The 72089-nt window shown below is 38.0% G+C and overlaps 1 protein-coding gene across 1 annotated transcript; it reads right to left on the reverse strand.

Moving 5' to 3' along the window:
- Positions 1–15845: 15845 nt before the first annotated feature.
- Positions 15846–43045, reverse strand: PI15 (peptidase inhibitor 15). Its single transcript, XM_050324068.1, has 6 exons — positions 42818–43045; positions 41919–42260; positions 26016–26134; positions 25693–25825; positions 25413–25528; positions 15846–21618 (listed from the first exon to the last, which is right to left on the reverse strand). The coding sequence occupies exons 2-6, from the start codon at positions 42189–42191 to the stop codon at positions 21483–21485; spliced, it is 777 nt and encodes a 258-aa protein (XP_050180025.1). The 5' UTR covers positions 42192–42260; positions 42818–43045; the 3' UTR covers positions 15846–21482.
- Positions 43046–72089: the final 29044 nt, after the last annotated feature.

A 72089-nucleotide genomic window follows, 5' to 3' on the forward strand; every position in this document is an offset into this window, starting at 1 on the left:
CTGGCTTATGGAGTTAGAAAAGGTTATTTTTACTGATTTGAACCTTTATAAAAATAGTCAATATATTAATTTATTTTGGATTTTGTTTTTGAATAAAAGTCTCTAAATCAATCACTAAAAAACACTTACTAATACTTTGTGTACATATGAAAATATACTTAATGTGTGTATCCTGTAACAAAATAGTTACCTAAAACATTGAATACAGGAGCAAAGGCAGTATTATTTTTACTGAGAAACATAAGTTTTCCTACTGAAATAGTTTGGGCCATATTTTGCTTCTAGGTTAGCAGAGAAAATAACAACAAAACATTCCTTTGGAAGTTTTGAGTGATACCTGAGAAGTTCCAGGAATTTGCTATCAAACACATTCAATATCTTCTTGAAGAAAGTAGTAACATAAATACTGAGATGAAAAGCATTTGTCCCTCAGGAATAGTCACTGTCTGTTCCAAAAAGCCTATTAATTGTACTAAATTCTGCTTTTCTACCTGTTAAGCCATAAAAATGTGACTGTACAACTCTTCACTAGTGCCTCTGTAATGAGATGCAGTTAGCTCAATGCCACAGGAGGTTTGATTCCACTGATGGTTTCCTGTCCCTTCATGAAGGATAGAGTTTTTTCAGTTGTTGGAAGGTTTTTTTCCTTTTAATGAACATCATGTTTCTGATCTCCTTTGGCCAGCTCCAGGGAATGAAACAACTACAGATTAATAGCATGATCTCAAACAGAGGTGCTGGAGTATTATTAAAAGACACTGTCTTCTATTCAGCACTACAAATGGAGTTACATGGTGGAACTGCTGGGCCTCTTCCATCTCTTGATTGCCTGGAGTTCCCTCCAGTCTTGTGGTGAGGGTACTAGACAATTGCCAAGGAGCTAATGAACTTGGCTACAAGGAGATGGGCCAGTATTAAAAGAAAAAAGGAAATGTTCAATTAACACGTATTTAGCTTTCATAATAATTCTCAGACATAATTATACTGTCTGATGATAGACATGTGTGTCTCATTAACAGCATTATATTTATTTATGTATGTTTTGGCAAGGGAGACTGAATCCCAGAATTTTTCATAATGACAACCTTGCTGCTGTTAACTTCACCCTACATTCTTGTGATGGCACTTCATTCCAATATTTTCATACATTTTTCGTGCAAATAACTTGGTTGGAAATACAAGATTGTTTTGAAACCAACTGTTATATTCCTTTGAAAATAAACATCTCTTTGCATTTCTCAGTAGGGAACTTGCTTTGAACTTACTCATGGTTTTCAAACTCTTCCTTCAGAGAGCCTCAGGTTCAAGCTTTCTCTGTGCCTGCAGCTGATTCCACAAAAAATGAAACACTTCAAGAGCTATGCCAAAAACATGCAGCTTCAGACTCCTGCAGTAACTGCTATGGTACAGCACATTTTCCTTACAAATCCAGATGTGCTCAGATGCAATGACTTCTTCATAGAGCTGAGCAGATACTCAAGTGTCCCTATGCAATGCCCGAAGGGTGATTTCCTAGTTCTGTCCCTTGTGGCTTCATCAAACTACTCCCCTAACAAGCAACCATGAGAGCAAACCTTCGGGATAAGGTTTAGCACAAAAATCTGATGTCACAGAAAGAAGTATCGTTGCTTTCATTTTGTCCCAAAGGTCCCATAATTAGTCAGATAGAATGTGATCAGTAAGGGTTTCATTTACCCTTCCTTCTAAAGGAATTTGGACCCTGAGTAAGCACTTCTGTTCCTCAGTGTGCTAGGATGGACCTCTTACCTCTTATGGCAGCATTTCTTGGGGACATGGTTTAGCAGTAACATAGTGGTCCTGGGTTAACAGTAATGGTCTTAGAGGTTTTTTCCAACCTTAACAATTCTGTGATTCTTTTCTCAATGGACATTTCAGTTTCTCACCCAGTACTAGCTGTTTCACACTCCCCATGCACCTCCTTAACTGACTGAAACTAAGGCCATAAATTCTTCTAGGTCAACTATTTTAGTGGGTCCCCAGTAAACAGAGGCACACAGTCAAGAGTCCAAGGACATGATATATTCCAGCAGCAATTCCTAAATTACTTGAGAAGAGAGAGAGAAACAAACAGAAAGTCCCATCCCATGCTGGCATGGTAGGTCTAGTAGTAAGCAGCAGCAACCATTACACTCTGTTACACTCTCTATCTTTGCTCAGTGACAACCTCAATGTGCTTCCATGCTGCAGAAGGGAGTTGGAGCCAAGGTCCTGCTCCTTCAAGAAGACTACACTGCCCTCTTTGAGAATGCCACAGCTTTGTGTTTTCCCTCACATACGGCCCTTGGCAAGGGATAGCCAACATGCCAACTAGCAGTGTTACAGGGTAGACAGGGGAAGCAACAGTTCCCACATGCTAACAGCTTGTGGCTGTCCTGTTTTCTGCAGGCACAAGCACAGGCTGGGGGTGATCTGCTGGAAAGCAGCTCAGCAGAGAAGGAACTGGGGCTCCTGGTGGACAACAAGCTGTCCATGAGCCAGCAGTGTGCACTTGTGATATCCTGGGATGCATTAAGAAGGGCATGGCCAGTAGGTCGGTCAGCAGGCCACTAGCTCATCGCTAGTGAGGCCACATCTGGAGTGTCCAGTTCTGGACTTATCTGTACAAGAGAGACATGGAGCTCCTGGAGTTAGCCTAGCAGAGAGCAACAAGGATGATTAAGAGACTGGAGCATCTCTCTTACAAGGAAAGGCTGAGAGAGTTGGGCCTGTTCAGCCTTGAAAAGAGATGACTGAGAGGGAACCTCATCAACGTGTACAAGTGTCTGAAGGTAGGGTGTCAATGGGATGGAGTCAGGCTCTTCTTGGTGGTGCCAAGCAATAGGACAAGAGGCAATGGGCAGAAACTGATGCAAAGGAAGTTCCACCTGATTATGAGGAAGACCTTCTTCATGTGCAGGTGACCACGCACTGGAACGGGTGGTCCAGAGAGGTTGTGGAGTCTCCCTCACTGGAGATATTCAAGAACTATCTGGATACCAATCCTGTGCAATATGCTCTAGGATGACCCTTCTTGGGCTTGTAGGTTGAAGCAGGTGACCCACTGTTGTCCCTTCCAACCTTACCAAAGCTGTGACTCTTGACTTCAAAGAGTTGCTGTTTCACTGTATCTGTCAGGAGGATCAGCCAGGCTTTCACAGAGGGCCAACAGACAAATTAGCACTATAAGGTGTTGGAAGGGAATTTCAAGCCATACTGCCAAAGCTACTCTCAGATCTCTTCACTCTTCTGCCATTTTAACAGAGATTCTGTGTTTATTTCATGAAGAATGACATTGTATTTACAGAATAAGTATTACGTTTTTCAGTCCGCTGTTTTATAGGATTTTACAATACCTGATTTTAAGATATGTTAATAAATAATGAGAGGAAATTTAAACTAGTGAAATTTGAAAATTGCACAACTACAATGACATAGTTTGAAGAAACTCTATCATTAATACTGCACGAATAGCAAAAAGTAAGATATATTGCATAATCTCAAACTGTTGTTAGTCCAACACAAATATTGTACAATTAAACAGCAATAAAAAACATATAACATATATCTTGGCTAACAGAGCTTCTGAAAAGATAATTCATATATTGTCTGAATTGATATGATGACAGTCTATAGTACTCTATCCCATGAATTTACACATAGTTGTCTAGAACACTTTGTTTTAAGGAAGAAGAGTGGGTGGTGAAATTGCCTTTGTTTAGTCATGCTGACTTCACACGATCTGCAAGATACCCCTCATTAAGTTGAGAACAGGAAGGCTCATTATGTGGTGAAACCTTAGTTTAGATATTTTTCTTCACTTTTTGACTCATATGAACATGATAAACTCTCTTCATTAAAGGTGCAGCATTAAAGCTCACACAGATGGATTCATGTTAATAATAGAGCATGACAGACTGGAGAGGACACACAAAATCAGACTGAACAACCTTTCAAATTAAAGCCATTTAATAAATAGCTCTTTTGCTTCAAAGCAGCATATGGATATAAAAAAAGATATTATATGCCATACAGACTTTATTGACCCTTGTTTCAAATGTTTCCATATCCCCTTATCCAACATTATGCTTCTCTCCTCATCCCTAGAGTTCCCAAAAAAATTTGAATCTGTTTTTTTCAATTAATTGACTGAATTCATATTACTGTGATTTACAGTAATCTAAAAATAGATTACAGTAATCTAAAAAATATTTCATATCCCTTTCCTTAGCATGAATGCAGACAGTTATAGGTAGTTATAGGTAGCAGACCATGTCTGAATTTCACTATAATAGTGATGACAAAGCTGTTAGTTTCTCCCCTCTACTTCAAACAAAGCATGGGAACACCATATGGTGAGACTGAAGGATTATGACTTTTCCTCCTTCCCTGAAAATCTTCCTTGGGAGGGTAAACATCAGAAAGTTTAAGTTTTACCCATATTTTGTTTTCCAAAGTAAGGGTTGATGGATTGATTGACTGATTGATTGAAACAGTGCTTGAGAGAATGAATCATCTCCTCAATAAAACTCATTTGACAGCAAATTGCTGTAATTCATATACAGTGTTGAATAAAAGCTAGAATTTGTTCCTATTTGTAATTCTCAGTTTGCGACGGTTGGCCATCTCTTTGTCCCACCAAGGACAGTGACAAACAACACTCTAGTACTGATAAGCAGGTAAGAAATATAAAATGTAACAAGATAATGATGAGAAGTACTGGGATGAGCAAGATAGCCCAGAGTAGAAAAAAAAGGTGGGTCTAGTTAGTTTGAGGTACTTAATTTTTCAGTAGTGAATAAGGGATGAGGCGTGCTCCATGCAAGTGAGGCAGGGTGGAATCAGTTAGGACCGGTAGCAGGACATGTGTGTACTTGAGGTAATATTCTAGCAGTGGGAATGCATAGGAACTTCTTCCTGTAGAAGAGAAAATGTGTGTATGAGGCTTGATCAAGATGCTGAATATCCTCAGCCATCAGAAACACAGGCTGGCACTTAATTCTTCAGCAGGACAGCAAGAATATCAGTAAGCAGAGAGTGATATAAGGTGGTAAAAACATGAAATGACAATGCCACAATTCTCTTATATTCCCTTTAGCAGGAGTTGGGTTTAGGGGAATAAAGCAAGCCAACTGCCCGGGAAAGAGGTGAGATGTCTTTAAGATGAAATTAAGCATCAATACATGTTGTCTAATATGCATGTTGAAGAAAGGAGAGGCCATGCCTCATCCTTTGCCCCTGGGGTGGTGGCTACACATTTCAGTCTTACATTGTCTTGATTTTACCCTTAGATTTTTTCTCACTCTTAGAGGAGTTATCATATAGTAGAAGCTAGAACTGCTCTCAACCAAGGCAGGACCAATCTCAACAGTATATAAGGTTTTACTTTTGTTCAGTACTGTCATGTGCTTCATGTGACTGACTTGGCCTATACCTTCACAGCATTTGGAAAAAGTGTTCTGTATTGGAACTACTCTGCTTACTCTGCTGCACTTTGGTACAGTTTGGCTTCTAAGATCACCTTAAAAAAAAAAAAATTTTTCTCTGCCTGACTGGCTATTAGGGGGCTGAATGTTTTTCAAAATGAAAAGCTGAAATAACAGTCCTAATGACAGAGTGATATCGAATGTGGGAGAAAGTTTATTTTGGTATGTAAACATGGGCCATAGAATTACAAGTTACAGGGATTAAAAATTATTTTACCAAGAATGGTTTACCCTTGCCAGCAGATAATCTAAGCTAGAGGTTTCTTTTAACTGTCACACTAGTTAAATCTAATGTGCATGTTTCTATCATCTTTATGTTTATTCTACCTCTTACTTTTTCTGCAATTCCTCCTTCTCTCACTTTCTCTGATTTCTGCCTTCTCTTGGTTTCCTGGCTATATGTCTGCTTCATTCTCATACTGCTTTTTTGTTCAAATCCTGTGGTTATATCCTTATTTCTCCTTAGTCTTATTGATCTACCAGATTCACTTTTTTTTTTTTTTTTAAATTTCATCTATGTGCAGTTTCCAAACCATTTTTTTTTTTTTTATTTCTTCCTTAAGTTCTAATCACCATATTCAGTCAGATTTACGTATTTTCTTTTCCTTTAAAATCATCTCCTTGTTCAGGGAGCAAGTTAGAGAAATCACAGAAGAAAATCAGTAGAATCTTACTTTCCCCTTTTTAGAATATATAAAGCCTGGGAGGACAGTTCAGGTGTGTGCAGATTTTAAGTTTCTGAAATATAAAGGGAAGCTACTTGCTGAAGGAAGCGGCATCTGAGTTTTTGAAATATATCTGAGGCTGCACATGTGCAGTCTCAGGACTGATTCAAAAGATATAAACAGTATGATTCCTTCTAATAACTGAGCTAATTTCTCTTCTCAAAAGATGCACATCGCAAGAAGACATTTCTGTCTTACTGAAGGAGCAGGACACCAGTCAGGAAAAAACTGATCTGAAGGTTCTTTGGTATAGCTTCGTCTGTCTAATTTTCAGTGGACCATGTCAAGAACGAGACTGGCCAGATGCTACGATCTTTATCTGTGCAAGTTATTTATCCAATTGCATGTAAGCTAGTTTGTTTGGGGTTTTTTCTGAAGTTTTCTTAATGAACATATTTCTTTGAAAACTATTTCAGCTGTTGATGTTGCCATTATGTCATTTACTATACCCACGGTCAGCTCACGTCCTAATTCTAGGTGATATAACTGTTACAGATTTGATTTTTTAAGTGGAACAAAGTGCCATTCCATGGCTATGCCTAGAAGGAAGAGAACAAGCACAAGACAGAGAACTTAGTTTGGATCCCATCTCTTCTAGCATGTCTTTGTCTCCTACAGTTCAGTAGAGAGCAACTGTTTCTTTCTTCAATTACCCCCTTAACTGAATTCTTTCCTCAGGGTTTATAGACTCTCTCGACTTTTTGTATAACACAGTTTTCAAAAACTTTGATTTTACCTAAGGATTAATTCTGGTGGCAGGTGTTGGTTTTGCCATTGGATATAAACCGGGAAATTTTTCACCTTCTACAAAATGTCAGAGAAGGTCAGCTTGGTGGATGACTTAGGGATCCAAATACCAGAAAAAGAGTACTGGGATCTTGCTAGGGGATCTTAATCCTGAAGAAGCACAAGTCATGAGCTGTTGCCCTGGGAGATCCCTAACCCATTACCTTTTCTGCTGAAGAGGAGGAAGAAGAGTCAGGGTGTTAGAGACTGTGTAAAGCTACTTTGTAACTATATGGTACAAAGACGCAGCCTTGCTCTGGACCTCCTCAGAAGCTGTGGCCTTCTCCATCCATGTTCTGTCTTCTGATCAGCTTTCACAGACTCCAGCCATGGTGGCATGACATGACAAGAAAGGGAGAAACCTGCAGTGCTTCCATGACACGCACAGTTGTGTAGAGCTGAACCAGCTTCCGCTGGAATTACTGGCAAACTCTGCTGTCTGGGATAATGCCAGATCAGATCTATGGAGTTGAGCTTAATTGAAAACCATTTAATTTTAAGAATGGGATAGAACAAGAAAGAAAACCTCTGGTTATTAAAGCATCTGCACTAACAGGAGAAAACTCAGCTGATGCTATAAATTAAGTGGCAAATAATGAGAATTTGTGTTTTAAATGCAGGAACACCAAAATCATCCTGTTGCAATAGGACTGACAGGACTTGCACTTAGATTTTCCGATGGCAGGTTCTTTTCGCTCTAAACTGTCTTCATGTATCTTCGGCTTTCATAAATCTAGGTGCCAAGAGTAGTGGAACTACCATCAGTGCTTTCATTGCACGGCTTATGGGTTGGTAGAAATAGACAAAACTATTTTCTCTGGGTTTATCAGACCATGCTTTCACTTGGCATCATTTACAGAAATGGTTCTCAAAGTGTAGCTTGCAGAACAGTCACTGGTGGTTCACGAAGAATTAGATCATCGCATAGTGCAGGTTTCGCTGCCTTTCTTCTCTTCTCTAAAAAGACAGCTAAAGCTGCATTCAGTGCTTTCCTAGCGCTCCTTCTTGGGGCAAGAACAGGCTGTACTACTTGCAGGAATATTACAGGTTTCTGAATGCATTGGTTAAAAAATGTTTATCACTTCTTCCACTGGCACCTCCTGAAAGTTAACAGCTGGCCCTCCTTACTATCTGGCAAGCACCTGGTGCAAAGCAGTAAGAAATTATAATACTTGTGTTCTTTTTTTAAAACATGACAAGGAGGCAATACAAAAACAAATCACAATAATGCATGATTATTCCCAGCCTTGGTTTGTGCACAGTCAGCATGCTGAGATATTCCAAGCCAAGAGGATTTTTTCCTTGCTTTTAAAGAAAGATTTATTCATAAGGGTGAAGAGGGCAAATTCCCAACATTTTAGCCCTCAACTGGCTTTTGTCAAGGGTTTCTAGTGCATACACATGGTGAGGCTTGGCTAAGGCGCAGGCGGAAAAAAATCATGAAGTAAATTCTATGGATTGATATATATTCCTTGTAGTAATGCTAAGGTTTGCCAAACTTTTCATGGATGAAAAATGTGAAAGCTTAGGAATATATGCAGATCTGCTTATACTTTTATTCTGCACAGATAAATAGCACAGTCTTTGTTTTGTCTACCATTGTATTATCTTACTTTGCCATTAATTCCATTAAATATAGTCAGTAACCCTTTCAACTACACTGTTAGACTGAAAGTAACAAAATCTGACGTTCTGTGACCCTAGCACTACGGAGCTCACTTCCCTCCCTCCCTCACCCTATATGGAGGGTAAGACCTGTGTTCGTCTGATGAGGCTTTCCTTCAGTTTAAATTTAGAAAACACCTAAGAGAGATCACTCGTGATGTTTAAAAATATTTATGTCTGTTTTGAATTTTTTCTGCATGAATTAATAAGGTGAACATACACTTCAAAGTTGGCTTTTACCTAGTTCTTGCTGGGACTTGCCCAGCCTGCGTAAGCTTTAGAGGTAAAGCGATATCCCTCCCCTCAGGTAAGACACACACTATTCCATAGCAGGTGGTGGGTTTTAGTCTGTGTCCCTTGAAACGATGCAATTTACATTCCATGTTTACAAATAAATGCACAATGGTAGACATTTTGCATTACATAATGTTAGACATACTGCAGGCCCAAATCACTGTCTACAACAACCGGAGTCCTGAGAGCAGGGGTTAAGATTTGTAGCTCTTCTAGTTAGGTGTCCAAACCACCACTTCTTTTTCCCTTCGGCCTCTTGCATGACTCTTGCACACCAGGCTGTACAGCAGTGGCTCCTTGTTGCTTGCCTGCCTTCCTTTTAACAATGCTCTTCAGCACTAGTACAATTCATTATTTGGGTGTCTACTGAAAGTGTGAGAGAGGGCTTGAATCCCCTCCACACAAGGATGAAAGTAACTCTGAGGCTCCGACTTTGCATATGGGTTATCTGCCACATAATAGCCAGTAGGTAAAAAACCTGAAGATTTATAGAAGCAGCACTTTTAGTCTCACAATTTAGCTGCCACAATTTTAGCCTCTTTTTTTTTCTTCCTAGCCAGCAAAAGGAGCAATCTGTATGTTCTGTATCTTTTCTGAGCCCTCTGTTTCTACCTGGGTAGAAGGCTCTAGCCCTAAATACTTGGGATGTCGAAATTCAGTTTTCCTTTCACCAATGAAAACAGGAGAACATGCTCTGCTTCTATGCATGTGCTGACACTGTCGGTAGAAAGAAAGGATTGTTAAACATTTTCTTGAGTTTAGGTACTTACATTCTGTCTGAGTAGTTCTTTAAAGAAAGAGCTTTTTTGACTTTTGGGAATTTTTTCTTTTTTCCCAGGTGTTCTACTACATGGTGCATGGACTATTGTATCAATACCTCTCACTCTTTGTGAGAAAGCTAGAGATTTTTATTAATAGAATGGTGAGAAGTTTTGAAAATACATATCATATAAACAGCATTCTGAACTACTGCTTTAAAAAAATTTAATTAATCTTGTTTTGAAAACATATAATTTATATGAAAATCAATAGTAAAAAAATGTATTGCAGTTTGAAGAACCAGTCATTTCTGATTGGCGAAGACTCTGAAAGACTGTCTTAATATAACACTAGTTGAAGCAGAAGAAAATATTTTAAAAATCATAATTAAAATGTAATTGGAGAAAATATGTTGAATAAATAAAATAAAATTGTAGAAATTTAGAGTGAGAGAAACTTATTTCTGATACCATCAGGTAAATAAACAACACTGTTTACCTTTAGAAAATAAATGGCCTAATGAAGCTAATTTGTTATCCAAATCAGATATTTTACTTTTAAATAGGAATACTTTAATAAAATACTTTTTTTTTCTTTTTCAAAAGGGACTCTTCTCTTTCAAAAAGGACTAAAAGTCTTGTTCAACTTAAGGACTTCTATCGGCTCCATTTCTTCTGTAAATGCAGATGTCAGAAATAAAAGTATTTAAAGTGGGCTCCACAGTATGACATCTTAATTGCACAAAAACTTGAATAAACAGCATGTGCTAAAGTAGAAATTTCCAAAGACTCTAAGTTAAAATTAAATTTTCCATTTGCTTAGTTTCATTCTGCTGTCATTTTGCTCCTTCAGATGTATTTTCTCCTTTTCGTAAGCCTGCTCTCTCTGTTATGTGCTTATGTACCTTTTGCAGAAGAGGATAAAGCTTGCAGGTACCTTTAAAGTTCCTTCTCTACCTCAGCAGAAGTGATACTACTTAAAATGGTTTGTGTACTGGTTTTGGTTTGAATAGTTAATTTCTTCATAGGAGCTGGTGTGGGGCTATGTTTTGGATTTGTGCTGGAATCAGTGTTGACAATACACAGTTAGGGTTTTTTTTCTTGATCAGTGATTACACAGCATCAGAGCCTTTTCTGTTTCTCACCCCACCATGCCAGGGGGCAGCTGGGAGTGCACAAAGAATTGGAAGGGTACACAGTCAGGGAGGCTGACCCCAAATGATCAAATGGACATTCCATACTGTTTGGTGTTGTGCTGAGCATTTATAATTGGGGGAAGAAGGAGGAAGGGCAGATGTCGGGAGTGATGGTGTTTGTCTTCCTAAGTTACTATTACATGTGATGAAGTCCTGCATTCCTGGGGATGGTGGTGGAGTCTCCCTCACTAGAGATATTCAAGAACTCTCTGGACGTGATCCTGTGCAATGTGCTCTAGAATGACACTGTTAGAGCATGGAGGTTGGACCAGATGACCCACTGTCCATGATTCTTGACTTCAAAGGGTTGCTGTTTGAGTCCACAGCTATGTATAGCAGTACATGAATGTAACTGGCAGCATTTAAGAGGAAAGTTTCCTGGAAAGTACCACTGCATGGGTCTCTGTGAAGACGTTATTAGCATCCACAGACACTAAGATACTAGTTCAACAGAAGAAAAAGAGGAAAAAAAAAATCTCTTGCAAGCAGCAGGGACAAGATTATCAAATATATAGATGGTTCAATAATATCAGCATCCACAGAGCATGAGTAACAAGCTGCAAAAATGACACAAAAGAGAGATGTCATTTGAGGACAAGATGTCATCTTATCTCACCTGGTTGTGAGAGAGGGGAATTATCTGCATCAAAAGCTGTATTGTCCACCATAAACCTCTGGAAAACACCTGAAGAAGAGAGTGGCACAAAAATAATTTAAAATGTCTTGTATGGGAGGAATAAAAAGATGAAAAGAGCCAGCAAAGTTGAAAATCTATGCATATATCAATGATTGCAGACTGTAGTTAAAACATTTTTTGACATGGAAAGATAATAAATTGATACAAATAAAAGGAAAGATAATTTTAAAAGTTAGCTTTGATTTTTCCTAAAACATTCCTCTCATTATTCTCAGAGAAGCTGCAAGTAATAGAAGATGAGTGGATACAATTCAGGTTGAGTTTATGCCCACAAAAAAAGAGTGGAGGAATTACATGGTTGGGTGACTAAACAATGTCAATATGGGAACTGTAATAAGAAACTGAGTAAAGAGTGGGGGTTTTGTGGGCTTTTTGTTTGTTTTTTGTTTGTTGGTTTTGGTTTTTGTTGGTTTTGTTTGTTTTTGTTTTGTTTTAATTAACAGTATGTCATTCCATTGGTCTTATGAAGAAAGTTCATGCTTTGGAAAGATGAGAAACAAAGCAGGTAAGGAATTTGACACTATTTTCAAAGGAGAGGAAGATCTTTTACTGCTGTTCATTATCCAGTCAGGCTGTCCCAGCAATGAAACATGCTTCCCACCTATGATTCCTGAGTCACCATAGGAATTGTGTTTAGACTTTTAGCTAGAGCTTTGTCATGCAACCATCAAGGCTACTTTGGTGTGATGGTTTGATGGTATGGCTCATGGAAGGCAGTGAAACAGACTCTGGAGATGTAAATGTCACAATGTCATCATGAGGTCCAGCTGCGGGGCCCCTGGGGACTTGTTCAGCAAGGAAATAAAAGTATTCTAGGACTGTCAAAGACATCTTCTATTTCTGAGCCACTCTTGGAGCATTCCTTGCCCTCAGCTCACTGAGCTATACTGTTCCCAGGCATTACATTGTGGTATGTGGCTCTAGGTGACTGCACTGGAGTTAGAATAATGGATAAAATAGATACACTCACTAAAACCCAGTGTGTTTATTTTTGCTTTTGGACATACCCAAAATCATCAAACAGATATGTAGAAGAGGAATATTTTCCACTACCTGCGAGGGGAAAAATTCTTCAAGAGATGGCTAGTGACAAATATTTTTCCATGACTGATATATCAGCAGGATTCTGGCATTGCCCATAGGAAAAAACCCCACGTCTGTGCACATTCAACACACCCATAGGGAGACACTGTTTTTTTGCAGACTGCCATCTCAGTTATGTTTGGCACATATGTTTTTCATTGGAAAATAGAAAATGTTGGTGGTGTACAGCATACTAAACAGTACACTTTATACTGGGAGGAGAACGAGAATGACTAGAAGCTTGTGCAGCTATGGAAAAAGGTGAAGATTTTGAGAGAAGATAAAAAAGTAAAAGCCAAATCTGTGTAATGAAAACAGCAAAGATGGAGAAAAGCTGATATGGCAAGACCTGCAGGTAGATCACAGTAAGTATGAATAATTTATCAACACATCTGATCCTACAAACAAGGAGGAAATACAAACACTCTTTGAAGAATGATGCAGAAAAAAGGGTGCCAAAATAAAATCCAAATAAAGCAGCAAGCCAAGGGTCCTACAGTGACTAAACAGACACAGAGGTATTAAAAGTTTAGAAGACAGAATGGTACTTACTTAAGTAATGCATTATTTATTCACCTTCTACATAGATATTAACACGTCTCTCTGTGCTCTATTCTATGTTCTAGTACAACGGTATGGTCAAGTGTAGGCTCAAATGCTATGATTGGTAATAAAGTAAATTTCAATACATTCAGTTAAAGAGGTCACTTTAGATGTGATCGGGGTGAAAAAACTCCCATTATTCAAGGTCCATTGCTGGTTGAAACTACTGTCACCTCAGTGTTGCCAGTGTCTACAAAATACTGTAAAACAGCTCTCTAAGGCTGTAGCTGCAGATGTATTGACCAAGACCTCAGTGAGTTTTGGACTTACAGACATATTTTCAAATTTTTTTTAACAAAAGAATGCAGTGGAGCAAGTCCAGTGCTAAATTTCACAGACAAAATCAAATAAACCTGTCCTGCCTCAGATGAAAAGGGGATTTAAAACAATGGAGCTAGAGCTCAGGATGAAATCCCACAAAGTAAAAAAAGCTATAAGCAGTGCCAAGTTGAGAAAACATATCTCTATTATCTGTTAAGAACTATTTATGTTGTTTTCCATGAAATATTTTCATGATGTTTCTGTAAAGGCCTGTCATATGTATAAGGAATGCAATTACTACAATGGTCCCCCAGTCAAACATAAAGGAATATGTTAAGGGACAGGAAAAACCTGTCTGGATGACCAAATAATTTTCAGCTTATTGTGTTACTAACATGAAATAAATAAATAAATTAAAAAAAAAATTAAAAAAAAAAGGAAAAAAAAGTCAAATTATAACAAATTAACATATCTGATGTTAAAGTCACAGAGGATTTGGAGAATTAGAGATTATGGCAAATTCAAAAACCTGGTTTAACTGGGCTCTCAGGCACTGCATGATTTCATGAGGAGGAAGTTGTCTGCCTCTCTCCTAGGTTGTAAGTGGCTAGGATTGACTATCTGTGATATATGGGGTTGTCCTATGGGGTGACATATGCTCTGTTGGCATGGTAGACATTTTCTCAAAAAAATAAAGAAAACACTATCTCCTAACTTACGTGAGGGGTTCTCAGCCTGACAATAACCACTGTGCAATAACATAAAGGTACACCAAACCATGGTACTACAATAACATATGTACTTGCTGCCTGCTGACAACAGTGATGTCATTCCTCCTGTTGAAATCACAGCTTAGAGCACCTCGTGCTGACTGAACTGTGGACTCCATGACTGCTTTCAAGCTCCCACACCTGAGATCACACACCCCAACTACACCTGCTCTCCATATCAGGGTGAGAGCTACACACACATCAGCTTCCCCATGTTCTGGTTTCTGTAGGTGAAAAACCAGGGTGTGAAGGCCTGATGGAAAACATAATTAGAAAGCTGTGAGCCTGAGACAGGGCACTAAGTGGAAATTTTCAGTGATCAGTTCCCTTTCATTCTCAGATCCAGATAAAAGGACAACATAGAGAAAATGAAAAATAAAAACTGCAGACTGATTCATAGACCATGAGAAAGATGGGAGAGAAGCAAGATAGGAAGAGAGAAAAGCAAAAAACCTAAGTCCATCTAAGAAATTAGGCAAAACCACTGTTCTTTTTATCGTAGTCCAAACAATACTGGGTTCAGATCAGGAAGAAACTAGCAACACTGAATACTGTCGGTGAGATACTGACATTTGACACAATCCTATTACAATTGCCCAGAGACTGCCAACAGCTTGCGCTGTATTTATTCCTAATTATTCATAATATTAATTCCAAATGTCTTTGAAGTTCTACATCACAAAGAGATATGATAAAAAGCATAGAATTAAACAAAAATATATTATACTAGAGAAAATGCATGGTGGCTTTCTGAAAGAATCCGCTCTTCTTTCTATTCCTTCCTAGTTTCTGTGAGACTGTGTCCTCCTAGCTGAATCTATAAAGGATGTATAAAATAACTTTGTGTCATGCTGAATTTTAAGAAAAGTATTTTTTGTTGTGTCCAGCTTGTGAAGGATAAACCAAAGAGAACAAAAGATTTACACACTCAGTTTGAATAGCTTTTGCGATGCTAAGTCTTAACGTTTTAAAAATGCGTTATTTTCCTCCCTCTGTTCTTCCTTGTCCTCATGATATAGTGTTTTTTTTTCTTTGGCATTTAAGTTTCTGGTTTTTTGTTTTCAAATGTAGCTTTTACAGCCTTGGTACCATCTTGGGAGGAAGAACAATTATTCAGGAACAAAGACCTACTCTTTTTCTGACTGCAGCATGGTTCCTGCCATGTAAGAGAACTTGGCCAATTCAGCATTCCCTGATTTTCTGACGGTATCTCCCTTGGTTACAGTTCAGATTATTCCTCTTGGCCAGAGGAACAAAAGAAAACACCTCCTAGCCACTAATTCTGATGAAGACTTCTGTCTCTCAATACCAAAATGCAGGTTTCTATCCATATAAGTGGTTACGTGCAGACAGATTTCAAGTACATAATGGAGCTCAGGTATAAAACATATGTACTTATATAAATATATTCAAACTGAATTAAAATTCGGTTTAGATCTGTCCTGAAAACATCTTCTTCAGGGAACAAATCAACGAAAGAAACAACAAGAGATGTCTCAAAAGAACATCAAGTGTAAATACTGATAATTTTACTTGTTTATTTAAATGCATAGATGTTACAAAATAGATCAAAATGATGTACACTTCTTTATAATTTCATAGCATTAGAAGTTGAAACAGGGATACAAATTTATAATGTATATAGCATCATATGACAGTATGAAAGAAATGATACATTGATAAGGTCACTGAAACACGTGTTAGACAACAAGCTTTCTTCTCCAAAAAAATCCAGATATAACCCCACCCACGAAATTATCAAAAAATCCAAACAAGAAAAGGGAAAATACATAGTGAGAGGGGGAAAAGAGCATGTCATTCTATAAACTCTGAACATTTCTTTTTTTCACATGGGTTCAGATAAAAAAGCATAGAAATATAATAATTTGCCAATCCTCAGAAGCTTCTGCTTCTTAAATGAAACTTGCCTTTAAGCACCATTTCAATTACGTAAGAGCACCCTACGTGAAACAAAGCTGTTTAACTCCTCAGAGCTATTAGATTCCAATATTACCATTCACTCTTAAGGAACAATTTTATTACTTCAAACATCACATCTAAGATACTTCCTGACTTAATGATGATCTATTGAAGCTGTAGTGAGTTAGCAGCATGATGAGCAGCCCGGTGATTTGAATGACAATTGCTGTTGTGAGCCAAACATGCAACCTGAGAGATATTTCCCCTCTTTCCTGCTGGCCAAAATAACTCTGATCATAATTTATATGAATTTGTCAGTATGAGGGATTTTAAAGAATTTACAATCTGATTACCAAATTATAATATGCCAAAAACACTTTCCACTCTGAATTTTGTCTTTTGGCAGAAGACAAGGTGATAATACTCAGTTGCAACCATTTCAATCTGGATTTCTCACACATCACACTCGGAGGGGCTCTGCAGAGTGTAGATAACGATCAAAAGTCTCTATCTGTTCCACTGGCTTGTGCCAATTTAAAAATGTATTGCTTTGTAATATGAGCAAAAAAATCTTCTCTAACAGAAAATAACTCTATCCTGAGGGAAACTCAGTAAATGAAGGCTAAGCAGCAAGGAAGTATTAAAATTACCAAGAGTAATCAGTTTTGTTTATCATTTCCTGAATCAACCAGATAGGCTGTTGCCCATCTGTTGCATTAATCAGATGAGTCACTGCTTTTTTTTCCCTGATTTTTCAATTATTTCCTATTGAAAGAAAGCAGTTTAAGAAGGTTGTTGTTATATCAGGCTACTGTTGTCAGAAGTTCAACACTCTTCTTATGAATTTAAACAAGGTTTGTGCACTTTGAGACCATCAAACCAATGTATGAGTTGAGAACCAGAGCATACAAGTTTTCTATTTTGCATAGTTTTAAAATTCACCATAAAAATGCTGTGTGCTTGGATTCCAAGATCATTCCATTCTAGAAAAGGAAACCAAGAGTTTTGTCTTGAAAACTTAGCAAAAATGGGGAGATCACAACAGTAATTTGGACCTTTAAAATTTTATTAGGGACTGTTAGAATTTAGCATCTGAGTAATGAGGCTTTCCACACCCTGTTTTTTAAGAACTATATCTGATTTAATGCTTCTAAAAATTCTTCTGACATCTGAATACCTCTGTTTTACCTCATAGTCATAAAACTTTTTACAATGGGAAACCAACAGCAAATACAACTGTGATTGAGTTCCATACTTACAAAATACATAAAACTAAGAAATGGAAGAATTTTGCACTGCACCTCATTTCTCAAAGGAAACAGACATACTAAGTCATGTGTCTTTAAAATCAAGGCTGAAAAATTAAAATTTGCATTTGTTTTTAAAATATCCTGAAACCTCTTGGATTCCAATGTAATCAAGCTGACATAGAAGAATTCTCAGCCACAAGAGGGCATCCATGCTTTCAGCCTGGTCCTCGGGAAGATTATATTAACAGATCTATCCACATATCTATCCATCTATCTATAGACATAGACATGGATACAGATACAGATATATTTCTTTCTGTTAGATCACAGCTGAGGTACACAGCACTTCTGCCCTGGGAAGTTTCCTCTTTCAGAGCCTCATGGTATTTCCCAATGTTGATAGTGGATGGCATGTGAAGTCTAATTTTGCTGGTCATAAAGGTCTCAAAAGTTACATTACACCTCCTATGGTTTTCGCTGAGACCTGATCCAACTCATCTAAAATTCAGAGGGAAACAAACTGATCTCAGAGAACAGATCCCAAGGATTAGTGTCCAAGGTCAAGCCCAGATTTTCTGAAGTCATTTATTTTCCACAGAGAGGATCTGGAATCACTAAAACTTGTTCAGCATCAATAGGTCATGACTGTCAGAGGTCTTATTCTCTTAATAATTTGTTCCACAGGCACTTGCCTGTTGTGATGTGGGAAGACTGTTGTTTGTTTTGGTTTTGAACTCGAATACATTTACCTCTCTGAGGCACATAAAACTCTTATTAGAGACTGAAACAACCACAAAAAGGAACTTTGAAAGCAAATCTGGCCTAGTGGTAAATGATATACTTAGCTGAAAAAGATCTCACAAACACTGGAGTGCATATGGTAATATTGGAAGAGAACCCCATTTTCCACAAAAAAAAAATATCTGTAACTTCAGCACCAGAACATAGAGGTTAGCACCAAAAGGTATCAATTGCTACTCATCATCTTAGATGTTTAAATGAGGCAGAAAGTCACAAGCAGATATCATAAACAGCTGCACTCAGTAATTAATCATATCAATTACTCCATTTTTTACTCTCATGTCTCTCATAGTATTTTGACCAAAAATATTTTTTGCCTTATTTTAGTTTGTATATACTTTTATAATTTTATATTCAGAACAGAAGTCTGAGCTAATTTCTCTGTCTTTAAAGGCACACCCCTCTGCTGAGAAGAAATTAGTACTTCAGGGCCATCAGAATAACAACTGGGGTAGTTTGCCTTAGCATGGCCTTGAACTCATCAAGAGTTTTCCTCGGCATGCATTAGGGCTGCCAAAGACAACTGAAGGTGAAATTTCATGTGTTAATCGAATATCTAATGAGCTGTAATCCTCTCTGTTCAATGAAAAATATTAAGTTAATGCTTGAGTGCTTGTGACTGGTTTTATCAGGAGCTGCTCGTATGAAATAGCTTATATCCATATCATTTTTTGCTGCTGTCAATTACAGTGTGATTTACAATAGTTATTCCCTAGCACCATTATGGGATGTGAAAAACCTGCATACCTGTTTGTTAAAAGCAAAGTTTTCTATATCCACAGAAAACAAAATATTACACAAAATCAAGGTATTTGTAGCAACTCAAAAAGTAACAGATACGATAACATATATACCCGTGATAATAATTTCAGCTGAATTACAGAATTATAAATTAATTTACAATGTCTAGTCCTGTTTGGAAAGTGTACCATACAACATACAAGTTGCAAGTTTCAAAGTGCATAGTCACTTATTGTTAGACCTACTGTTGTAGGCTCCACGGCTTAACCTGAACTTTTTCTTATGTTCTGCTTCCTGTTTTGTGGGTTTTTTAAAAAAAGAATAAAAATACTGAAAATGGCTAGAGGCACTGTTTTAACTGTGCTATCTTACCTCTATAGAAGATTCCTTATGCAGAACAAAAATGCATTTGTCACACGCATTTTGTCAAAAATTGTGCTGGCTGAGGGCTAGTGACCCACCAAGTAGTTTTGTTTCACTGAATTGTTTCAGTGTGTACATCGATGATACAAAGAGGTTGTTTTTCACTCCCAAAACAGGACTGGATTTTACTCAGCCAAAGTACTTGGCTGACTGAGCACTGTCCAAGTCCAAACCCCTTTGAAAACACAGGGAAAAATGTTTATAGTGTAACTGTTACAATAAATATTAATAGAATATTAGATGTGCTATTCTTTTACAACATGGACACATTTAAAGGAAATATACCTGTCAAGTTATTGTCCTGTCAAATGCAGAAGGGTCACTAACCAGAAATGTCTGAAGAGCCATAGATCAGCATCTGATGTTCTCTGAGGGATCAGATTATGGACAGATAGAGAGGGGCTGCTATGTTTTATACACTATAGAGCCCGTTCCCCCCATCTCAGATATCTTGCTCGAGAAAAAGAATAACATGAAGAATTCAAACTCTGATCTTTCTTTCATATCACCAATATGTTATTTCCTACTCTGGTGACAGACTGTTTCAAATACCCTCAAAAGACTGAATTAGTGACTTAGAGATACATACATGTGCAGCACTAGTGAAATTATCCTCTGTTGTTCCACTTGCTCTACTCAGTATTGCTTTCCAAAGTTCATGAATTTCAGAGGTCTAAATGTAGCAGTGCAAGCAGTAAACACGCTACATGCTACTAAACGTATATTTAAAGTGGAGTACATTCTGCCCTCTAACACAAACCCAAAACTCGTGGCTATTTCAATGACATAGTAGTTGTGGCTGACATTCAACTTCTTCCTTTCTATAACCTTTTTTTCTAGTAAAGTAGCTGTATAATATTCTAGCTTAATGTGTAGGCCCTCTTTATAAATGTTCTAGTAAGCACCAATAATGTGTTCAGGTTTTGGCAGGAAAGTTTTTGGTAGATTCGGTTTCTAATAATTCACACAGATATTTTCAGGAAACAGCACAATATATTTTAAAGGACACTGCCAATTGCTTTAGAAATTTGTTTGGTAAGAAATTTATATGAACTTTTGAAATTTCCTGATGACTTTTATTTACAAATCTTCTTACCTACTTTTAGGTCTGATCTTTCCTGATTCTTGACTGTGTTTCAGTCAGGGGATAACACATATACTGGCAAACTGGTAGTGTAAAAACCAGTATGGATGTCATGTATTGATGCATGTTGCTTTGTAGCAATATATTTCTTTGCTTTTCTGTGCAAGAATAAGTATACTCCTGCAAAGCACCATTATAAGCATTATGACTGTGTTCAGAAATACAAGAAGGTAGATTCAAGCTGAGCTGTTACACCAGTATACTTAAAATGAAGTAGCTTTCCATCTAGATAAGATTTTAGGCTTGTGAGTTAACAGCCACTGCATCTTGGCCAGTGTGGTTCCCCATTCTCCCTAATATTCCTGTCTGCACACAGACATCGTTGGCGATAGCAGCAGCCGTGTGCTGAACTCTTGAAACACCATAAACCAATTGACGCTGTGCATGAGGTAGGTAATAACCTGCAGTTTCTCTTGCACATATGTATTTCTCTGCTCAGTGTCCCGTTGACGTTGCAGGTGGAAGCACAGGTGTAAATGGGAGGAATCACTGGGAGTGTGAGGACCATTTGTTGCTTTGCATGTCACACTCCAATTTTAAAGCACAGTATTAAACAATGGCCCTTCTCTTTCTGGAGCTATTAGTTTTAAAAGTGAAGTAATATTCTATATTTTGATGTGTTCAGGAAGCTACACTTGCTAAGGTGAAGATTTTCTCTCCTTGAACAAAATGCTAATCTAAAAGGGACAATGTGAGTCTTAAATCCCAAAGTGTTAAAACCAAATTATACTATACTTTGAAAGCTAATTATACAAAAGCATACAAAAAGAAAACATCAGAGTATTATTACAATATCTCTCTATATAAAATATGTGCAAAATTCAATATACAAGCTTCTTGTTACTCATCTGTGGTTTTCTTCAAAATAATGTAAACCTTAACTTATTTAAACCAGTACAAGTAGTTTGATGTTACTCCTGGGAAACAAAGATTGTTGGTACAAGAACCTCCATAGCTTGGAGGACAAGCTGAACATGGGACTCCTACTTTATAAGGTGCTTCTCCAATCCAATTCCCCCTGAAAAAAAAAAAAAAAAAAAAAAAAGAAAAAGAATGTTTAGTAATTTCAGAGTGGAAGAAAAAAAAGTCATTAAACATACTTGTTTTGAGTGACTAAAGTTCACATCTTCATTGATATCCTATAAATGGTCTGTTACTAAAAATACGATATTAATTTATTTCTGTAGTTTACTGACAAGTAAACCAAAAAACAGCAGGAGAATGACCATGTCACCCCAGGCCAGTGACATCCATGCCATGTCCTTTAGTCTCTGCAGTGAGGTCCCATTCTTCTTGCTTTTGCTACAGCCAAGCGATTTTTGACTCTCTGATCCTGGGGCAAGAGTATTTTTTTACCAGAGGGTTATATTTACAAAAAATTAGCAAAATAAGCATTGGTGCAAGGTTTTCCTTGAGCACCATTTTGTCTAGCAGTTATCTTAAAAGCTTGTACTTGGAGGATGGAAAAACAAACTAGTTAAATCTTACTCTTAGGTTGCACTATCCTAGGTCCACACTGCGAAGCTCTGATGTTGAATTCATGGTTCAAGAAAAGGGAAAATAAAAACTGTTTGCACCAGTAATGTATTAAAAAGGACTGAATTTGGGCGTTTTCAGGGGTGTCATAGATGCTAAGGAGAGGAGAAGGAGGACTCCTGTCTGGTGAACAGAGCTGTGTATTACACCCTAAAGGGAAAGGGGTAAAAAGTCTGGAGAGTGATCATATGAAAAGAGGTAACTCTGACACATCCACAAACATCTGAAAAACACATCCAGACTTTAAGGAGTTTATATAAACCACAAGCTTTTAGAGATTCATGTAACACTCATGATGTAGGCAGAAAGTTAAAATTAGATTTTTATTTCAATGTTATGTCTCACAGTGCAGAGAACTTTCCTTTAGTTTGCATGTGACATGGAATAGCAGTGAGTAATGCAATTATTTATGAAATATTTTGTCAGTCCCCACCTCCCAGCCAATAACACTGGATCAAAAGCCCTGGTCTGGGCTGTGCCTTGGAAGAAAGTAGGAATCCCAAATAATTTGCTCATTCCTACTTCTCTTCCAAATGGGTACAGCAGATTAAGTGCTCAGGAAATATATTTATCTTGATAACAGATAAGGAAATCCAGAAAGAATTTGCTGAAAACTGTTTTCTGCTTCATTTTCTGTGCAACACATAGCTGATTTGTGTCAGACTGTTAGATAACCTGGGGCAGGGCCTTTCTAAACTTTGCAATTATCCTCCTTAACTTTATTTTTTCCCCCTCATTTCAGAAGCACAAATATTTTTCAGTGTTACAGCATGGCGTCAGTGAAAATTACTAGAGTTCTAAATCCTAAATATTTGCCCAATTCCAATCTTAATAACTCAGGCTGGGGCTGTAATATTCACCTCCTTATTCTGTAGAGGAGGTTCTGATGTGCTGGTAAAGAGACCTATGTGTGGGTGCCCAAGGACTCTAAGCCCCATGTCCTTAACTCGACCTAATTAAATCTTAGAAATACGAACTTAATCCCAACAAGACCACTTGATAAAATTTTTGTGACTTTGCAAGAAGTAGATGTGAAAATCATTATTCCACTACCTATGGATGAAAGGTCTATTCGCAATCTCACCCTGAGAAAAAAACCTGTAACTCCAGGCTTTGGTCTGTTGCTTGAGAAGCAGTGGGATTTTTAGACTCATAAAATACAAAATGTCACTAACTCATTGGTAAGAACAGATACACAAACAATGCATCAGTTTTCAATAATGCCTAATGTATAAAACCATTTTCTTCCTATATATGAAAATGAGAGGAGTATTCTACCAAGTTTGCAATTTTTAATCTTTTTTTTTTTTTTTTTTCAAATGGAGATATATAAAAAATATTTGGGTTTTTCTTGTAAACTTTGATTTCACCTTGCCATATTGTGGAACTAGAAGTCAGATATAGTTTTTGCTGCTTAATCTTTGCTCCCTCGCACTCATTTCTTGCCATCCTTTTCTAGTAAATATTAAAGAAAAAAGAACAGAGAAATCTCCTTGATTTCTAAAGCTGTGTTTTTTCCCCAAGTAATTTTTCTTACTAAATCCTATCTTGCAAAATTTTTAAAAATTCTTTTACTCATATAACAGCTAGAATAATGACATACTCTTTCATACTCTTTACCACAAATGGACCTGTGCCACTGAGAGTTTATGGAAAACATGCTCAACTAATTATACTTAGATTCCTATACAGAACTATGTCTTTGCCTAATATACAGTCAGAGAAACCAGTCACTTAACACTGTCCATGCTACTTTTGAAACAGTGGTCCAAACCAGACCGCAAATCAAATATCTCTCCGAGCTATACTGACTCATTCTGCACCCAGAGTAAGATTGAGATGATGTCTAGGAAATGCTGGGAGAAAATTTATTTCTTCATTTCAACCAATCACAGACCTCTGCAAGCTACTGGATATAGAGCCACCTTTGTGTGTCCGTGACCTGTATTTTAACAGACCCTAATATGAAAGGCAAGATGAGATAGATTTGTAGACATGGGCCTTAGGTTAATGGATGTTTTGTGGAACCAGTGTTACGGATGCCATTATGCAGCATGGTCATAAGCATAGGTATCCTGTGGACAACAGCAAGTATCATCACTGTTCATGAATCATAGAATAGTTTGGGTTGGAAGCAACTTTAAAGATCATCTAGTTCCAATCCCACTGCCATGGGCAGAGAACCTTTCACTAAACCAGGTTGCTCAGAGCCCCATCTTGAACACCTCCAGCAATGGGGAGCCTGCAACCTCTCTGGGCAACCTGTTCCAGTGCCTCATCACCCTTATAGTAAAGAATTTCTTCCTAATGTCTAACCTAAACCTGTCTTCCTTCAGCTTAAGGGCATTTCCTCTTGTCCTATCACTACATGCCCTAGTGATAAGTCTCTCTTTAGACTTGTTGCAAGCACCCTTCAGGTACTGGAAGACTAATACAAGGTCTCCCTGGAGCCTTCTCTTCTCCAGGCTGAACAGCCCCAATTCTCTCAGCCTGTCTTCATAAGAGAGGTGTTCCAGTCCTGTGATTAACTTAGTGGTTTTCCTCTGGACCTGCTCTAACAGATCCACATCTTTATTGTGCTGAGGACCCCAGAGCTGGATGCAGCACTCCAGGTGGAGAACAGAGTAGAGGGCAGAATCACCTCCCTTGACCTGCTGGTCAATCCTCTTTTGATGCAGCCTATGATATGGTTGGCTTTCTGGGCTGCAAGTGTGCCTTGATGAGTCATATTGAGCTTTTCATCCACAAACACCCACAAGTCCTTATCCTCAGGGGTGCTCTCAATCCATTCTCTACTCAGCTTGTATTTGTGCCTGGGATTGCCTCAAGCCAGGTGCATCTGGCCTTGCTGAACTTCATGAGGTTTGCATAGGGCCCACATCTTGGTAAATCAAGAGCCTGATCTACAGAGGAATTGCTTCCCTGTGGAAGTCTAGTTCACCATGTGTATATATAAAAGAGTGAAGAAATAGGGAATTCAAAGTAAAGTGGAGTCAGGCAAAGAAGGAAGACAAAGAAAAAGTCTTTATAATAACATAAACAGCAACAACAGAAAACAAGTTTTTGGTTTTGTTTCGTACACATCAAGTTGGTTCCTTTTCTTTCTTGTACACATACATTTCTGTATGTTGAGATGAAAAGTTTGAATAAAGGAACAGCCCGAATCAAAGTTTCAAACAGAGGTCATGCTGCAGAAAAAGGATTAAGCAGTCCTATGAGAGGAATAAAACATGCACAAAGTATAAAAATAAACAAAAATAAAAGAAAGAAACTCACTTTGGGGCATAGTTGCATACCAAGTAAACAGCTCGTCGCCAAACAGATCCCCAGACGTTCATATTGTGGCACGTGTGGATTGCGCAGCCTATACGATTGGAAGTGGCCCAAACCATCTGAATAAATATTTATTATTGGTGAAGTCCAAATTGAAAAGAAATATACATATATATATATATTATACACACACATTTATTTGAGAGAGAGGGGTATAAATACATTGTAGAAAAGTTCAGCTTTGGACAGTATATTTTGAATAGAGGAAAGTAATTTATACAACCTGTGTGTAATGGGTGCACATGGGTCCATAACATCGCATGGGGCACCTGGGATTGCAATCTTGAGGATAAGGGAAAGCATAATCCTTCACCTCATCGTACCATGGCTTTACCAGCTGAAGAATAGATCGATACCTGTGTTTGTTTGAAATACAGAAAGAGTAACACTAGGGGCAAGTATTAAGCAATAATATTCTTAAGCCAAATGAACATAGATGGATCTACACTATAGAATAGCAGATGACACTTGTATCAGTACAAAATCTGGATCTTAAAAGTTGTTCAAAGGCTGACAAAATAATTGTTCTGTAGGGTATCCTTTTACCTTCCAGTTCTTACAGACAGGTTCTGGCCCAAGAATCTCAGTAGGTAGGAAGGTCCATGGTCCCAAATACATGTAGCAGCCCAAGCTTCTGCAGATTTGGCAAGAGTTTCATCCCAGACCTGACAAAATAAAATATCCTTAGCAGTATAACAGGAAAAAACAAATACCAATCATAGTATAGAACACAAGAAACAAATATCTTAACTCACAAATATACTATTGTAACATATCAGATCTGGAAAGATGTGAGGCAGCATGTACAGGATCCAGCAGGATTTGCCCTATGGCTGGACAGAATTCCTGCCCACATCATTAGAGGAAGCCAAGTATTCAGATCTCTCCCTTTTTTTTCTGGAAAAGCCCTTCACCTAACGGACATTCTCCTACCATATTTCCTCCTGTGTTGATGAGATCCATGTGTGGAAAGGATTGAAATGTTGGCTGAGACTCAGACAGAAAGTGAAGGAGAGGAGCATGGGGAAGAACAATTCAGCATAGGTATTACATAGCCCACAAAAAAACCACCAAAAATTTGAAATAGGACGTTAGGAGTATCTATAGCCAGAGCGAATGTGTGTGGCATATTTGAGGTCACAAGGTCAAAAAAAGGGATTTCACAAAAGCAAAGACTATGGTGCAGTATGAATTTCATGACTTTATTCTGCACAGAAGCTGACATTGTTCACTGCCTGGACTAAAAAGATAACAGCTCTGTAAGAAGAGACAATTTCAATTCTTAAGTTCTGCAACGTTTGGAACACGACAAATGAACTTAAACACTATCTCCTTTATATGCCTTGCCTGCTCAATTACATGCCTGATTTGCAATTGCTGCTTTCTCTGCAGCAAAACAAGCTTGCCTCAGCAGTAAGGGAGATACCTACAATACAACCTACTGGAGCTCCGGATAAAGAATATCTCACTGTAACATTATAAGTGCACACAAATCCTAGTATATCTTAGTGCTTAAGGGATACCCAAGTAGGCTGCAGACTCTGGAATTAGATGTATATTTTGAATACCCTGAGTGGAGTGTTTAGGTGCAGGATAGTTGTAGTGACTTGCATGTATAAAGGCAGGAACAGAATGTGGTAAAATTGCCCATGCAGCTCTCTAAAGACAAACACAAAAACTCATAAGTCTCAAGTGGCTATGAAATAGAGGTATGAGGTATGAAATAAGAGGTAAAGTCAGAAATAAAGTTATCAAAGCATAAGGTGGCCCACATCACAAATATTTTCTGAATTACACGCTAATAATGATTTCTATCACTGAATTCAGTTTTAATTTCACTAACCTGCAGAGTGAAAAGACTGACCATTGACTAGGACAGCAATTCATGGCCTGACTCTGGTAGTTTGTAAAATTTCTCTTAGTGAGAAGGACAAAATTTAGTAAATTTTATGAAATTGCTAGACCGTTGAACCAAGCTTTTGTGAATATGGAGTGGGTGAGGTACTTCCTAGATTGAAGGTGAAGAAGTGCAACAGAGACCAATAAGAACCCTTAACATAAATCATCCTCCATTCAAGAGGAAACACTTTAGGGACAGAAAGACAGGTGATGCTTAACACAGAGAAGATTTATTTTACACCTGTTCAGAAAAGCTCCCAGAACAAAGTCAAAGCATGCCAGTATTGAGGACAAAAGAGAGACGAATCATGCTATGAAGGAATGGTTTTCAAGCCAAAGAACACTTAGACTTTAGCTCTGAAAAATTGATGGAGTTTCTTGTAGGAGTTACAGATAAGTGTGTAACTTGGGAAGATAAGGCTAAGCTGGAGCATGAGGGTGCAAGAGAGGGGACATAGGACTGATATGGCACCATCCAAAACTCAGGATATGCTCCAGGACCCAAGGCAAAGAAAACGGTGCATAGACTTTCTTCTGCTTTGAATCTCTGCCATTTAGTTAACTAGCTGCATGTGGCCAGAGTACAAAAAAAACTTTATAATCCCTGTGGTACAGCAGTGGTCCCAAAAAGAGGGCTTAAAGAGCAGGTACAAGCATAAAAGTCTGCCTGGGGAGTGGGCTGAGAGGCTGGGGCCACAGTCGGTGTTTGGAGCCTGCCCAGGCCCAGGGGAGCAGAGCAGCACATGGATCCAGCATGTGGGTCCAAACACAGCTGCCTGATGTGCATCCATAAGGGGCTTCTCCGCCAGGACTGTGACACCCCATAAACACCCTCCTTTGCTGGGATTAATCATGCTTCTGGCACGAGTGCTCCTGCCAGGAGGCTGAACATGAGGTTTGCGTGCTTGCTCCCAAGTGACCTGGCTGCACTCCCACAATAATCTAAATGTGTACTTTATTTGCACAAACAGTGCCGAGATCCTGATTTCCACACAGCATATTTTTGTGTACTAAATTGCCTCGCAAAATAGCATAATAGGTATTTGAAAGAAATGTGAAGACTGGATTAGGTTTTCACTATTAGAACCCTCTCAAATGAGACACAGCCCCTGCCTTGGACATTGAGAGTATTTCTAGGTCACTTTCACTTCTTCTCAGCTTCATTTTCTGGTTATCAGGAATCATCTGAAGCATTTGATTGGTAAAGTTTCAGGGTGTTCTTTCAAACTCAGTTAAAATGTCATGGGCTTGTCATGTACAGTACACTCTGCTTTCCATTGCCTATTCACTCTTGACCACTGCCTGGACAGAAGAAATTTTTGGCAAACATTAAAAAAAAATAGAAACAAAGGGAAAGACAATAACTACTAGCTAAGAAATAAGGGGCAGGTGAGCATATGCAGCAATTTTAAATTTCCTCTATTTCTTCATTAGTAGGCTGATGAAAAGAGTTTGTACAGAATCCCCTACTGTTACGTAAATCATTTGTATTTCAAGGGAGAAGTTGAAGTGGTTCACCTTCCTTATTTTATTATACTTTATATTCCTAGAAGAAAAGGTGTACTAGCTCTAGATTAGCAATAGAAGAAGAGAAGGCATTAGGAAGACTCTATAGAGTCTTCCAGTACCTGAAGTGAGCCTGCAAGAAAGACGGAGAGAGACTTTTTGCACTGGGATGAAGTGATAGGACAAGGGTGAATGGCTTTAAGCTGAAAGTCTATATGTTTAGATTAGATATTAGGAAGAAATTATTTACTGTGAGGATGATGAGACACTGAAACAGGTTGCCCAGAGAAGCTGTTGATGCCCCATTCCTGGAAGTGTTCAAGGCCAGGTTGGATGGGACTCTGACTAACATGGTCTAGCGAAAGATGTCCCTGACATGGCAGACAGGTTGGAACTAGATGATCTTTAAGGTCCTGTATAACCAAAACCATCCTATGATTCTGTAAAAAGTCAAACAACTAATATAGGCTGAAGTAGAAAAACTTATCTCATAATGGCTAAAAATCTTCTAAATTGTCAAGAGAATGTACCATTAGTTCAGCCCTTTCAAAAGAAGTTTAATCTTGAGTCCACACTTGTAGTAATTTCTATCTCAGTTCAGTCCCCTGTTTTGGGCATGCAAGAGAACAGGGCAAAGACATTTAGATTTTTGAACCCACGAGGTTTCATTGTTGTACATAGATAAATAGCACATAAAGAAATACAAAAATACTCTAAAAAGAGGAACTGAAGTAATTTGAAAGCATAGGGACAGTTTCTGTATGAGGAGAAATTAAAAAGCTCAAGGTAATTAGCAAAGAGTTTAAAAAAACCCCAAAGTGATAAAATTATAAACTCTGAAATTATGGACAATCCAGTGTTCCTATTAAACACATCAGAGAAAGCTGCTTGACATGAACACAAATTTGTAAAAGGGAAAAAGGAGAAAGACTTCCATATTTAGTGGGTTAAGATCTGAGAAGGTGACACATCCTCAAATGCTGATCATGCAAACTCCCACTGCCAAATTATGCTTATTCTCTCCCTGGAGATAGCAAATCTTCATTTGCTAGGTTGTAAATAGCTGGATATGAAATCACCTTCCTTCCATCCAGTATAAAGTTCCACTCAAAGCTCCATATCACTGATTTGGTCCAGCATGGAAACCCTCCCACTCCTCAACTGGACCTAACTGAGCTGCAATAGAGTTAAAGTATGTCACCACACTTCCACTGGCAACTTGAACATCCTTTGGCCAATTTATTTCTCTTTCTTGAGACAAAGACTAATTTCCTAGAAAGCTGTCTGACTGTGCTCTCTGCACTGCTCCCCGCAAAACAACACTTTCAAACTACATGTCACTTGAAAATTCTCAAGAGGACTGAACACAAGAAACAGGACAGCGCTTCTACACAGGGTATTTCAAAACCAGAGACCACTTTGTGAGGCAGCTCTGGGGTGTTATCTGCACTCACACAGCACATGTTTCTTGAGAGTTAGGAGTAAAATCTTAGTATTAATAAAGTCAGCAGGAATTTTGTCAGTGAGCCAGAATTTCATCCAAGTGTTTGTTTCTCTCTGTAAACTAATAGTAAAATATCTAATCCATAGAATGTGTAATAAGCAATAGAATGTACAACAAAATCTCCTTCATGTTCTTTGTTGGAACAAAAGGTGCTGGTCACAACTATGCTCTTAGGTATTAAAATAGTGGTGGAGCTGAATGAAAAATCTGATGATGAAAAAGAAACCACTACAATAGTACAAAGAAGTGTCCACAAGATTTGTTGAAAAATTCCCTTCCTACATGGATAGCTATATTTTAATTTGAGGAATTGTGTACAGAACCATTTCTAACTCTAATTTGAATGGTTCTGCTCATTTTAATTACAGGCAGAATTGTACTCCAAATATCAATCATTTAAATGGAGTAGCTTTCTCTTGACACTCTGCTCAACACGTATCTTAGGAGACAAACCTAATCACTTGTTCTTATTGTAAACTTTCTAAAGGATTGATGTATTATTGAAAACATACTGCTACTCTGGATACATTTACCCTATGGTAATCTTACTTGTAAAGAAAAAAGTTTCAAATTTCTAGCTTTAAATGCACTACTGCAACATCTGTTAGCAGAGCCTGAACAAGTGACTAGAAGTGTTCCATGTAATTTGTTTTGGTGAACTTGTTCAACATCTTGTATTTATAGATAAAGTAGTGAGGTCACCTTGTTGCTTTCAGCCTTACCTCCTATTTCTGCAAGAGAAAAGAAAGCTATTCCATTTAAACTAGTACCTGCAGGGAAGACTAAGAGGACTATAATCTTCTGTGCGGCAAAACTGAGAAGTGTTCCACGAAAACAGAAGGTTCTTAAGGAGGGTCTGACATTAACTCTTTCACCTAGTCATACTGAAGACCTATAATGAATATATGCCCCCTGCTTTAATAAAGGTATAGATCCAAAATTACATGTTTCCCTGATATCAGTAGAATCCCAAGGCCCAATGTTCCTGTAGCACCAGTGATTGGCTTCAGACTCTGCAAATGATGCTTTTAATCTCTGCTTTGTTTTAGGCAGTGTAATTGAACTGTGACTTCACATAGCCATCATTTTCAGATGTTCTCAACAAACCTGATGTAGGCTTGGTTGTATGAGAGAGGCATCACTACCAAATCAACTTACAATCAACTCTCCTCTTCTTTGGGAGTACTCTGAAATGGTTATTAATGGCAACAGGTAGCAAGAATTTGTGATCTAAATACAAGGGGAAAAGAATACACAGTGATGCACTGTATTAATGATTTTCTCTTTCTGTGTAGGTATTTGTATGTAAACTGGAAGCTTTTAGAAGCATTTAAATATGAAAAAAATGAGGTATGTAGTAGCATTCCTTCCCTGACACTGCAAGACAGAAGACATGGCTAACTGAGGAATCCATAAAGATATGTGTTCAACCTGGTAGCCTAGGAGGTCTGCTAATGACCATTTTAAAGCACTCAACCTATCCAAAACTTTGCTTTCATTCTTCTTTTGCCATCATGATCCTTGATCTTTCTTGGCTCAGTTTTATTGCCAGTAGCAAGGAAGCTCTCCTCACTTGCACAAGAGTACAAGGGAACCTCAACAGAACACTGCTCTGAATATTAAATATCAGCAGCAGTCTGCAGTACTTCACTGTTCAGGTTTGGTTTGTTGAGGTTTTTAATACAACATATCAGCTAAGACAGCATTACGCATATTTCTTGATGGTAAAACAAGTACCTTGAGCAAAACATGGTCACCCACTACTTTCCTAGGAATTCCCCAAGTACCCATCGAGTGAGGGCTACTGACCACAGTGACAGAACAGCTGTGGCACGACTAGACCCTCAGCTGGCTGCCTCCAGCTGTACAGCTGGAGTGACAAGCACCAGGTACAAATCCAGAGCAAACAGGTGAAGTATGCTGTTTTAATTAGTCCCTTCTACAACAGCTTTTTTCACATGACTGCAGTTAGGTGATGAGATGGCAAATGAAATGCTGAGATATGCAATTTGAATAGAGTTGTGCAGCAACACTGATACACCTTGAAGTAATAAAAAGTGGCAATTTATTTCCCAGTTTTGGCATCTTATTTGCCATTAATATATGTTTACTGTGCACTCACATCATGGTGGTTCCTAGGCACCTCAGAAAGATGGCCAGTAGGACCTTTCAGCAGAATCAGTCAAAAAATTAGCCTTTTCACCTCAGACCTTTGATCTTACTCTCTTGTGTTTATGTTCATTTGCCCAGTTGAAGATCAAAAGTTCTTACTTCCAGAATGGCAGCAACTGAGAAAGAAGACCTTGACTCAAGCAATTTCTTCCTCTGAGAAAAACACTGCGAAGCCAAGGGATGAAATCTGACATGTCCACTCCATCTGTGCAGCTGCATTCCACAGCTGCTAGTGCAAGTCCCAGAGAGGATTAGCACATGTAGGCTGCTACCCTCCAACACACAGGTCTTGTCCTCGCGGGTCACTCAGCCTTGCACCAGCCACACCATTTGCATGTGCAGTGGCTGTTTCTCCGAAATCCCACAGTGGTGTGCAGGGCACAACTTCTCCCCTTTGTTTTCATACAGTCAAACCTGTAGCATTTTCAGGTCTAGAAACTTTCTGTAGGACCCCCTTTCCATGATCACTACCACAAAACTGGCATAAAGCTTAATAAAACAATCCAACAGCCCTTCTGCCTGCATGCTTTTTCAGCAGAGTGACTGAAAGAGCCTTGTCTCTTTGCCTTCACTTCTTCTCAATACATACTGTGTGGGGAAAACATATGAGCTCATTGGAACTTATAGACAGATTTGGCAAACTTTATGTATTTATTTGGCCTCGAGATCATTTGGACTCTAGGTTCTCTCTCTAGGAATATGAATATTTTTTAATCCCAACTTCCACGTGTTAGAATTTTTTCTGTGCACATTGTAATTGGTGCCTAACACACACATGTAGGTCCTTTCTCACATGCATTAGGTAATAATTAGAAAGTTTACACAGAAAATTGCCAGTCTGCCCTCTAGAGAAAAACATCTTCATGGGAATGGCAGCTCTGTACGTCATTCTTTTGCAAATAAATAGAGGGTTAATACATCAAGCTGCTTGTCCAATACTCCACTGCAACTCAAAGTGAAACTGTGCAATGTTTTATGGTAAATTTACTCTCATATAACCAAACCTCCAAACATCTGATTCACACTTCTGAAGGGCTCAGTATTAGAAGGTCTGTCTTAATCAGTGCATCACCAGACAGATGTCCAAGAAACCTCACTGCCAGAAACACTCCTCTTATGAAAAATCAAGTCCATATTTTACACAGGAGTTTATGTTCCTGGGTGTCTAATTTGTGCAAATAAAAAGGGTTATCATTTAAGCTTGACCACTGCAAATAGTCAGTTTGTTTCTTCTAAGGTTGTCTGCATTTCTTTTCATGTTTGGCACCAGGCTTTTAAACAACAAGAAACAAAGAAAATTGGTAGGCTGTCAGATTTAATAACAATAAGCTTCCCTGATATGCTATTATTTGTTTAGTTCTTGGAAAACTAAAGTATCAGAGCTACATATCTTAAAATATTCAGTGCTTTTCTAACCTACTGCAAGACATATTTTAGTTGGCAAAAACTTATCCTAGAAGTGGTAACAAAAAGGACCAAATTTTGTCTAGCTTCATGTCACCCTGACAATTGGTCATAAGTCTGAACAGGAAAGTATCTGACCTCTATTATTTTATATATGATTAGAGCAAATTTTTCTTTCTTAGAAACATCAAATAATGAATAAAAATGTATTTGCTTTGTATTGTTTTGTTCCTCATCTATATGAAAAATACCCACATTTTCTCACTTTTTTTTTTGTTACTAACCACTGGAGTTTTTTATTAAAAGATAAAAAGGTTCCTGATTTCTTTAAAAGTTTTCAAAGAAAGTATTTACTATATTTTAAGTAGCTCTAGCTGAAAGACATGGCAGCATGACAGAAAGCACATAGAAGCTTCTTCTTTCTACAGAATAAAGACTAAGAACAATAATTCTTTATTCTCAGAAGAAGAAAGCTCAATTTAAGATTTTCTCTCTTGATACAGATTAACAGATATCACGAAGATCAATGCAGGTGCTAAACCTGTTCATTCTCACTTGTGTTAAAATAGACCCCAGATCCCATCCAAGGGTACCTGCAGATGCATTCATACGTGGAGATGCCTGAGCTGAAGACACTGTTCTGTATACAAAAAGCAAACAAGGGGCTATCCTGGGGTTTCCATCTTTTGCTGTCTTTAGGATATACATTTTTACAGACCTGGATAGATTATTTCTCTTTTCAGGTATGGAAAGAAGATAAAAATATTGAAAGGTTTAAGGTTACTATCATCTCCATTCATGTACGAAACAAAGCACTGTGTACTTTGGATCAAGATTCTTGTGAAAAATGCCCTGTCTCTGTTTTTAGCCAAAAAGTTCAAGAGGTGCTACATTTAATAATAAAGGAATGTCTAAATCTGAGGGCTCTGGGCAGGCTGCTTTTTTATCTGAGACTCTACTATGTTGTTTTTTGTTTGTTTAAACTCCTAGAAGGCTTTGTGCTAATACTAAATTTAAATAATGTAAATATTCTCTTCTAAAACAGCATCAAGATGGATGTCACGCATAAAACATTGGAATGGAGCTCTAGAACCAAAGCAAGTTTAGCAAAGTCATTCTTTTTCAAAATACTTATCAACAATAGCATTTTTGGGGAATATTTTCAGATTTTTCAAGGAGCACTTTCCAGGAAGAGTCTTTTCCATTCAACTCTTGAACAGGTCTTCTGTCATTCACTCTGAACACAAGAGATGTCTTTTGTACTTCATAAAGCTAGCATCCACTTAGATTTGACCCCAGATGAACACCAGTTACTGAGACTGAAGAGGCTTTCCTAGTTTTCTGTAAATGAAACTGCTAGAAAAATAGACAGCATCCTACGACTCAGTGATAGCCAAGTGCTGCATTACTGACAATGGTGCACTAGGAAACAAATAAGTGGCTAAACTCACCTGTGAGACAAAAGAGAGGTAGGTAACTCTATTGTGCCAAAATTAGCAAGAAAGTAAGCTCTATCTACTCTTGCTTTCTTTCAGTTCACTGTCAGTTGCCACGTTGTGCCTCCACTGAAGAAAAAGGCTGAGTATGCTGTTAAATAACTGCTTCCTTTCCAAGCTGTGATGCAGACAAACACCCTTAACTGTAGCCATTTAAACCATATCAGTTCATTCTGTACTATTCTAACTGAGAGGATCAACATTCCAGAATTCATCAGCCCATGATCTTCAGAAACTCCCGGTGCTGGGTTATGGTAGTAGGCAGAAGGGACATAATCAATTGGCTGAACAGAAACATAAGTGGTAAGAGGCAGAAACTGAAACCAGTGAACACATTCCACCATTACATCCTTTCTCATTTGTTCTTACATCACTTGTGAATTCCCAGCATAGAGCAAGCTAAAAGCTATGACAAACTGGGATAGGTGGATCACACTGGTGAAGCTCCAAGCATCTTGATCTCTCTCCTCCCAGAAGACTGGGGTGGACTACACTTATATTTACTTTGTGCTCTGGCATGATGAAAAGTATATTAAGATCTTTGTACCCTGACTCATCATCTGATTACTTTATTTCAGCTTTCACCATGTATATGGGATTCAAGGGAACAGGGCTACTCAATGGAAAAAAGTAGGCTGCCAGTAATTTCTATAGTAAATTTTTCACTGCATTATGACACTTGTGTCCTTAAACATGCATAGGCCTAATCTTCTTTGACATTTAAGGGTGTGTTCACTAATTTAACAAAGGAGCTGTAAATGGAGTGCAACTGTCATTTGATCCAATATAAGAAGTATTGTAACGACATACACATGGAAATTAAGAAATAATAATATGCATGCATCTTAATGCAAAGGAAACTGTCAGTAAATATGTAAAGGGTAATGATTGAAATGAAAAAGTATAGCAATACTACTGGCAGTTTAAAATGCATATAAAGATTAATTATCTGAGTTTTAAAGGGAAATATTTAAGTTAGACATTTGGAAATCATTTCTATTCCTAAGGTAAAATATTTGCCAAGAGATGTGACTGAAACAGCATCACTATATGTGTTCAGGAGTAGACAAGATGAAAACCATATGTATGTAATGCAGAAGGAAGTCCTGCAGCAGGCCAGGGATAAACTACATGAATTAAGAGATCCTATCCAACTCATTAGACATAAATCTTGAAGGAACTAGCCCTGCAACCCTTACTCACAGACATGTATGATTTCAGTGGGACCATACATATAAGCCAGGGCAACTGACTCAAGAACAAAATGTCCTGTAAAGTTTAGAATGATCTGTAAGAAACCACACTGACAACAGAAAAAAAAAAAAGGTAAACAAGTTGAAAAGCTTATTTATCAGAAATGCTTTTGAATTGGAGAGAAAACCAAATTAACTCAGTCTTTCCATGCCCATATAAAAGGTATTAAATAGGACTTTGGAAAACTAGAGTTAGGTTTGTTGGATTTTTTTTTTCCTTTTGTCTTACCCATCACCTACTGCATATTCAAGGAAAGTGTTTAAGATCATCTTGACAGCAAGAGATTTTTATCAAGACTTTCAGATTTAAAAGTGAAATAATAATGCACTTTTTTACATTTGTGACCACTAAGTAGGTTATTTTCTTCTTCTCTGACCTGACTTCGTCTCATCTGCAAATTTTCTGGGACAGGAAGCAAAGTATCCAAATTCACCACCTCAGTAAAGAGGGTCTTTCCTGGAGCATACAGAGTGCATGACACACATGGAATCCTTCACAGGACTACAGGACCTTCTTTTGGAACACAATTACTTTTCTTTTAGAATAATAGGTCATTTCATTTGTCCCTGTTATCACGCTCTTTTATGTGGATTTACTAAATATTGACAGGCTCATGTTCTCCATTCTCTTCCAGTTCCTCTGCCACCTGCTGATGAGAAACACGAAATAACTCCTGGGCAGCCAAACTCACAGAGTCACAGAGTATTTTAAGTTGGAAGGGACCCACAAGGATCATCCAGTCCAACTCTTAAGTGAAATGTCCTGTATGGGGATCAAACATGTGACCTTAGCATTATTAGCACCATGCTCTAATCAACCAGGCTAACCTCATTTTTGGCTAATCTGCAAATCCTTTTACTATTTTGAGTCCTACAAAGTGACATGTTCAACAAGGGGCAAATTTTCCCAAATGCAAAAATGCAGTTACACATCATTGAAAGAAAAAGAATTGAAACTGAACATCTGAATATCTGAACATCTTCTGTTCATTAGCAGGCTCTGGTTTATCTAGAGCACTTTTTGCTCCTAAAATCTTCAGGTAGAATTCCACAAACACACTTTTGAGTATGCAATCCTGCCCCCTCTATTATACTTCTGACATGCTACTCCCAGTCTATTAATGACTGTGTTGATCCATACTGGGCTCAGGACTCATCCTTGCAGAACCAGCAGTGAACTACTCACAGCTTGTCTTTCACTGTGGCTCTTCAACAAGTTATTCAGATCACCTTAAAGTACTCTTAAGTAAAACCCACTTTGCCTGTGGGAATTCCACGGAGGACAGTGTTCAGTCCTCATTAAGGCCCCGTTCTACCACAGTTACCGCTTCTGCATGCAACATTGAAAAGAGCATGCCTGTATGCAAGCACCTCCTCAGCCAGCTTTTGCATGCACACAGTGACATGGGTTACAACAAAGACCATAAGGACTATGAAGAAAGTGACCTCAAGTGGGAATGACTGTAAGGAAGGTGAAAATAACATCTGGTCCTATGAGAATCAGATATTTCATTAATGGATGTTTTGGGAGCCTAAAGATAGTATCAACGCACACTAAAAGACATGTTTTATGAGACTCAAATTTCAGCTGGCAGTATATTGCAAATATTTACTGGCCTACAAAGTAGCTGAAATATTCCAAAAAGGCAAAACAGACCACTACAGTACAGAATTAGTATTCAGAGAAAGGGATTTGCTTGTTCGCAAGCTTCCACTGTATCTACAGATTTACTTACTTTTCACACTAGACAGCTGCTGGCAATTCTACACCTCACTTTTTCTGAATCATGAATTTTATGGAATTATTCTGCTTACTCCAGAAAAAATATGCAAAGCCAAGTAGACGGCTTCCACCCTGGTCATAAGTATGGTGTCATCTTTCTTTCCACAGGTACACCCTCAGCTTTTAGAGCACAAGCAGGCTGGAGAAAAAGAGTCTTAGGATGATGAAGAAAGATCCAAATTAAAATAAGGACTCATTAATTCTATATTATAGGCCTAGAAGTTCTTGTTCTCTTTCGCTTTCCTTCACATATACAATGACTAGATTTGTACCCATAGAAAACCTTCCAGTTGAAGGTATCAGTAATCACCAGAACCAACAGAAGAAACTACTCTGAAGTCTAACACATAGGGTGCCAATGTCCCAACAGAAAGATTTATCAAAGCATAACTTGCATTAAGACACACCAGTTTCTTTCACTAGGGACTGATAATAAAACAATGCCTCCCACCACAGCTTTTGACTCCTCAGTTGTTCGCTTTCCTTGGGGACTGCATACATCAACAGGCTGGAGCAGCACTCAGACACACCTCTCCCAAAGAGAATTAAAACTCTATCCCAGCTGTTACTGCAGTGTTTATCTGACCTTCCCCCACCCAATGCATGTGAATTCAAAACTCTCATCCAGAGCCAGATAGCACATAAACTTTCTAGACAATAAGGGTAGAGAGAATAATGCCCAGGGAGTGCAGAGTATAAATGCACTGAAGATGTGAGAAGTAGACTGTATCAGGGGAAGGAACAGACTGTGCCAAATAAAAAAGCCCCCAGAAAAGGTTGGGTGTGGAGAACTGGAATCACAAGAACCAACCCATACAACTAAATCCTCAGTTGTAAATAGGGTGGAATAAAAAGCAAATGGAACTGTACAAAAGTGAGAATGTGACACAGTAATTCATGAGAACAGTTCCTAACAGAATTAGGAAAAAACAACAAAACACGATTTAATATGACTTTGAAGAGAGAAAATATGAGAAAATATCTTTTTCTTGTGCTTCTAAACTGCTTAGTTTTTCTCTACTTTAACACACTTACAAAAGATTTCCACAGCCTAGTCCATCTGTAAGCAATTCCAGCTCTCTAACATGTGACATCCATTTTAATCATTGTTAGGGAAAATGGGAAAGGCCATTTTCTTCACTACCCCTTCACTTTCCATAGTATTCAGGACAAGAACACACACTCTGCAAGGTGCTTTCAAGCACAGTGAATGTTCTCTGCTGGTAATGACTGTGTTTGCTGTCTTATTAATGAAAAGGAGTATTGAGTGACACAACATCTTTTACATATAGCAGCAGCAGTCTCGTATCCCTGTGAGATACAACAGGTGCTGTGCCACATACTGAAATTATTCAGAGATCAAAGAATAGACAAAGCAAACCTGAATGAGCATTAGTCATACTGGTGTCTCCAGCCTTGGTATGGCTTACAGCACCGTGTCATCTTCAAGGCCTTCCTACCAAAACCCTTCTGTAGCCACAGAGGTGAAAAGTTACACAGATACTGCCATGACCTCAACACAGATGTTAGAGCACACCATGTGTGATGTTGCTCAGTGGGTTTTTTTTCCTCTGTAGTTGCATGGGACACATATAGACCTACTCAATTTTGAAGCAGAATCGGTGGCAAAGGGGTTGTGTGTCATTTAGGGATCCAAGATCAAGCTGCACTCTGGATCATCACCTATGTAGCCTGAGGTCCTGTTTTGAATTTTGCAGCATGAAGTCACAAAGTACTTTCAGATTGGAAAACTAAATGTGAAAGCAAGCCTTAGACCTTGCACTTGAAACACTGATGGTGCTGATGCTGACAGGAACACAGGTACATCCTACAGCTGGCTCATAGTCATAAAAGCAATTGTAAGAAAGGCAAGAAAAAGAATAGCATGGAAGCTGTAAAGATCATGACTTCAATCTGGATTTTGTATCAGTGCTGCAGCTTTGCTGCAACAGAATACCCAACCAATACAGATAAAATCTTTGCAGTTTACGTATATGATTAAATAGGTTTAATCAAGTAAGCTTGATTTCTATTTTAAAGGGTTTTTTACTGAACAGGCTAAGAACACTGTACGCTACAAATCCCTTGGGAGTATCGACAGTGTGCTGGCTTCACTTAAGCGAACTGCAGGAGCACATTTCTAAAACACACAAGCCAAGGAAGGGCATGGTAGGCTGCCATTCCCTCAGACATTACAACAAAGTTTATTTATGCAGAATCAAAGGAAATGTCAGTGGAGAGCACAGCAATGAAAATGATGACTGATCTTGACTTCTGACCTCTTTGTTTTTTCTGTCTCTGACCTTTCCACTTAAACAGACTTGAAACTCAGCCTATGGTCTTCATTCTGCAATATTTTCAGTGCACTCAGCATTTTGAGGTGCTGCTGGGATGTGCTGAACAGATTATATCATCAAATCCAGATTTAGGTAATGTCTGTGATAGAAACCATGTCCAAATTGTTACTCGTTAGGTGCTAAAAAGGAGGAATTGCTATTACTGTTATGCCCTTTTTATGTCAAGCTGATGGTGTCCTGTTTCTCAAACCTGTTAAACATCTGTTGTCATACGAGAAACTCTGTGACTTAAAGCATTTATTATGGTGCTGACACAATGTGTCTGTGCTTTCAAAACAATGTGAATACCTTACTTAGAAGGCAAAAACTTTGGCTGACCAGCCCATGTTTAACATTAAAGGTCCAGTATGCATGCATTCAAAGTTGGAACACAAAATAGCAAACACACTGCTTTAGATATTAGAGCTAAGAATGAAATCACAGAGAATGAATAACTTCTATCATACCTGCAGGAACAGATAATTCATATAATAAGTACCTGGCCATAAGGGGAAAATGAACACACTGAAATCCTACATATTAGAGAAACATTTGAAAGCAACATTGTATTTGATGGAAAAATAAAGGTATTAGGTGTTTACAAACAATATGCAGTAAGTAAAACACATGAACATGAGACAAACAGTGCATCAGATGAATTACTCTGCAAATATAGGCTTACCATATTCCTTCCAGAAGTATGAAAGAAATTAGAAATGGTCATTGGATACTTTTTTGACCACATCAGGGCTACTAATGATGAGAACTTTAAACACTTGTGACCACAGGCTGTGATTGCATACTGTTCCTCAAGCCAACAAGCAGTTAACTCACCACTTCATTTACTTGGGTCTTTGAACCTTTACTGGGACAGCACATGGAAATGAAAATTGAATAGGGCAAGTAAGAGGTTCAGACTTCAGTATTAGGTTTTGCTTTCATAATGCAGCTAAAAGAATGTAAGGACATATTATTTTAGTAAGCAATAATAGATAAAAACATTTATCAACTTAACTGAACCCTTGAAATCTGTTTAAGAAAATTAAATCACTGACTTACAGTTTGTTTTACTCTGAAATAAACAAATTTCACTTACCATATATTCCATGTTGGAAGCAGGTGGGAAGACTTTGCCTCTGACTTGATTATGATAATCAAGAATGGCAATCATGTCATTCTGAGAAATGTAGCGCTTCCGCCTGGCTTTGGGAATTTTTGCAGAGTCCAGATGAGCTGCCAAAGCCGTCTCAATGTCAGGGAAATTATTGTCTGACAGGAATAGGTCAGTGGAGTTGGGTAACACTAATGCACTTGTTTCACAGAGAACGGAAAATAACAGAGTACAACTGATTGCAGCAATTACTGTCATTTTGGGGCCAAAGGAGAGAGATAGGCCACAGAGGTACTCTGCTTTAAGTCAGGGCAGCAGAAAACAGATCTGTAGAAGAGAAGATGTCAAAGATGTGATTCTGTATATCTGGATAGCAAGACAAAATGAACTGGCAAGCTGTGATCAGAAAAATTATTCTGTCTTTCAGCTCAATCATAAAAACAATCCAGTCAAAACACGCGTTGCTGAGCTGTTTCAATAACTGTATTAAGTGATAATAATATTTTTACTAAACACACTAAATGAAGTATCACTATACCATTAATTCCATGATCACATCTAGTAGTATTCCTGAAATAGTGACAGTGCTATCATACCAGATCAGTCTATAAACCACACTATAAATCTTTAATGGGGAGACTCCAAGAAACCTCACATCATGTTTTCCACTGAAAGTGAAAAAATACATCCTAGCCTATGCCTATTCCATAGGGCTGGATTGTTTTGACACAATGTGGCAGAGATAAACTCGTAGGCAAAAGAAAACATATAAAGCATGAAAGCAGGACATCTTAGAAATAGCATTCAAATCTTAAATTCAGCAAAATGTGATGAGCATTGAAAAAACTGCATGCAAAGCAAACTTATGGAGCTGAATGGCTTACCTCTGGATAATACCAAGAAAAAAAAAAGAACTGAGTCTATTGTTCTCCCAGTTTATATAGCACTCTCCTATGTGATGATATGAACCTTTGTGAAGGAGTGTCTCTTATTACAACGCCCCAAAGGACTCTAAACTCTGCTAGTTGTGAAGCTTCTGGCCAGGGGCGCTGCTAACAGCTTTTATATGTTACAGCCTGTGAAAGCCAGTACGGGCAGTCTCTCAGAGGGTCCCTCTCAGCCAAGGCGGGCGGGAGGGGCTCTGTGAGCACAGGGCAGCCATTGGGTGGCACCCCGGAGGGTGGGTGCTTTGGGGACTCAGTCACACCCCCGGCTACTGGAGCACAAAGAGGCAACGTGCAGGGCTCTTTTTTCGTTACTTCCTACCTTTTTTCCTTTTTTCTTTTCCCCCCCTCCCTCCGTGTTTGTTTCTTTCCTCATTCCCCGAGCATCATCCTGACTCAGTAAACGCTGTTTTACGCAGCTCCGCGAGCCCGCACGGCGCAGTTTGCAAACCTGAGTTTTTTGTCCCAGCCACAGGAAACGGAACCCGTGCAATGCCGTCCCCCCGGGCCGGCCCGACCCGTCCTGGCCCGCGGGCAGCGCGGCGGGGATGTCCCCGCATCCCCCGGGCCGCGGAGGGCGGGCGAGGGGCAGAGCGGGCGAGCGGCCCCGCTCCGTTCATCGCCGGGCAAGGCAGCCCCCGAGCCGCCGCTCCCCCCGCCGCTCGCCCCTACTCCTCCTCCCTCGCCCGCTCACCCTCCGAGGCACAGGCAGAGCTCCGGCCAGGTCGTGGCTGTCCCATTGCAGTTACCTGAACGTCTGCTCGGGGGAAGCTACGGGAGCAGCAGGACCGAAAGCTCACGCCAGGGAGACATGTGTTTCCCATTAACTAGCCTATAGCTGGAATTATTTAAGCACAGAAGGGTCCAGCCACTCACACAGCAGAGCTAAGGGCATAACACTGAGACCATGACGAAAGCGAGCAGAGAGAAGCAGCAACAGCCAGCAATTGTGAAGTGGGGACAGCGGATGGGAGCTATACAGTGTCAGGCTGATCCCCCACCAGGGCCGGACGACTTGGAGCAACCCGTAAAATGAGACCCTTCAAAGTGTAATTACAATATTTTTTGGCATCATAAAGGAGACAGGAGGGAGAAACACAACGGATTTGATATTACACCAAAACTTACAGAGTGCTCAAAAGTTTCAGTAGCTGTACTAGAGAAGCAATATGGGAATTAAGTAGTAAGGAAGTGCAGTCCAATAGTTGGAGCACAGGGCTGGTAGCCAACACTCACGCTCTCCTTTTGGCTCTGCTACTTACTTGCTGTGTGGCCTAACCCAAACCATTTAATCTCTGTGTGCAATCTCTACAGCTGTATAATAGTCTTCTACAGACATGTTGTAAGGCTCAAATAACTAGTCTTTGATAATGTACTTTGTGATGAAAGGTGTTAAGTAAGTATATAGTATCATCATTAGTTAGATTACTATGTATACCCAGCCTGTCCAAAACTGCTACTTAGAGCTGCAGGTATTTCTTTACATGATTATACAAGAAACTTGAACACATATTTGTCTTTGCAGGACTAGATGTTGTATGATTCAATTCATCCAGTGTTCTTTCTTCTGAAATGAAGTGCATATTTTTTATGTTAATGTCAAGAACTGTCTTCCCATTGTTTGAATACAATAAAAATTCTCATCTCCTTTGAATTGCTGCAGGTCCTTTAATTTCATCTGAGCTGCAATAAGTTATAAAAGGGAAGACAACAGTTTAACATGTCAGGAAGTTCAGAGGGTAGATTTTACTAGTTAGTCACATTTTAGATTGCGGTAATTATTTCCTCATACTCACCCTGTGGCAGTACCTGGAGGCTGTTATGATACAGGGCACTATACAGAACAGATAGGATATACAAGCAGATGTCAAATAGCCATAGCATTCACAGCTGTAAAATTGAGCAGTACTTCCATATGAACAGACCAGCTTATGAGACAATTCTTTTACTTCCCTTACCACCTGATTATTTGTTTCCATGTCAACAGTCAGTGTAACTACTCTTCTAAATGTAGAAAAAATGGTATTATTAACAAGCATTCTTGCAAAAAGTATATTGTGAACATGAAAGGCATTTAGAGCATGAGACTGTCTTGACCCAAGCCTGTTGTACTGGTAAGTTGTCAAAGAAGAAGCAGTTACAAATAGTGAAAGAGCAGTAGCAACTCTCAAGCTTGTCAAGAGCATAGACAATCAGACACCCATGTGCATTCAGTTTTCTTCTGAAAGAGGCAATCACCAGACATGCAGTGAAATTTAGCAAGCACAACCAATGAAGCCACACTAAAGTCCTCATGATAGTCCGTACCAAGAAGAGGAATGTCTAAAATGAAGAAGAATGAAGGAAAAAAAAAATCAGAGATGTTTGCAAGGAGAAAAATAAGAGATGGATGGAACCGTCTGCAACATACACAAAAAAGAACAGTTTCCCGACCCTTCAGCCCACTCATGAAAGACAAAAAGAATAACCAGATCAGTGACGAAAGAACATTACGGGCCAAACAGAGACATTAGTGAGACTGTATAATGAGTCAAAATATCTGTAAACCTAATTAAGAACAGAATGTGCAGCCTAGACAGCCACAACACATTTAGTGAGCAGCCTGGGGAAAAAAAAAAAATAAAAAAAAAAAAAAAAAAAGAGAGACAATAATTCTTGTACTTAATGTCGGCAAATGTTACTGATATTAAAAAAGTTATATGATCAAGAATGAGAAAGAATGTTGAAACTGAGAAAGAAAAATAACTCAGTTTATCTTCTGAAAGACTCAATTCTAGGATAAGGATTAGATGTCAAGGTTTCACTGGAAAATATCAACATTTTCACAGAAACAGTGTTCACGCATAGGAAAAAAAGGAGAAATGGTAATGCAATATATCTATCATAAGATCTAAATTTTACCTGGGGGGTAAGCTGTACAGAGACATGGGTCAAAAAAACAAGTTGTAAGTTTATGAAATGCACTATCTTTACCTTTATTGCACAATAAAAGTGATGACTCACAATACTCATGGTTCTTCTGCAGTATATTCCTTACATTAAGACTATAAATTCTGATCTTCTGATTAATGGGTGATTACCCATTGCTTAACAAAGTAGGATGAACTTTATTATGTTGAGTGACATTTATTTTAGTAAATAAATTATGAATGTATAAAAATTGAGCTGTAATTTAAGAACAGTGTATTTACACCAAATTAACATTATGCTGATTGCTAATATCAGACAGTTAAGCTTGAAATATTTAGTATAATTTATTTTACTTGTGTCTACCTTGAAACTACCTGTCTAGGATTCAAGATACTTTTGATATTATAACTGCAGTCGCAGACAATTAATTAATAAAATTGAAATCTAAAATGCATTTTTTTTCCTGTTCTGTATCTCCAGGCATAGTAAAGTTCAAAAAACCTCACACATTCATATTTCTCCCTTGTTTTTTTTTGATATTGCATCATACTGATAACCATCATACAGAGACAATGAAGCACTGAGAAACTAAGTAGCATACCTATAGTTACTCAAAAATCATGTAGAGAGCAGTACCTTAACCTGAGCTCTAGCAGGTTCTAGACTACAGATCTACTCCTACCTCTGGATCATCCTGGGAAAGAAGACAAGTTTCCTGTTGTATCTTTTGTTTCAAGGACCAAAAAAAGGCAGTTGTAGCACAGAGAGAAGTCAGAATAGGAAGCAGATTATTCATTCAAGAACGCTTTGGCAATATCTACCTCCATTTGTCACTATGGTGACAGCTTTGTCATCGACTATAGCAGTGTCGTATATGGAGTTTGAAATCACAAGCCAGTCAGACATATAGTGGTAGTTTTTAGTTTAAGATTATAATGACTAAATGTAATTGCCAAAGAGCTATCTAAGCTCCTGAAAAAATAATGGCAGATGTGGGAAAGTGTAACCTGGAGACAATTTCAGCTTACCAAGGTAGATTTTCCGTTGCCTTGACATAGACTTCTTGTTTCATTTGAGATACCCAGACACTTGAGATGCCTGTTTCACAGATATGAAGGGCTTAAGAAGCCTTGGGACTTAAAAATAATTGTGCCTTTTTGAAGTACAGCAGGTGACAAGATGATGAAGTCTTAAATTGCATCCAGCATCCATCCTGGAAGGTTGCTTCAACAACTCTTCCAACATCATTGACTGTATTGACCATATCTTTGTTCATTGTACTGGGGGCTTAAGCACTCAGCTTATACATAGACACTACTTTTGGTATCTTCATCTTGAATTGAATCCTATCCAGTATGTCAAATTGTACTAGATCAAATTTCTGCCAAAGATCAAAGCCTCAAACAAAGAACAAGTATAATATGGACATTCATATTCTCAGCATTATAAATATTTTGAAACAAGCTTAAACTGTAATTTTCATCAACCACAAGCATTACTATTCCTAATATACTTTGGAGCCAATGGCACAGGATTGTATGGCAACAACAACAAAATTTAGCAAAATTTGCACATGGAAGGCTTATGAAGCCGTTTCACAGAATCACACAATTGTTAGGGTTGGGAGGGGCCTCTGGAGATCATCTAGTCCAAACCCTGCCTCGGCAGGGTCACCTAGAGTAGGTTACATAGGAACACATCCAGCTGGGTTTATGGTGTTTGAATGTCTCCAGAGAGGGAGATTCCACAACCTCCCTGGATATGCTGTTCCAGTGTTCTGCCACCCTAAATGTGAAGTTCTTCCTCATGTTGACATGGAACTTCTTGTTATTTAGTTTATGGCCATTACTCCTTGTCCTGTCACTGGGCAGCTCTGAAAAGTGTCTGACATCATAGTCTCAATACCCACCTTTGAGATATTTATTTGCATCAATGAGATTCCCTCAGCAAATTGGAGTCTCCAGATTAAACAGGTCCAACTCCTGCAGTCTCTCCTCATAAGAGATGCTCCAGACCCCAATTTGCTCAATTTTGTCTATTGTTACTGTAAGTGTATCAACAGCCTAGAAAAGAATTAGTGGAAAATGAGGAACAATTATTTATAATGGGAGGAAATGCTAATTACATGCATCAAGAACTCTGCTTTGCCAAGAAATTACTACGGAGTAGAGTGGATGCTAAAGAGCTGTGCCAGTCATAATATAACATTCCTTAGAAATGAGGTAACTAGCACACTTCTCACTGATACATCAGCAGAAACCACTGGTCATGGAGAAGAGAAGCAAAAGGGTTAAGAATTTACAAGGCTAGGTGTACTTGTCATATTGAGCATATATTTTCCAGCCTTTGGTTACTGTGTCACATTTCAATACGCTGGGCATCATTTGGGAATTTTATCATAACCAGCATAATGAAAACAGATGAATAAATGAATGCGTCAGTGCTTAATTTCTTTGAATAGAGAAATTATAAAACAAAGTCTCCCTAAGCATCAGAATAGTGTCTTCGGTGCTTGTCTTGTGGGCTCATTATAACACAACCTAAGCTCTTTTTTTTTTGTGTTCTCTCATAGATCCTTGATGTTATAATCCCTTTAGATGGTGTTTTAAGCATCTCTGTAGCTGAAAATGGAGTTGAAAAATCCAGTTTATACCAATACTAAAAAAGACAAAATTTCTCACTCAAAGTGCGGAAGTTCATGTTTCATTTCTGTGAGATTGAAGCATCCTTTTTGGAACTTTGAAGAGTACTGAAGGTGGGTCTTCAACATTTATCAACTGCCATTTAAGTACTTATTCTAACCTTGTGTCACTTTCAACACTTCAATTTTTTTTTTTTTTTTTTATAATGGTGTCAACTTGGCACCAGTTTTGAAGAATAGATGTGTATATTCTGCAGTATTTCTCCTCACCTTTAGAGGATTCATCTTAGAATCACAGGATCATAGAATCATTTAGGTTGGAAAAGACCTCTAATATCATCAAGTCCAACCATTAACCCAGCACTGCCAAGTCCACCACTAAACCACGTCCCTAAGTGCTACATCCAGACATCTTTTAAATACCTCCAGGGATGGTGACTCAACCACATCCCCGAGCAGCCTGTTTCAGTGCTTGTCCACCCTTTTGGTAAAGAAGTTTGTCATAATATCTAGTCTAAACCTCCTCAAAACAGTTTGAGGACATTTCTTCTTGCCCTGTCATTTGTTACTTTGGAGAAGAGACCAATCCCCACTTCACTACAACCTCATTTCAGGCAGTTGTAGAGAACAATAAGGTCCCCTCTGAGGCTTCTTTTCTACAGGATGAACAATCCCATCTCCCTCAGCTGCTCCTCATCAGACTTGTGCTCCAGACCCTTCCTCAGCTTCGTTGCCCTTCTCTGGACACAATACAGCACCTGAACGTCTTTCTTGCAGTGAGGAGCCCAGAATGTAAAACAGGATTCAAGGTGTTGCCTCACCAGTGCTGAGTACATGGAAACTGGTCCTGCTGGCCACACTATTTCTGATCCAGGATTCCATTGGCATTCTTGGCCACCTGGGCACACTGCTGGCCCATGTTCAGCTGGCTATAGACCAGCACCCCCAGGTCCTTTACCTCCAGGCATCTTTCCAGCCACTCTGCTCAAGCCTGGGGTTGTTGTAACCTAAGTGCAGGACTCAGCACTTGGCCTTCTCAAACCTCATAGAATTGGCCACAGCCAATTAATCCAGCCTATCTAGATCCCTCTGCAGAGTCTTTGCAGACCAGTAAGAAGCCTCCAGCAGATTAACACTCTTGCCCAGTCTGGTGTTGTCTGCAAACTGACTGAAGGTACTCTCGATTCCCTCATCCAGGTCATCAGTGAAGATATTAAACAGAACTGGCCCCAGCACTGAGCCTTGGGAACACCATTCATGACCAGCTGGATGCAATCCCATTCACCACTACCCTCTGAGCCTGGCCATCCAGCCAGTTTTTTACCCAGTGAAAAGTACACCCGTCCAAGCCATGAGCAGCCAGTTCATCCAGGAGAATACCATGGGAAATGGTGTCAAAGGCTTTACTGATGCCTAGATAGACAACAACCACAGTCTTTCCCTCATCCACTAAGTGGATCTCATAATGGGAAATCACGTTGGTCAAGCATGACCTACCTTTCATCAACCTAGGCTGACTGGGCCTGATCCCCTTGTTGTCCTGATCCCCATGTGCCACATGATGTCACTCAAGGTGGCCTGATCTGCTCCATGACCTTTCCTGGCACTGAGTTCAGGCTGACAGGTTTGTAGTTGTCAGATCCTCCTACCAACCCTTCTTGTAGCTGGTTGTCACATTTTCCAACTTCCAGTTAGCTGGGACCTCCCCAGTTAACCAGGATTGCTGGTAAATGATTGAAGCTGGCTTGGTGAATACTTCCACCCCCTCCCTCAGTACTTCTGGGTGGATCAACCTGGCACCATAGAGCTATGTGTGTTTAAGTTGTGTAGCACTTTACTGAGTATTTCCCGTTTGGATTATGGGGGCTTCATTCTGCTCCTCATTTCTGTCTTCCAGCTCTCTTGTTATTAAAGACAGAGTCAAAGAGAGGATTCCCCTCAGCCTTCATTTTGTTGCTATGTATTTATAGAATAATTTTTTATTCTTTTATGACCCTAGCCAGATTAAGGTCTAGTTGAGCTTTGTCCCTTCTAATTTTCTGTCTGCTTAACCTCCCAGTGTCCTTGCAGTTCTCCTGAGTTACCTACTCCTTCTTTCAGAAGTCGTAAACTCTCCTTATTTTCCTGATTTCCAGCCAAAACTCTCTGTTCAGTCAGGTCAGCTGTATTCCACACCATCTCATCACTCAGCACAAGAGGATGGCCTGCTCCTGTACTTCTATTATTTCCTCTCGAAGAATATCCAGTTTTCCTGGACTCCTTAGCCCTTCAGGACTGCCTCCCAGGGGACTCTGTAAACCAGTCTCCTGAACAGGTGGAAGTCTGACCTGTGGAAATCCAGGGTTGGTGGTTTGCTGATCCCCCTTCTTACTTCCCTGAGAACTCAAAACTTTCACTTTGTGATTGCTGTGCCTGACAGTCTCTGACCATACCATCACCCACCAGCTCTGTCCAAAAGCAATAGGTCCAGTGGGGAACCTTCCCTGATTGATTCCCTCACCAACTGTGTCAGGAACCTATCTCACACACACACTTCAGGAACTTGGAAAACTGTTCTCCTTCTTTCTTCGTATGCAAATTCTGCAAGCAAAAGTACCTGGTAAATTATGTTTGACCTGAATATGCCCAAATGAACTTTACTTCAGGAAACTAAACTTAAAACTGAGAAAGTTTCTAAATATTTACTTTGAAGACAATAGGATTTAGTGACCAGTTCACTGAATTCAAAGCAGAAAATGTCACATCAGTTTCTGGATCAGTTGCTAGCCTTATTTGTGTCTCTAGGCTATGGAGTTTACTTGCTTACAACTTCAGGCAAGAGTCTAAATCTGTGTCTCTAAATGTTCTTTTGTCTTTTTTCCTATCTTATCTATTTACACTGAACAGGTAACCTTACGAGGCCCGGGGTAGAATATATTATTGTGAGAGTATTGTGGGTTTTGTTGTGGGGTTTTGTGTTTGTTTGTTTGTTTGTTTTTTTGGGGGGATTTTGTTGGGTTTTGGGGGGGGTGGGTGGTTTTTTTTGTTGTTTTGTGTTTTTTGTTGTTTGTTTTTTGTTGTTGTTGTTTTTTGTGGGGTTTTTGTTTGTTTGTTTTTTTCTTGTGAGAGGGGTCTGCTTAGATGTCTATTTCTCACCTTCACAACATTTTTATTTTTATGTTCCTAACTTGCTCTGTATTACATTGTTATATAGTCTGACACAAGTTTCCCACAGACCCCTCTCTGAAGAAATGGAGGAAGAAACTGTTTCTCAAAACATGAAAGTTGAAGTGATGAGTTATTAAACTCACCTAGTAACCTAGTAGCTAAAAGCTAAACAATTAAATGCGGTAAAAGTTACTTAGAAATGCAGCAGAAAAGTTGAGAATGTATTTCATCTCTTCATAAAGATTAATAAATTAACTTAAAATTAAAAAAGGTAAGCAGAAGGTATTTTCTTTTTTACATACATCTTCATGGGCCAGAAATATGAGAACTATTTATTATTCCAGAAAAGTGAAATGTCATAAGGCAGTTATCAGCCTGTACTACAGATATTTTGGGAAAACAAAACTCCTAGAGAGAAAGAGCCTTTTGAAAGATATCAGTTTCCTATGAAAACTTAAAGAGAGGATGAAACTTTTCAAACATTTACAACAGATTTGAGACTGCAGAGTTAAACATGTAATTTTGAGGTTTTATAGAATCCCTAATTCAAAACTGAATTGTAATAAGAATCAGAGCCTCAAAATGGAGAATGAGATTGCTAGGAGAATGTGACTTTAACATAGAAAACTCCTGCTAAAATATATAAAACTGAAGCTAACAGATACAGTAGTTAACAGAGTAGTTTCCAGACTATTCTGTAGCTTCTGAGACTTTCTTCTAACATCTTTGGGGACTTCTAGGAAGTCTTCCAGGAACTTTGGAGTGACTGTTTCTGGGAAAGGGTAGCTACTCCACAATTTTTATTCTATCAAATCTAGCAGCTGCTAAATACTTTTGTCAGATGTTTGTGCTAAAAGGTGCATACATCTGTCCAGAGAAGAGCAACCAGGCTGGTGAAGGGACTTGAACACAAGTCCTGTGAGGAGAGCCTGAGGGAGCTGGTGTTGTTTAGCCTGGAGAAGAGGAGGCTCAGGGAAGACCTCATCACTCTCTACAACTACCTGAAAGGAGGTTGTAGCCAGGTGGGGGTTGGTCTCTTCTCCCAGGCAGCTATCAGTAAGACAAGAGGGCATGTTCTCAAACTCTGCCAGGGGAGGTTTAGGTTAGGTGTTAGGATGAAATTCTTTACAGAGAGGGTAACCAGCCACTGGAATAGGCTGCCCAGGGAGGTGGTGGATTCACTATCCCTGGAGGTGTTTAAGAAGAGGCTGAGAGTAGGCCTTATTTAGCCTGGAGGAGAGATGGCCTTGGGGAAGACCTGCCAGAAGCCTGGCAGAAACTGGGGGAGATAACTGAGCAGATGGAGCCAGTATCTTCACTGGTGCTCAGAGAAAATGGATATAAATTGAAAAAAGAAATTCACAATATATTAAGACACTTTTCCTTCATGTGGACAGCACAGCAACCAAACAGGCTGCTTAGGGAGTGTGGGCAATCTCTGTTCTTTTAAGACGCAACTGTCCAAATCTCCAAGCAACCTGGTCTGAGCTCAGAACTGACCCTGCTTTGACACTTCTTCCAACATGAGTTATCCTGTGATAGCAGAAAAAAGCCATACCAATTTCTTGGAAGAAAAGCAAGACAATACTACTACAGTAGTGGACTTGTAAAGCGTAACACCACAGGAATATCCAACATGAAGTCAAAAGTGACAGTTTCAAAAAGACTGTAAGACAAAAGAAAAGTGAAGCAGTAAACAAGTCTTGTTTTGAAGAAACAAAGGCTCCATATAATTTGAAAGCAAGTATAGCCCTGAACTGTGTCCTGCTTTTGGACAGGGGTTTTATTTTAGAAAAGTTTAGACTGAAGCTGTAAAGAAATAATTAGAAATACTCTGAACATGAAGACATCATTTGCCATGCTGGACAGAACTGAGTGCAGCAGCAACCACTGTCATTAGTTCTGCAACTGCCAAGAATTATTGCAGAAATAGTTGCCTCCTGAAATTGAACAACCATTTGAAGAAGCCTTCATACATTATAAGTGAAATGCACAGGCACAGATCATCACTATATATGAAATACAGAAAAAAAAGGCTAAAAAAATCCAAAACCCTGGAACACAGTAAAAATTTAGTCAGTTGTGAGAAAGGTGCCTTGTCCTTACTAAATGTAAAGGTAAATCAAAATCTTAGAAAGGCAAGGCTTATAATTGTTTCAGAAGATCTACCTGAAAGGTTTGTAATAAAAAATCAAGGAAATAAGGAGTAAAAAGTGTGATTAAAAGTAAGTAAAATTGACTAAAGACAGCAAGTGAAAAGCATAAAGGACAGATGGCATAGAAGAAATTCTACAAAAATATCAGTTAAAACCTTTTTACAAACTCAGAAAAGAAGTCACCATGAAGAAACATTTATTTAAGCACATGATAAAGAAAAGGTAGATGGGGAATCAGTGTGGAATGATAACTTCTCAGAAGATTCTCCTCCTTCATGATGTACAGTCATAAGGGAAGAATTTCGCTTTTGTATTCGGTAAATAAAAGACTGATGAGATCCAAATCCTTCCTTCTTCATCTTCCATATCCATGGAGCTGCTCTTGCCATGCTAATACATTGTCATTACTCAGTTTCTGGGCTGACTTAAAGTTCAGTCTTCCAGCAGTGGAACAAACTTACCCTCAGAAAGGGAGAGCGAAGTCCCTGACTCTACCATGTCCTTTAAGAAAAACATTCACTGCTCTTGAACTGTTACTGACACTCACCACTAGTGTTTGTTTTGCTGAGAGAAGGTCAAAGATATTGACTTTGTCTGACTTTGAACTTCATCTCAACCCTATGACACTAGAACCCAGGGGAAAGAACCCTCTATCTACAGAAGGCTTCTTTCCATTTTAGGAAGATCTTGTTAACTCTCTTTGTACTTAGGTCAAGTTACTCTGATTTCTGACATGATTTCATGTTTTGGTTCCCAAAACCTTTGAAAAGCCTGCAATGCTATGCTTTCAGTGTTATGCTTTAGACTGAGTAAAATAACTTGCTCACAATGTGTAATAGTTTGGTTTTGTCCAAAGGCATAGTCAAATAACATTAAAAACCATTCATTTGAACCACTCTAAATTTAAACACCACTCCCTTTTACTAGATGTCAGTGAGAAAATTGAGAGTACTTACCCAGATACAATTATATTCTGTGAAGTTGCCGTCTAAAGGACTTTTCTGTAGAGGAAAAAGCAACTCTGTAGGTTCTGTTTGACTCCTGTGACTCTAGTTTTGCCTGGTGCACTTAAAACAAAGACCGTGAGAAATGTGAACGCTTATCTTTTACAGAGTACTTTATGCCCTGTGATAAAGAGCAGATTCATGTAAACTGGGTGATTTTTCTTCCAAAGAAAGATTAGTAACCAAAAAGTTTTCAATTTTCTGTCTAGTTCTGAGGTCATATTGTCCCTGTGTCCATCATTCTTGCATAAGGATAAGCAATCATAGGACTTTCAGATAAGGAATTCCCCTTTGTAGACGTGTGAAGGATAATTGTCTGCAGCTTGTACTTCTCTTTCTCTTCAACTGCTTTCCTATGGTTCAACTGCCACTGTGATGTGAAAAATGTAACAATATTCAGTAAAATGTCAGATTTACATGAGAAGAAACAACTCATATTTTCCTTTTCCTGCTTATGGTTAAATATTGTCTTCTGTTAAGAAGTGCTGTTTTAAGACTTTGAAACAAGTCCTTATGACATGGAAACAAAGAGAAAGCCACTAGCATCAGGCAAATTTTTGATATCAGTTATCCCTGGAATTTTTACCTTACGTGAGTTTGTTCCTGAGCGTTGACATTTTTGGTGCAGATACCCCAATCACTTTGAATCCTGGGTATATCAACTTTTTCATTTGCTTCGTGTTTTCTATGTAAACTGAAACACTCAGCCCCTGGACCAAATGTGGTTCACAAAATATTTTCTTAAACAATATATAAAAGCCTTACTTTCAACAAAGAGGTGGAAAGTACACCGTATAGAAAGCAAGCAACACGTAGTGCTGCATTTGAACTAAGAGTCCTTTCATAATAAAGAACTTTCATATCTCTTTCTGTGTTTCTCTTTAAAACTGATAAAAGAAATCTCAGTCCTGTGATCTACTTAAAAAACTGCAATGAACTACTTCCAGTTTAGGCAAAGCATGTGGGACTCACTGGCTTTTAAAAAGTTTGCAGCATCTTGATGTGAACATTCACTAGGGAAGAAGCATAAATGGCACTTTTTATTTGTCACTGAACCACTGACTGAAAGGATCCTGGAGACACCATACTTTTTGAGGCAGACAGGAGGGGTAAAAGTCATTTCTCATTTCTGAACATAATGATGGCAACAGTTTTATCAACCTTGATCCTGAATTAAAACCTTGAACTTGGGAAAAGATGTATTTTTTATTGTTAACTTGTTTCAACCAATTTTGTGACACTTATCCCTTGGGGCTAAAAGATTTGTAGAGAGATGTGTTTTGGTTATTTATATCACCTGGATTAAAAATATTGTCATTGGAAGGGCAACTCTTTCTCTGCTTCATTTTGACATCATTCCTGTCATCAGTAGTTTTTCCCTAAATACATGGGCATTCAATTTGTAAAGAACTGGCAAAGGCTAAAGGAGACACCTTCAACTCATGTCAATCTTCTATGTCCTGTTAGATTATTTACACTTTTATGAATACAGGTGATACAATGGCCTCTTTGACCTCAAGCAAAAATCTCTGACAAAGATCTCTGGTAATACAACTAGACAAAATATTTTAAAAAAGAGGAATGATGGTGTTGAGTTTGTTTTTACAGCAGGTTTGCCAAGTGATGCAAATACAAATAGGAATTCCACATTCTCTATTAACAATAGACAGAGCACAATATTTTTCTTTGATGCCCTTTTAAATGTTTTTTTCCAGCTGTATACAACAATGCTGATCTTTTGGTAAGAGAATGACATTCGTTTCTTCATCAAAGTTCAAGCTCATAAAATATAATAAATTCTAATGTTAAAATCCTTTTAATTTAGTAAAATGAATTCATTATTTTATCAGACATTTTGATGTAGTGCTAATCAGAGTTATTTCACAAAATTATTTTAAACAATCACATAAATTACTAAGTTGAATGAATGTGGAGGTAGAAATAGCTCATATGAAATCAATTAAGGTCCACTGATTATTCTGGGGTTTCATTTGGACTCTGTGTTTGCATGGTTTTTGTGTGTGTTCTTTTTATTAATTTACTAATAACTATTTTATACTGCATAATGACCCTAAACTAGGAATATTATCAAGTGTTTTATGAGCCACATACACGAATAGTTTCTCTCAGCACTGAAAAGCTGCGACTCTTATTTCAGTCCTCCTCCTGTTGACGTTTTTAGTCCCTGAAGTCAGGCATTTCCACTGACTGCAAAACTGTGTGTTTTTAATAGCTAGCACTGGATATGTTTAAGAACACAGTAATGTAAAGAAAGTTGTAAGGGCACACCTAGGCTGTCTACGCAAGGCTGAAAGTTCTGTTGGCATATTAAATAGCTGAGGCAGTATGATCCATCTGTAACAACAGCTTCCATTTGTACCTTGGGCTACACCTTGAATTTCCTTGATTACAACAGTTATAACCCTTCCATGATATACTATTATATACTTGTTATGTCTTTCAGAACATTTTTTTTCTTCTAAAAGGAAAATTAGAGCAAGTATTTTCTAGAATAAATAAATGAGAACAGCTGAGGCAGAAGTTAAAGAATTAGTGATGAGTGTCTTGCTGATAGACAGTACTTGCTCATCTTGTACACAAAGAGCAAGCTAAAGCCATAGGCACCATTCATGGTCTCAAAATGTTCCAACACAACTCCAAGGATAGCTGAAATTGTAACCTAATTTGTACTTATATAAAACAAATGTTGTCTTTTCATCTACTTTCACCCTCAAGAGTTGTTTAAGACAAAGAAGGAACGCTGAAGTTAGGATGATATGGTCTATCCCAATGTAAATTAAGAACTGTGATATGTATTTTAGCAGAAATCCTTGAAAAGGAGAGCCTCAGATTAAAAAAAAAATCACCTTAAAAATGTTTTACAACTTGGTTTTCCCTTCAAAATGTACAAAACTGATGGATCTCAGTCAGTATCAATATACTAGAGAGGAAACAGAGGTTTTATTTAAGCAAATTTTATACGCTACTTCAACTGAGAGAAACTTTCAATAATACATGACAGATCACAAATGGAACTATGTCACCTTACCCTAATAGAAAAAACCAGTTGTCACCAACAGGGATGGAAGGAAGTTTTTTGTGGAACAAAGGTAATGCCTTTTGTTCAGTCTGCAAGAGTTATCTCAATAGATGTGTTCCAAATATTTTAACCCTTCAAGCAAATTATTTCACCCACAATTTTGTTTGCAGTTTCAGCTAACTGACCATCAAAGATGTCCACAACACCTGAGTAACACTGCAAATTAGTGAGACTAAAACTCCTAAGTCAGATAACAGCATAAATCAGAGCTACCAGATCTGCCAGAAAGTCAGTTCTTGGCCAACAGTTACTGGCAGGCACAAACTCCAGATACAAATAGGAAGATAAGTATCTTATTTTCATTAGCCTACTACACTCAATCCACTACCATTATCTTGAACTGATTTTTAATCAATATGTGCCAAATCCAGCTGTGCCCTTGTCAGTACAAAATACTTCTAGCAGATCACAGCAGGTAAAAAAACAAACTAAACTAAACCAAAACAACAACAACAAAAAAAACCAACACCAAAACCAAAGCAAAACAGAAAAACCCAAACCAATAGGTTAAAAACTAAAGCATTTCCTCTCAATCATCAGGGGGAAATGGAATAAGGCTGAATACAACTATCTAAATTAGAATACGGATAAAACATCCAGAAAAATAACTTTCTTTACTGACTATAGTTAGTCAAGCATTCCGTTTCAAATTTTATAGGAAAATTTGATCCTCCAAAGTGATGCCAGGTTGGTGACTCTGACTTGCCAGAACAAATGCAACTAGCCAAATCACCATTTCATGTTCTCCTTAATCTTACTTTGAATCTCTATTCATGCCTGTGCCCTTTCTCTAGCAGTGAAAAAGCCTTATAGCAGGAGTAATATGGTGACCACACAGGTTCCTTTAGTTATTTTAAAAATTCTGGGGTAACCAGTCAAGGGCCTCATTTCTCAACAAATAGGCATGACACTGGTATATTGTGCTGTGTCAGCTTAAAGATGGTACATGTAAGGACGTGAGGATGAGTGAAATCACTGCTGATGGGAATGATGAAGCTCTCACTGCTGTGTTTATAACCACTGTACTGTGCCATCAGTGAACTGTGGTGTCATAAATATAGTGACACGCAAAATGAGATTTTGTGAGTATTTTTCTTACAAACTTTTCCACTCCAAAGCATCATTTGAAATAGTGTACATATCCCAAAAAGAACTCCTAGATGTACAGCATGATTATTTAAAGCTATAAAAGTAAAAATACTGAAGCCTATGTGCAGAAAAGAATAGGCTGAAAACAATGCAGACACTTATGCACTAAGGACACAGAAGTAAGTTTTTGCATTTTCTTTCTTTGCAGTTTTAGTGTTCTCTATAACGAAATAATCTGTACAAGTAAACACAGACTGATCCAATATATGCTGTAATATTTTATCTTCCAAGACATGAAAAAGATCCAATTTTCTAAGAATAGTCTTCAATCACCACAAGGATTAAAAAGAAAGAGTAAAAGCAAGGTACAGCAAACCACATAGAAATAGTCTCTTTCTGATATAGGCCTCAATCTTTGTCAGTCAGGATCTGATCTTGCATTGACCTCCACCTTAAGGTGCAGGTCAATTTGCCCCTAAGGGGCAAATTATCAGCCAGAGTAAATTAGGAGTTCCAAAAGATTTTCCACAAAAAATATATTGCTGACTCCCAACCATAATTACAAGAAATTATGCTGAAATTAGTTACTAACTCAGCATAACTAGTATTAGCAGAATTTTTCTCTAAGAACAGAGAAGACCATATGTTAATAATGCCTTCTGGTATACACTGAAGTCAAAAGATGTCTGTTCTTAAATGTGACCATGATTTCACTCCAGATGTTTACACTAAGTTTAGATATGGTACAGGGCAAAGAAGGGGGAGGCCATTCACTCCCTTCTTCATGCTCAAATTAGCTTGATTTCTCTCTCTCAAAATTTTCAAAGAAACTTATGCACCATGACAAAACAGAAGCCACAATCACTTTATATCTTATATCCCCTCAACAAAAGATTTGTTAGTTAAATCTCTCAGAAAGTCATCATTATATTCACAAGACCATTTAATGCAATGCAGAGAGTGCTGGTACACAGAATGGTGTACTTGTTCATAAAGCAAATGCATGCAACTGTCCAGAAATCCTTGCCAGTTTTATATCTTGCCAAGAGAGATGCACATCAACAGATCATCATTTATATTAACAGTTGGACAAATGAAAGCAGTATGACGCATGAACTGGCTTAATAAGAAGCACCAACTTTTTACTAAGATTAACTGGAAATACCATTTGTCATTTAATTCTAAAATATTTCTAAATAGATAATTTAAAATAATAAAAGGGCATTAGCAAACTGGAAAAAGAGATAAATATAATTTATGTTAGAGCAAGTTTTTCACTAAAAATTATTTCTTCTGTTCTTTCATGTTTTCATCTCTCTAAATCAGAGGAAACCTGAGTCACCGCTCATCAGTGTACCTTATTGAAGTTTAGTGCTGTTGCTCTCACACCTGTGGTAGCACCAGTAAGAAACAGGTGGTTTTGCTCTTATTTTGGTACTTAATTTCAACTTTGCCACTACAAAAGCTGAAAATTACTTGACAAGATAGTTTAAACACACTCTGCAATGAACTTAGCACACGTATTTGTTAAAATCTGAAAAATCCAATTATCCCAAACTAATACCAATATTCAGGGCCATATTCAGACGTAAATTAAACCCATATTAAGTAGAGTAAATAATTTAAAAACGATGGTACTACACTAACATTGCCAAGTCACAAGTGGAAGGAGATTTGATATGTTCAAACTACATGCTCTGGGAGAATCTGAGTGGCAAAAAGGAGTCTGAAGTTCCTTATGTAAAATTACCTATTAAACTCCAGAAAATTATAAAAGAAGAAACATCTCTCATCCACATCTGTGTATATTTAATTGGTCCATCCTTTCGGTTTTTCGTTTAGTATCATGAATTCATCCCAGAATTTCCACATCCTAACATAAAGTAATGTTAGCTCCATACAGAGAAAACTACTGGGTACCACTGCCACTGTCGAAGTCTACAGCTCAGGTGAATTTTGCTGCTATTCTATGTGTAACAGATAATGGTAGCCAGAGCCTTGAAAAGCCACCATTGCATGATCTTTAACCTGTGGGAGATGCATCCTCAGACTGAGATGGTATTTACTAAACAATTTGCTAATCTTCTGAGTCAACCTAAAACCTATTTCTAAGGACTCTTTCTGCACTTTATGTTTTCATTTCAAGAATGTTTTCCTCAACGGTTTGCTCTTTCCAGTGATTTCACTTGAGATGTTCTGACGTTGTTGCTTTCTGAAATTGTAAAGAAAATGCAGACTTTGAGAAGCTTTTTGAAGAACATGAAAGAGGAGGTTCACAAATCCCTTGGATTTATGCTACTTATATTAATTTCTTAATTTTTCTCTTCAGATGAAAATCTGTTTCTTGGGACTGTAATATTTGAGTCCTTTAAACTAAAGAAAAAAACATACAGGAACAGAAAAGTGATCATATTTGTAATGAACTATGTTTTTGTAGCAGAAATGTTGTATTTATACAGCCTAGCAGAAAATACTCTAGTAAAAATGATACCAACCCCAATTTTTAAGATATAACTTCACTGCAAAAACAGTATGAGTCTTCATGCTTATTAAAAATCAATTATTTCTGAAGCAAGCATATTACTTTCCTAAGCAGAAATATCGTTTCTAGTATTTTTGGTACTCTTGTACTCCCTAGCTTCTAGTATCTTCAATTTATACTGTGTTTTTTCCAGCATCACCACTGTTACTGAAACTTATGTGAAATTAAGTGACCAGAGACATTTTTGTTCCACTTCAATTTTGTTGTAGAAAAACAAGGGGCAAAACCCTTAGATTATCTTTAAATAATGCCAAAACTGCTGCTTATTATAATGACACAAAATAGTTTCCTCACAATTTCAAATTTGGAAAGGAAAAGGTAGAACTGAGTATGCAGTTCTATCTTTCATATTTTTCTGAGAAAATAAAATGTAGCAAAATGTTATTGTTGTCAATAAACCAAGTAGAAATGATTCAAAATGCAAACACAGGAATCAGACCTATGACTAAGGCACAATTTTTAAAGTCTCTAGAGAAGGATATTATTGTAATTGAAACTTCACTGCCATTTTTCATCTGCACCGGATGCAATGTTTTCCTTGGGGAATAGAAAAACATGGGAGTGAAACCCCTCTGAGAACTAACCTTACCATCACTGTCTTTTACTCACCTCACTAAATTCTTTCAGGAGAACAAGATGCATCTCTTTGCCCCTGAAAACACAGACCTCTAAATATTATTTAACCATGAGGGAAGGATGAATGAGAATGAGAAAGGCTATCATGTATCAACAGACCAGCATATCCACATGGGGTTGTTGTATGACCCAATTTCAGTGTTTACATAGAAGATATCAGGCTCTTTGCCTTGTCTTCCATTGCTAGTCAATGGAAAGACAGTAACCTTTTAAAAGAGGAATCTAGGTTATCACCAGTGATTTGAGAGGGAACCTATGTAAAATTCCCCTTCTCCTCAGTCTCCTCAGTCTCCCAGGATATTCAGTAGGGAAACACAGATTTTTCAAGCTTTACTTAATGGGGCTTTAACCCAGTGATAATACAGGTGACCCAGCACTCATATTCTGTTCTTCTGCTGATCCCAGCTGAGGATGAGACTCAGAAGCCCACCAGCCCTCCCTGGCCCTATCCTTTGCTTTTCTGTTTCCACAAGACCCCTGGGCAAGTGGAGGCAATTTGCAGCACATTGTGCCCAAGTCCCCAGTGGGGGTGATTCAGGAGCTTGGACTCCAGGGTGAACAGTGGCATATACTCACACTCAGTCTGATCACAACACCAAATGAAGAGAATCTGAGAATATTAGTAGAGCTGAATTGTGCCAAGAACTCTTTCACTGGCACATTTCTTCCTTGCATGTTATTTTGTTCTTTTACAACTTTTTTATAATAGATTAATCCAAAAGAGCCCTTTTCAAGAACTGTTCTTACTGTACTGTCAATGGAGGGTTTGTTTTAGTCAGCACTAAACGATGAGGTATTTGCATATACAAATGAAATTTAGCTTCAAACACATTTTTTTCTGTATTTCATAACTGTACCTAAAGGACCTTTCACTTTTGTATAAGAATGTAGGTGTAAGTAATTTTACATTAAAATATTGCAGGTATTTAATACCTCTTTGGCACCTAGTATGTTAAATAATGTAAAATTATTTGACCTGAAATGACAATGAACACCTGGATTACAAAATTAGGCTAAAGAAAGAACTGGGAACAAATATAAGAATTTGGTAGCATATTTTTGTCCTCTGGATATTGTAGAAAAATTATGTCTATATGGAAGACATACAGTTCTTTACTAACATTTTTGCCCTCATTGTTCATGGATGGAATAATTATGTAAATCCATATAAATCCAGCATGCTAGAAGTATGACAAACCTCCTGTATTTTATCCTAGATTATAAGAAAGCCTATGACACAGAGATCAAATGGCAAATTCTACCTCTTCTCTCATTCTTGAGTGGGCTTTGGAGAACTGTGTCCAGAGAGTACTTGGATGTTTTGGTCATCTGGTGGCAATCTTATGGAATTATAGGCTAAGGAGGAAAAAGTAGGAAGCAAAATGGGCCCAAATGTTTTGCCATTTAAATCGCCAACATTCCAGAGAAATCCCTCCTTTAAAAAGAAAAACAAAACAAACAAAAAATCAGTTTTGTTGTGAACTGCAGACTAGTGCAGGCTGGAAAGATAAATTCATCCAAAGTTGTCGTCTCCTGCCAAACAACAAAGGCAACAGAAAATATTTGGAATATATTTCTGTGTCTTCAAAGGTAGAGTTTAAGTTTTGGTTTGTATTTATATGAACTAGACTTGTGAATAAAGAAGATAAATGAATCAGGTCTCTAGTCCAAGATTGTCTCAAGGGCTGACTGATTTCCAGACCTCTAGCTAAGGTATCATACAACATTTTTTCTCCACTTATAATTTTCCCCCTTTCTCTTTTAAAAAGTTTATTCAAGTTTTTTTAAAAAGTATGGGAAAAGAAGTTATATTTTGAGTTTTATTTGGAAGTTTGGTCATAAAATCAACTCTTGGGTATCCCAGGCTTGTGCATGTTTGTTTTGGCTCCATATTGTCAGAGGCATAGGCATTTTCGTCATGCACTGAATGAGCCACTCCAGAGGTATTATTAAAAGTTTTCCTTAGAGTCCAGCATAGCCATCACTGTTCTGTGTGACCCACTGAGAGATTTGACAGCAGCTAGGACCTGCCACCAGACCTGATCTGTAAGTCAACCTCTTCAAAAGCTCATTGCAGAGCTCTAAGAAATGTATGAGTTCATAAACTATAGATGAGATAGCTATAGTTATAAACTATAGCTTCTCCTTTGCTTCAATGCAGACCACTTTTAACTTTTTCTTATCTTTTTTTATTCTAGGCCTTTATACTACCACCCATCACATCAAACTTGAGCTCATATATGAACAGAGCATGTATACCAAATGGCATATGAAATGGTCTTCTGAAATGAAATAAAATCTATAAATACTTATATGCTTACACCTTAATTTATATATTAGTACTCTAATGATGATCTGTAGAGTGGGATTTTTTAGAACACTCCTTACTGAAAATCTCTTTATGGATATTTAGCTCCTTGCTACTACTCCCCTGCACTTTGAACCAAACTGAATAATTCTGCCAAATCATGTATCACATTTAGTCCATAGCCTATCCCAAATCTAAGCATCACACTTTCTACCTGGAATAAGGTCTTCTGTATGCTGACTGTCAGCCCCACAGCATTACAGGCTGAAGCCAGTGGGGAACTGGTGTGCCCCTCCATTTAGCATGACCCTGTCTGGGTCACATTTTCTTCCTCCAGTTTAACAGAAGACCCACAGGAACAGCTATCCTACTTTCACTCTAAAATCCCATACCCATCCTGTGCTCACCTGCACTTCTGTTCTCTGTGAGACAAACTTTTCTCATGCTCATAGTGTTCTCTATCACCACTCCATGGGACATCCCCCACACTGATTTCCCATCTCATAGATTGCCATTTTTCTCTTTGAGAGCTCAAAGACTGCTTTTAGCAGATAAGGTGATCTCTCACTGGAGTGCAGCTTTAGCAGTTAGCACAGTATGGGAGACATTTAGAAGCTGATATAAAATTTGAGAGAGCAATGTGCTCTGAGCTCCCAGGAACCCTGTTGGATCACATTTTTTAAATGGTAGCTCAGGAGTCAAACTCGAAAGGAATTTAATATTTATCTCTCCTAGGCACCTTTGAAATACATAGTCTTAAAGCCAGACTAGTTACTAAAAATATATACGGTTTTTAAAAAGTTTGAGAGTAGCTGTTCTTACAAGCTGTAATCAACAAGCCTATTACATCCAACTCATTTAATTGCATCTTAAAGCTAGCTCTAGAAGGTTTCATGCACCCTTCATGCATTGCTCTCTTCAAATCTTCTGGGCTGCTTCAAAATAAGAACAGGCATTGGATATTTTCTCTGTAACATTTGGCTGTCTGTCAGTGAGAGTAACATTAGGTGTAAATCACAAGAGCACTTGTTCCAATTTAAATATTATTTTTGTAATGTGTCTTAGACTATTTCCTCATATATCAGCTGTTCCCATGCAGACCAGCACAAGAACATCTGTTTAAAAACAATCTGTTTATTTTATTACATCTCCCAAAGTTTTGCTTGTGAAAGCATACAATACTGGGAATGGGAGAACCTGCCTTCTTTCTTTCTTTGAGTTCACATGTATGACTTAGTTTGATGAAACAAAGCCTGACTAATTAGCTCACACCGCCAATTTGTTCATGGGCTGTTTCAAACCAAAGCAAATGAAAGAGAATCTAAGGGCGAGAACTTACCATTTGTCAAAACTACCAGACCCACAAAAATTGTGCAGCTAAATAAAATCTAATGAACTACTTTTATACTTTTTATACTTTGCACTTACTTTTATATGATGAAGTAGATTGGTTGTATTTGCCAAAAAACTACACAGGATGTATGTTAAAAAGTATTGGCTTCAGTGTTTTATTTATTGCTGATACAGTCACAATTTATCAGTTAAAAATTGATAAACTGTGGGAGTAATCAGTGCTGAAATGTTGCTGATACAGTTCTGTAACTAATTATTGCTGCTCTGTAAAAACAAAACCCCCAAAAACCCCAAACCAAACAAAAAACCAAACCAAAACAAAATACCAAACACATATGCATGAATCTTATGTGACAATTTCAAAATGCTTTATTTATTAAGGCATACAGTAAGTCCTGAGAATTAATCCAGCAAATCTTACCTTGCAGGAAGGTAAGTTAGTGCCTACATGCCAGTCATGTAATGCCCTCCACATAAGAGCCTGTTTATGTCTCAGTTACACAGAAAACTCTTTATGTCTCAATTATACAGAAAACAACCTGGCCTGTTGTTCAGCAACTGAGCCCATAACAGTAACAGCTCATGTTGCTTTCTGTAGCCAAGATTTAGATCTCTGACTTCTTGGTCAAAAGAAACATTGCATCAAATCAAGTATCACCCATTGCATGAGTCTATAAAGTGGTTCCAAAAGGCTCAGGCTGAGTCAATAGAGCAGGGAATGTTAGACAGCTTTACTGTTTCCCCAGTGTCTACAGTGATAAAAATAGATTATAGAAATATGCCGGCTGCAACAGAGCCTAATTTTGTTTTCAGGAAATGCTTTGGAAGAAAAAAAATCCCCTTAAAATATAACATTAAACATCTTGTTTTCTGTATATTATTTTTTTGCTATTCCAATCACATTCTTACTTCCTCACAGTGTCATTGGTATTACTGTGTCTGGAGCAGTTAGTGTAGCTGAGCTTTCAGACCAGAGCTTTATGCTTTCTTTCTCGAGCTTTGTTACACTTGCCACAAAGGAACCACACATTTCCAAGACCTAGGCATGCACTGCAGTGGCAGCAGCAGCGTCTTTACTTCTGTGTAAGGTCTCAGATGTGCTACATTGCTGATACAGCACAGAAGGAACATAGACCTGTTGAAGTTGATCCAGAGGAGGGCCAAGAAGATGATTAGAGGAAAGGAACACCTCTTCTATGAGGAAAGGCTGAGAGAGCTGGAGTTATTCAGCCTGGAGAAAAGAAGGCTGTGGGGAGACCTTATAGCAGCCTTTCAGATGCTTGAAAGAGTCTATAAGAAAAGTGGGGACAACCTTTGTAGCAGAGCCTGTAGCAATAGAACAAGTGGTAACTGAAAAATAATCAATTTAGATTAGACAGAAGAAAGAAGTCTTTTAAATGAGGGTTTCCCAAAGAGGTGATGGATGCCCCATCCCTAGAAACTTTTAAGTTTCTGGGGGTTCTGAGCATCTTCTAATTGAAGGTGTCCCTGATCACTGTAGTGGGGTCACACTAGATGATCTTTGAAGTTCCTTCCAGCTAAAAGCATTCTATGATTCTATACTTGCTGCAATGACTATGCAAGCGACTCTTCCTTTTCTCCAGGTCCTGCAGCAAGATGGCCATTTCTGGATGTAGACTTTTGGCTTAGGACTAGTGAAGAGGACCACCTGGGGTAAGTAAGGGAACCAGATGCAGTGGGCTGGTGGATTGTCCATCACATAGACCCAGTGTCTCCTGTTTTGGAGAGGAGAATGAAATAGGAGTTGTGAATGAGAATAAGGGCATGGAGATGAATTCTTCTCACAATCAGGTCACTTAAATATATTTTTTAGTGGTCTTGGCTTAATATGTTCTCTTCAGTGGAAAAAGTATAACAACAGATGGATGCTCAAGGACTCAGAAATACTAGATCATTTTGCTAAAAAACATTACTGTTATATCAGTCCAAAATAAACTATTTTTACTGAAAATGTATTTTCAGAACATATCTTTTGGTTAAAGTTTATAAAAATACACATCACCCCCCTTTGTGGAAGAAATATTTTTTGAGAAGGAATCCTCCCCAAACAAACAAGGATTATTTGAGACAGTTCCTGCAACTTGAGGCACATTTTACATGCCAATTTCTGTGATGGGGAGTTAAATGAGTTCTTTAGAAAATCACCTGCAAAGTCAGCCCAAAGGCACAAAACATGACTCGAGATTTTTTACTGGTACTGCACAGACTTCTGGTGAGGCCACTAGGTGCTGCAGTTTTAATCTTCATTTAGTTAAAGCTGGACAGTGTCTACAAATGCCATGTAAGCACACTTTACCTTCGTCACTGTTTTCCCTTTGATTTTTTTGTAAAACATTGCAGTGAGGTACCATAGAGACCCCGTACTTTCTGATCCATCAGTGTATGTCTTCTGGTAGATCCTGATGACTCAAGAGGTTGGAACATTTTGACTGCATGAAAAGAAGTGTCTCATGACACCTAACCTGGAATACTGCATCCAGCTCTGGGACTCTCAGCACAAGAATGACATGGAGCTATTGCAGCAAGTCCAGAGGAGGCCACGACAGTTATCAGACAGATGGAGCATCTCTCCTACCTTTCCTCAATGATTCTATGATTATTCAGTCATTGTCTTGGAAGGAAAAAGTAATTAGGAAAATGCTGCTCATCCTGCTTTTCAGCCCTGGGAAGCCAGATGAGTAGCTGTGTGTACTATATTTGGCCTATAAATTTTATATTACAACTACCCGCTTGAACACCTTGGAGGATGTCTGAAGCCCAGATCTGTGTTACTCATGCCAGGGTCTACAACAAGAATATTATCATGGGAAAATTCAGAAACACTGCCAAAAGGCATAAGCTACCACACTTAGGCCAAAGAACCAGAGTTCTATTCAGAGACACAGTAAAGAAAATCTGGGAGTTTTAGGTGGGTGAACTTGGAACAAGTCTACAGCAAAACATAATCGTTCCCATCTGTCTGAGAAAGGGAGTGAAGGATTTGCAGGGTAAGAAATATGGGTGAGAAAACCAATAAGTAAGGATGCAGTAGACAGGAAAAATTATTTGCTGAAGGGAGCACAGAAAAGAGAAATAAAAGCTGGAGAAAGAAAAAGGACATTTCTGAGGATATATGGATAGAGTGTTTTTTGAATTGAAGTTGGTGAAATTAAAAGATCTTTACAATGAAAAGAGATGTATTCAGAAATTCATGAAACCTGTACATTAGGTTTTATTAGAGAGAGGTAATAAAATCATTTTTTTAATGATATGGCAAAGTAGAAAGGAATTTCACTGGTTCTAGAATAGACGAACCCAAGTAAGAAAATACTAAGACTAACAGTAGTTGAAATTGTCTCACTTCTGAAGCAGTGACTGTGTGTTGTCTGTGTAGGAAACTTGATGTGATTGGTGGCATGGAGGAACAAAAAGAAACATTTTATATACACGTTCAAGCAATTTGGCGAACAAAATAAAGAGAACAGAGTTATGAAATGGGATTGGAAAGAGAGTAGCAGAAACAAAAAAAAAAAAAAAAAAAAAGAGAGAGAGAGACAGGAGGGAGTTTTGCTGGTTTCAAACTCATAGAAATTTAGAAGCCAACAGGGAAGGAGGCTATGGAGAGGAAGCAATAGGGTATTATTACAGAGCAATGGCTCTGTAAGCTCTAACAGTGTGGGAGACTTTGCTTTCACAGATATAGGTTGGGAAACAAATACTGTTACTCATTAAAATGTGATAGTTTGCACGTAATTACTGAGAGAACTAAAAATCGTGCTATCTAGTCTGAAGACATTTAGACATAGTGAAATAAGAAAATAACCTTACCAAGGTGTGTTCATTGACAGATTCAATTTAAAATACATGGAAAAAAACCCCCCAAACCTGCTATCTCTATTCCTCTATTACTAAAAGTGAAATTCTAGTTAATTAAGTCACCTGGCCTGAACTCAAGACTTTTATATAGAGGAAGGCTTTAGGCAAAGTTTCATAAAGTATCTAGAACATGCTTCCATTTCAAAAGAAAAACGTGCAGGGAAGAGCATCAGACCTAGCTAAATGAATAAACAATAGGGATATTAGAAGTAAGCAGAGAGCTGTAAGGAATGGAAAAAAGGACTGAACAGCCAAGAAATCATCTCTTAGAGGTCAGGAAGGTTCGGGATGAAATGAGAACAGTGAAAAGTCAAGCTGAATTAGACCTTTAAAGGATATTAAAATAAATAGGAAAGAAAGGCACACTGTGAATATAAATAAAAACAGAATAAATAAAAAATAAAGAAGAAGGCCAAGGTTGAGATTAAAGATAATCTAGATATGGCCCCCATACTAAATGAATAGTTTGCCTCAGCTTTCTGTAAGACTAATTATTTCAGTATAAAATGGAAGACACAAGTTGAATAACAGAAATCAAGATTAAAAAATTATCCAAATTGAACTTGACTTAGAAATCAGACATCTTAATGTAGTCAAGATAAGATAATTGGTTAATAATCCATTTCAAAATTTTTAGGGCATGTAGAAATTTCAAAAGAATGAGATTGTAAATGAAAACATAAGAATGGAGATCAGAAAATGTCACACCTGTATGAATGGTAGGGAAAAAAGTGTTATCCAGGAAACTACACATAAGTCAAACTTTAATATTTTGTAAGGAATTAATTTGTTTAGAGGAAAGCAGAAGTACAACAGAATAATACTTTCAGGTCAAAAAGTAAATTGAGCTTATGAAAGTTATGTTTTGATAAACTCTCCAGTTATCTTTTTTTACTAGTGTAAGTTGTATTCTTAATGAAACACATACTGTAGCTCAAACATAACTATGCTTGCATAAATTATATAATATAATGTCTTATAGGAAAGTATGAGCTGAAATGAAGTTGCTGAACAACTAGAGAAGGATAAAAATTTTGACTAAAAGGAAGATCAAGTATAGAAAGTAAATAGTGAAAATATCTAAAATTACTGAAAATATCTATAATAGACAATTCAGAATGATTTATAGACTTTCCCAAAGATTACTGTAGGGACAGGACTGATTCCTTTATGCTCTTGACAGAAAAAAAGAAATAAGTGCTAATGCCATGTTGTTGCTGATGAAAAATTGAATGACTTTGAGAACTGGAGAAAAGAAAAAAAAAATCAATAGGCCAAAAAAAAATTGCAGAACGTCCAGCAACAAGTTACTGAAAAGAGTGCCAAGGAGAAACTGTTTTCAGACATGGTCATAAAAAAATATAGGAAGTAAAATAGTCACCAGACAGCAGAGAAATAATGTTGCATATAATCCTGTTTCATGGAAAGCTAAAAAAAAAAGTCTAGTTGTTGTATCTACAAAAATCAAAATCTGAAGAAATGCAAAAGCTGATAGATCAGGGAACCTATGCTGAGCAAGAATAATAAAATAATTTGACCTGTTACATTTAGAAAAATCAGTTGTAGAAACTTCATGTGGAAAATATCAGAGTTATGGACGCATACAACAATTTTTTTCCTGAAGCATCATCACTGTTTTGCTTTAGAGTAGGATTTTCTAAATGAGCAAGTAACTGACTCATTGGACTTTGTTCTTGAATGATGCTCGTGGAAATCCAGTCATTTTTCACTATTGTGGTTCACAGTTCACCCCTGGTTTTGAGGGTGGCTGTTGTCATGGGAAGTCTAAATCTTAGGCAGAAATGAAATTCCTTACATTGTCTGAGGAGTGCTCTTACTATTAAATTTCATCATTATTACTATTGAATTTCATCATCAAACTTTGAGCTAGTTGGTGTATTTCTTAGCAATGTGCAGAAAAGGTGAACTCTTTCCAAAACTAAATATGATTAATATGGACTAATTGTAAATCATATCACACAGGGGAAATAATTATGAAGCACATCTATTGATTTTATAATCATTACATTTACATTAGTTTTACTTTAAGGCTTCTATTGGTCTTTTTCATATTCATGGTAATACACATTCTAGCTACTTGCAGCATCCCTACTACATCCATTCAACATGCAGAATACTTTTGTTAATCTCTCTATTTAGTCACAGAAGTTTCTGGATAAGCCATTTGCTGCAAACACAATTCAAGGGCTCCAAATTTCCATAGCCCTTTCTGTTTTGCTTTGGGTTTTGTTTTTCTAAAAAAAAAAACACAAGCCACCAACAAAAAACAACAAAAACTTTTGACCCCAAAGTGTTGAGCTGTTGAGTGAGAATGACTTACACTAAACTACACATAGCTGTCTTTCTAGCCAAACAAAGCAGGGAGAAGAAGCTTTTCAGTAGACTCTGTAGCTTTTCTGAATACTTCTGGAAAAAAAATTTATACCAAT

The sequence above is a fragment of the Myiozetetes cayanensis genome, unplaced genomic scaffold, assembly GCF_022539395.1.
Source record: "Myiozetetes cayanensis isolate MyiCay16 unplaced genomic scaffold, myiCay2020 scf1, whole genome shotgun sequence".
In the NCBI taxonomy this organism is placed as follows: Eukaryota; Metazoa; Chordata; class Aves; order Passeriformes; family Tyrannidae; genus Myiozetetes; species Myiozetetes cayanensis.

Bases quoted from the DNA above. Each gene is read 5' to 3' on its own strand.
- PI15 (XM_050324068.1), bottom strand. From the start codon at position 42,191: ATGACAGTAATTGCTGCAATCAGTTGTACTCTGTTATTTTCCGTTCTC. The intron at 25,529-25,692 runs GTTGTATAAATT...ATATTTATTCAG, and splicing joins TGTGCACCCATTACACACAG to ATGGTTTGGGCCACTTCCAA. The intron at 21,619-25,412 runs GTGAGTTTCTTT...TTTTTTTTTCAG, and splicing joins GTATGCAACTATGCCCCAAA to GGGGAATTGGATTGGAGAAG.